Genomic DNA, 72,089 nt, shown 5'->3' on the forward strand with positions numbered 1-72,089 from the left:
TGAGGTAGCTCTCAGTTCATCTCAGGCTCTTAAGCCCCATTCCCACCCTGGCATCCCCACCAGTGTCAGGGGCAGAGCTGGGGTCTGGGAGTTGGAAGGATTCACAAAGAGTCCAGAATTGGCATTAGGGCCTATGTGCTGGATATTTTGTGTTGCTATGCCCTGCCCCCCCCCAGTTTCTCCATCTTGCCCCAGCTCGCCCCACTGTTTGTACTCCCATCTCCATGGACCCCACTGTTTGTGTTCCCTTCTCCACGGAAATAATCCTGCCTCAACTTGTCCCACTGTTTGTGTTCCCATCTCCATGGAAATCAAAATGTGTTCTTTCCCTTTAAGCACCCTGTCTCTACCCCTGCTCGGGGCTGTTTGATTTGAGTCTTTACTCTGAACAGTCGCATGTTTGAATAAATCCACATCCAAATTTATATCCGGGTCTCATTTGCTTTTTTTTTTTTTTCGGCACAACGGTGCGAGGCTAGACAACAAAGGATAATGCAGCCACCAGACTCATGGCTAACTGAACTCTGAACTCAATGTCTATTGCCTTTCCCCCCATTGTGTTATCTACCAATGGAACAATTGGTGGGGTAGGAGAGAGAAAGAGAGAAGAAAGATTTGATCCCAAGGGAACTTCTTCAACCCTCCTTTTGTAACTGGAAGTCACAAAGCCTCTGGTCACAGGACAAGTGCAGATCTCCCTGCTTCCCTGGGGCCTGACCTAGATGTTTTTGCTTCTCTTTTTAGCTGAACAGGCAAGCCTGAGTCACTAGTGAGGGTAGGTAAGAACCCAGAAGCAAGAGCTCCCATTCTAGCCCAGGTTCTGGGCTAACCACACCACCAGTAGCCAGTCAGGGGCAGTGTGAATGAGCCTCCACTCATGAGCCATCTCCTACAGGAAGCCATCCCAGATACCCTCAGTATTAGTGCTAGTCTCTTTACTCAAAAGATCCTATGTATGTTTCTCTAATTAAAAGTGGGATCTCCATAATAAGCTCCATGAGGGTGGGAACTGCCTTTTCTTTTTCTCTTTATATTCCTGGTCTATTAAATGGACACTTAATAAATGCTTATTGGATCTAATTAGATCTAATAAATGACTAGATAAGCAAACTTGTAAATTTTAAAAGATCAGAGAGATAGGAGTGAGGGAATGAAGGGTGAAGAAAGGAATGATGAGAAGATATTTATTCCCAAGGGCCTGTAGGACATCATTTTACCTCAAAAAAGCACTTGGCTTGTTCTTTTCTTATTTTTGGATAAACCTGATCCATCCTCCTCAGGCTTTTCACTCTGTTCTGCTACCTGATTATTACCAGGAAATTCCCACATGGTCTTCAAGCCAGTGAGTAAGGGGGAAATCAATGAGCATGTGAAGTGTGTGTCTGGGTATCAACATATGCCCAACCACAAATGCTTGGTCGGTCCCAATCAATTCCTCTGACAATCAAATGAGGAAAAAAGAAAAGCAGGGTTTTAAGGTTGGGAGCTCAAGCTGCTGGTGGGGAGAAAAAAAAAGACACTGGAAACCTAAGCTAACCACACCCATTTCATAAGGGAGCTGACATCTGGCTGCCTGGAGAAGAGAAACAAGGGGAAACCCAGACAGAGGAATACCCTCTAACCTATCAGATCTCTTGCAGCCCATCTCCACACCTACCTCCCTGGGTAAGGATCACTATGAGGAGCTTTCCCATTTCCAAAGGTCTCATTACATCTAATTATAAGCAAGGTCTTAGTATCTCTGAAAAAGATATGCCTGAGAGGATAGGAAAGTGTTCCTCTCAAACACACAGTCATCGCTATTGTTGTAACAATCTTCTTTGACCTGCTGGGTGCCTAAGCCCACAGCTCAAAGCACAAGAACTTGCCTGGGGACACATACAATCCCCCAGGAACAGGCCACTCAGACACCTGGATTCCCATAACATGCACTCTGCCATCCAAAAATCTCTCTCATCTGCTCTACCTCCTATCCAATCCACCAAACAGAGGATAAGAGAGAAAGCTACCATCAGCCAGAGTCCATGCTTGCTTCTACGCTTATCTTCTGCATGTTTTGGAGGCTAGAGTGATAAAGAGCTGGTGCTCTCCTCAGTGCTTCTGGTGATAGCTGCTGCCCATCTTCTTCCCCCTTCCCCCACCCAGATCAACACATTGGGAAGAGCCATAATTTTTCTCTGGTGTTTCTGGGAAGACTCTTTAACCAAATCAGTCAAGACTATGAACTTGTGAGGGAACAGACAGATAAATGTGAAGAATCTCTGACAAATGTCCTTGAATGGGATTGAACTGGCCAACCAATGTAATTCAACAAATATTTCTTAAATGTCTAGAATCTCTGACTAATGTCCTTGAATGAGATTGAATTGGTGAACCAATGCAATTCCATGAATATTTATTGAGTTATCTGCTATATCCAGGGCACTGTCCTGAGTGCTGGGGTGAGACATAGACAAAGATAAGCCGGTGCCCATCCTTGATGGGCCTCCGTTTCACAGGAGGTATGCAACCTGAGCCTAGACTAAGTCCATTCAAAATAATACAAAGTCATTTCAAGAGGAAGAGAAGTCCAACACATGGATGAGAGAAGGACACTGCAGCCAGAAAGTGAGCTAGGGTTTCTGAGTGAGAGGTGAGGAGGGAGGGCATTCCATGTCCCTGTGGCAAAGCATGGGGTCAGAGGATGGAATGCCACAAACATGGAACAGAAAGTTGTCCAGTCTGGCTGAAATAGAAGTACATAAAGAGAAGATGGCGGCTGGAAAGCAGGGACTTTTGTGAGCTCCCCCCAACAGGTCCCTCCAAAAACCTGTAAAAATGGCTCTGAACAAATTCTACAGCTGCAGAACCCAAGAAATAACAGAGGGAAGCAGGGCTCCAGCCCAGAAAAGCCTGGATGGTCATGGGGAAGGGTCTATCTCACAAAGCTGGGAGCAGAGTGGAGCAGAGCCCAACATGGGCTGTGCCCACACCAACCAGACTGGGAGCTGGGCAGAACAGGCCCTAGCACCCTGAATCGGTGAGCTTTGGCAATTATGAGACGTCTCAACCCACGAACACAAAGGCAGCAGAGAAGGTTAGTGGGAAAAGCTTCTGGGAAAGAGTGAAAGGAGTTCACAGTTCGGCCACCACCAGGGAAGCAGCAGAAGTGGTGCAGCTCTGAGTACAAAACTACAGCTGCAGTTGCTTCCAGCCCCAGGCCCACCTGGTGGGAGTAATTAAGTGGTAGATCAGAGTGGGAGTGCAGAACCTACTTAAAATCTGAGTCACAATCCGGGTTGGTGGTCTTGGGGGAGGAGGAGAGCTGGTGTGGCAGAGCTTGCTGTGTAGAAATAGCTCCAAAAACAACAGTGCAGCCCCTCAAGCTTCGGACAAAGTTCTCTATACTCTACGGCAGTCATACCCCAAAGAAAAACTCAAGGGTCAAGTTGGCTGAGAACATGGCCAAGCAGTGAAAACAGACTCAGATTCAGACTCAGACTTTGGAATCTTTCTTTGGTGACAAAGAAGACCAAAATATACAGCCAGAAGAAGTCAACAAAGTCAAAGAACCTACATCAAAAGCCTCCAAGAAAAACATGAACTGGTCTCAGGCTATGGAAGTTCTCAAAAAGGAGTTGGAAAAGCAAGTTAGAGAGGTAGAGGAAAAATTGGGAAGAGAAATGAGAGTGATGCAAGAAAACCATGAAAAACAAGTCAATGACTTGCTAAAGGAGACCCCAAAAAATACTGAAGAAAATAACACCTTAAAAAATAGACTAACTCAAATGGCAAAAGAGCTCCAAAAAGCCAATGAGGAGAAGAATGCCTTGAAAGGCAGAATTAGCCAAATGGAAAAAGAGGTCCAAAAGACCACTGAAGAAAATACTACCTTAAAAATGAGATTGGAGCAAGTGGAAGCTAATGACTTGATGAGAAATCAAGATATTATAAAACAGAACCAAAGGAATGAAAAAATGGAAGACAATGTGAAATATCTCACTGGAAAAACAACTGACTGTGTTGGTAAGCAAAATGGGCTCCTTAGCACTTAGTTCAACAAGTGCCCTTGAAGAGTTTGGTTTGTTTCCTTTGAGTAATTCAGTGTATTTCATTGAGCCTTACTAGGTGCTAAGCCCCAGGCCCAAACCCCTATTAGGTGTGGAACCTATGTGGGTATGGATTGGTGACTGGGGTGGGGCCCAAGGTGGGGGTGGCTAAGGGGAGGTGCTAACTCCAGAGCCATGCCCTATTAGGTGTTAACCTAACCTATGTGGATGTGAATCTCCCAAGGTCCTAAGGGGAGGGGCTAACTCAAGAGCCAATCATAGCAGCCTAAGTTCTGGTCATTCAGAGGATGCTTGATGACGTCAAAAACTATAAGAGGAGAGAAGACAGCTTGGAGATTGAGACTTGTTGCAGCCAGAGACAGCTACAGCCAAAGCTGAAGATAAAGCCAAAGCCAAAGGAGCTGAAGACCCAGGGCTGACCCGCGGGTGGACTGAGGAGTGCTGAGCAAGGGCTTGAGGCCAGTGGGTAATCTTCTTACCGAAGGGGCAAAGCATGAATATGATTTGGTTTAATGCCATCATGTTTTTCTGTGGCCTCCTGGTTACTCTTGTGAGGCAGACTTATTGGACCTGGAAGCTTTTGACCAGGATATCAAAATGGGGATGCTGGTTAATGGGTCTGCTACTTTGGAGCTTGAATAAATGCTTTAATTCTTCTGCCTTCTACTTAGGGAATTCCTTATATCCTGCGGTTCTGAACCGTTCAGACACGTATATGATTCTCTTTGAAATTATAAATTCTGCCTTCATAATAGTGTGTTGGTAAGCAAAATGGACTCCTTAGCACTTAGTTCAACAAGTGCCCTTGAAGAGTTTGGTTTGTTTCCTTTGAGTAATTCAATGTATTTCATTGAGCCCTACTAGGTGCTAAGCCCCAGGCCCAAACCCCTATTAGGTGTGGAACCTATGTGGGTGTGGATTGGTGACTGGGGTGGGGCCCAAGGTGGGGCTGGCTAAGGGGAGGTGCTAACTACAGAGCCATGCCCTATTAGGTGTTAACCTAACCTAGGTGGATGTGAACCTCCTAGGGTCCTAAGGGGAGGGGCTAACTCAAGAGCCAATCATAGCAGCCAAGGTTCTGGTCATTCAGATGACGTTTGATGATGTCTGAAGCCCTATAAGAAGGGAGGAGAAAACCATTTGTGCAGGGCTCTCGAAATGCTGTTGATGAGGAGACTCCAGGCAGCTGTAGCTAAGGAGCCTTCCAGCTTGCAAACCTGGATGCTGAGACTTTGTTGAACTCTGGTAACTACGTATTGGGATTTGAATCAGACAAGTTCTGTCTGTTGATGTTTGTAATTTGTTTGTAATTTGTTCTGAAGTTCAGGGTGCTGGTCTTTCCCCCTGAACTAAGTGAATGATGTTTGTAGGCTGAATAAAAGTAAGCTTGCCAACCCCTTAACCTTGCTTTCTTTAGTTAAGCAGATCAAAAGAACCTGTGCTGTTGGCAGCTTTCTGGGTGCTGGATGTGGGTAGATCTTACACCCCCACAGAAGCTACCAGCCAGATTGTGGAAACACTGAACTGGAAAATAGATCCAGGGGAGATAACTTTAAAATTATTGGACTACCTGAAAGCCATGATCTAAAAATGAACCTAAATATCATCTTTCAAGAAATTATCAAGGAGAACTGCCCTGATATTCTAGAGCGAGAAGGCAAAATAGAAATTGAAAGAATCCACAGATTGCTTCCTCAAATAGATCCCAAAAAGAAATCTTCTAGGAATATTGTCGCCAAATTCCAGAGCTCCCACATCAAGGAGAAAATACTGCAAGCAGCCAGAAAGAAACAATTTGAGTATTGTGGAAACACAATCAGAATACTCCAAGATCTGGCAGCTTCTACATTAAGAGATCAAAGGGTTTGGAATACGATATTCCGGAGGTCAATGGAGCTAGGATTAAAATCAAGAATCACCTCCCCAGCAAAACTGAGTATCATACTCCAAGGCAAAATATAGACTTTCAATAAAATAGAGGATTTTCAAGCTTTCTCAGTGAAAAGACCAGAGCTGAATAGAAAATTTTACTTTCAAACACAAGAATCAAGAGAAGTGTGAAAAGGTAATTAAGAAAAAGAACAAGAAAACGAAATTGCAAGGGACTTACTAAAGTTGAACTGTTTTGTTTACATTCCTACATGGAAAGATGATGTATATCATCCATGAGACCTCAGTATTAGGGTAGCTGAAGGGAATATATATATATGTGTGTGTGTGTGTGTGTGTGTGTGTGTGTGTGTGTGTGTACACACACATGTTTATGTGTATATATACACATGTTTATGTGTATATATATGTACGTGTGTATGTATATATGTATGTGTGTGTATATATATATATATATAGAGAGAGAGAGAGAGAGAGACAGAGAGAGATGGACAGAGAAAGAGAGAGAGAGAGGGCGGGCACACAGTGAGTTGAAGATGAAGGGAAGATATCTAAAAGAAATAAAATCAAATTAAGGGATGAGAGAGGAATATATTGAGAGAGGGAGACAGGGAGAGATAGAATGGGGTAAATTATCTCGCATAAAAGTGGCAAGAAAAAGCAGTTCTGTAGGAAGGGAAGAGAAGTCAGGTGAGGGGGAATGAGTGAATCTTGCTCTCTTCAGATTTGACCTGAGGAGGGAATACCATATATATTCAATTAGGTAACTTACTCCGCAGGAAAAAAGGAGGAAGAAGAAGATAAAAAGGGGGGGGGATGATAGAAGGGAGGGCAGATGGAGGTGGAGGTAATCAAAAACAAACACTTTCAAAAGGGGACAGGGGCAAGGGAGAAAATTCAATAAAGGGGGATAGGTTAGGAAGGAGCAAAATATAGTGAGTCTTTCACAACATGAGTATTGTGGAAGGGTTATACATAATGATACACATGTGGCCTATGTTGAATTGCTTGACTTCTTAGGGAGGGTGGGTGGGAAGGGAAGAGGGGAGAGAATTTGGAACTCAAAGTTTTAAAAACAGATGTTCAAAAACAAAAAAAAAAGTTTTTGAGTGCAACTAGAAAATAAGATACACAGGCAATGGGGCATAGAAATTTATCTTGCCCTACAAGAAAGAAAAGGAAAAAGGGATGGGAGGGGAGTGGGGTGACAGAAGGGAGGGCTGACTGGGGAACAGGGCAACCAGAATATATGCCATCTTGGAGTGGGCGGGAGGGTAGAAATGGGGAGAAAATTTGTAATTCAAACTCTTGTGAAAATCAATGCTGAAAACTAAATATATTAAATAAAAAAGGTGAAAAAGTATAAAAAATAATTATAGTTAGTATTTATGCAATGTTTTATGGTTTGCAAAATATATTACACATATTACCCTATTTCATAATTATATTAGCATGGTTCAACCAAGAGTAATGAATATCCAAAAAATTATTTATATCAACTTATTTTTTTGTTTTTAAAGGCAGTTTTTTCATTATATTTATGCATTGTGATTGTCTCTTATATTGAGTTCCAGGTATTTTTTTTTATTTTATACTTATTTTGAATGGGGTTTTCCTTTCTATTGTTTCCTTTTGAATTTTGTTATCTTTATATAAAAATGCTGATGATTTCATTGGTTTATTTCATGGTCTGTAACTTTTCTAAAGCTATTAATTAGTTAAAACAATTAAAATGATTAAATTCTTTGCTTATTCTCTGGGCTTTTCAAAGTAAAACATTATGTCATATGGGAATAAGCATAGTTTAACCTCTTATTTTCCATTGTTTATGCCTTTAAATTATTTTTATCTTGTTGATATCAAGAGCATTTCTATAACTACATTAAACAATAGTCAGAAAATTGTACATTGTTCCTTTAATTCTATATTAATTGGGAAAGCTGCTACTATTTCCTCATTACGAACAATGCTAACTGATCAGCTGATACATTTTTCTACCCTACAACTCCCTTCACAAGATTCCTGGTTTACCTACAGGGAAGAAAAGAAATGTCATTTACCAGCTCCCCTCACAGATCTCCTCACCTAAGCTACCTAAGACCACAAGAAGTCTCCCCATGTGACCAAACCCCTAAGGAAACTACCTGAACTCATTTCTTAATGATGAACAAACTTCTACCCAATCATACCCTTTCCATTCCAATGATTCCGAAAACCTGACTCACTATTCCAACCCCATCCTCCATTCACAGCTCATTCTTTTAATCTTGCTCTTTGCAACCCAACTACCACCCAACCATGTCCCACTCTAAAGCTTTTTACCTCTTACACTGTGGTCTCTGGAATATCTACTCCACAGATGACAAATTTGCTTTCATCTTTTAAAAAATAATTTTAATATTTTTTTCCAACTACATGTAGAAACAATTTTTAAGCTTTGTTTTTTCTTTTTATAATTTTGAGTTTCAAATTCTTTTCCACCCTCCTTCCTCTCCCTCCTTCATTGACAATGCAAGCAACTTGGTAAATTATACATGTATGGTCATACAAAATGTATTTCTATATTATTCATGTTGTGAAAGAAAACAGAAAATAAAAGCAAGAAAAATGAAGAAAGTTTAAAAATTGGTGCTTAAATCTGTACTCAGACTCTATCAATTCTTTCTCTGAAGGTGGGTAGCATTTTTCATCATGAATCCTTCGGAATTGTCTTGGATCATTGTATTGCTGAGAATAGCTAATTCTTTAATAGTCAGTCATCATACAATATTACTGTCCCTCTGCTACCACACTCACTGGGGCTTGTGCTCACTCTTTCTTACCCACAGCTGGAGTGCAGATCATGTCTGGTCATTGCACCTGGGCCTGACATCCTGACAGCAGAGGGTCCTTCAATCTTCCTCTGTTAGGCTGCCTGAGCCCCATATTGTCCGTGAAGTGAAAGTTCCTCAGGCTGCCTCAAACCCAGGTACCCCTAATGCTTATTTATTGATTCAACAGAGTTGTCCTGGAGGTATTTGTACTTCACTCCTGCTATACCTTCTCCCATGCAGGGACAATCTTTCCTGAGGTCCTCTCAATTGTCTTAGGAGGATAACTGCTTTGCCCCAACTTTCATTTACTTTTGCTCCTTTACATTCACTTCGAGGTAATGCTCTGTCTTGTTTGTGGAGGAAATTTGGAAAGGTTGGAATTTTCTGCTGCACTCTGCCATCTTCCCAGAATCCTCCCCTCTCTGTTAGTTTGAAGTTATAATTAATTAAAAAACTGGTCCACCGTACCTTCAGCTCCTGGGAAAATACCAAGAAATCTGGTGTTATCTTTTAAATCCCAAAGTTAACTCTAAGAGACGTATTGTCTGTCCTTGTAAATTAAGGAGGGTCTCATCTCCCTTCTAGGAGCCAGTGAGTCCACTGCCCCTGGTTTACTCTCTATGTTCTCAGGATGCAGGTGGGTCTTATAAATCAATCAAGAATTCCTTAATGAAAGAGATGGGTGCTTTCTAGCCCCATGTGGGTGCTAGCCTGCCTTCTTTGATGTGACCAATAAGGTTATCCCCACCCCTATGATGCTGTCTACCCTGCAACCAATCATAGTGTCTTCCCTACCTACTCAACTTTGCATTCTCAGACTATATTAAGGAGTGTGTAGAGAACCAGCCCTGGAGTAAGGAGAACTTGAGTTCAAATCTGGCCTCAGACACTTGACACTCTTACTAGCTGTGTGACCTTGGGTAAGTCACTTAACCCCAATTGCTCTGCCTTCCCCCCTAAAAAAGAGAGAAAGAAAGAAGAAAACCAAATCACTAGTATTTTTTATAATTTTTTTTATTTAAGTACAAAATGAGAAAAGAAAAAAAAAACAAACAAACAAGAAAAAGCAAACCAGAAGATCACAGACTATTGATTTCTATTGTGGAGATAGGGAAGATCAAAATATCCATTCAGAAGAGGACAGCATTGACACTATACCCACATCTGAGACATCAAAAGGGAATGTGAACTGGTCTCCAGCCCAAAAAGCATTCCTGGAAGGACTCAAAGAGGATTTCAAAAAACAAATTAGAGAGGTAAAAGAAGAGAACAAATCTTTAAAAAGTAAAATTGGTGAAATGGTTAAGAAGGTTCAGAATATATTTGGAGAGAATAACTCCTTAAAAAGTAAAATTAATCAAGTGGAAAAGGAGATACATAAGCTAAATGAAGAAAACAATGTGTTAAAAATTAGAATTGAGCAAGTAGAAGCTCATGACTCTACACCAAGAATTAGTCAAACAAAATTGAAAGAATGAAAAAATAGAAGACATTGTGAAATACTTGACTGGGAAAACAACTGACCTGGAAAATAGATCCAGGAGAGATAATCTAAGAATTATTGGTCTACCAGAAAGCCATGATGAAAAAAAGAACCTGGACAGTATCTTCTAAGAAATCATCAAGGAAAATTTCCATGAGGTCTTAGAACCAGGGGGTAAAATAGTTATTGAAAGAATCCATCGATCATCCCGTGAAAGAGATCCCAAATTGAAAACTTCAAGGAATATTGTAGCCAAATTCCAGAATTATCAGGTCAAGGAGAAAATACTGTGAGCAGCCAGAAAGAAAAACTTCAAATATCAAGGTACTACAGTCATGATCATCAGGATCTTGCAGCTTCTACAATAAAAGATAGGAGGAATTGGAATATGATATTCTGAAAGGCAAAGGAGCTTTAACTACAACCAAGGATCAACTACCCAGAAAAATTGAGCATAAATTTCAGGCAAGGAGATGGACATTCAATGAAATAAAGGAATTCCAGACCTTCGTGATGAAAAGGCCAGAGCTCAATGGAAGATTTGATCTTCAAATACAAAACTCAAGAGATACATAAAAAGGTAAACAGGGGGAAGAAACAAAACTATGTTATTCAATAAAGGAAAATTGTTTAAATCCTCATATAGGATAATAATGATTTATATATGTTTTATATATATACATACATATATTTCAATCTTGAGAATGATATAGTTATTATGACGATTGAAAGGGATATACATAGATTGAGGGTGTCAATCTAAAGTAACTGATATGATGAAAAAAACATAATTAAGTGGTGCAAAGGAATTGTTCTGGGAGAAGAGGTAAGAAGGAGGTAGAAAAGCGTAAATTAAGTCACATGGGGAGGCACAAAAACACAGAGGGAAAAAAGGGAGGGAGAAAAGCAGTGTTTGACCTTTACTCACATTGGATTTGGTCCAAGGAAGGAATAAAACACTCTGATAAGTATAGAAATCTAACTTGTCCTACAGGGAGTAGGAGGGGAAAGGGGAAAGAAAAGTGGGGGGGTGTGGATAGAAGGGAGAGAAGAAGTAGCAAGGGGAAAAGGGTAAAATAAAGGAGGAGTGTTAGGGAGGGAAATTTGAGGAAGACAGTGGTGAAAAGCAAAACTCTTTTGAGGAGTGGAAGGGAGAAGGGAGAAATAAAAGCATAAACAGGAGGGGGAAATAAGATGGAGAAAAAGACAGAGATTGTAATCAAACTGAATGTGAATGGGATGAACTCTCCCATGAAACAGAGGTGGTTAGCAGAATGGATTAAAAAACATAATCCTACAATATCTTGTTTATAAGAAACCTATTTGAAACGGGGATACACACAGGGCAAAGGTAAAAAGCTGGAGTAGAATATATTATGCTTCAGCTAAAGTAAAGAAAAAGCAGGGGTAGCAATTCTAATCTCAGACAAAGCAAAAGAAAAGATAGATCTAATTAAAAGAGATAAGGAAATACACTATATCCTGTTAAGAGGCACCATCAACAATGAAACAATATCATTACTTAACATACATGCACCAAGTGGTATAACATATAAATTCTTAGAGGAGAAGTTAAGGGAGTTACAGGAAGAAGTAAACAGAAAAACTATACTAGTGGGGGACCTCAACCTCCCCATCTCTAAATTTGATAAATCTAACATCAAAATAAAAAAGAAAGAAATTAACGAAGTGAATAGAATTTTAGAAAAGGTAGATATGATAGACCTCTGGAGAAAACTGAATAGGAATAAAAAGAATGTACTTTTTTCTCAGCGGTACATGGCACATACTCAAAAATTGACCATGTACTAGGGCATAAAAACCTCACAATCCAGTGCAAAAAGGCAGAAATAGTCAATGCATCCTTTTCAGATCATGACACAATTAAACTTATTTGTAATAAAGGACCATGGAAAGATAGACTAAAAAGTAATTGGAAACTAAATAATCTAATTCTAAAGAATGAGTGGGCCAAAGAACAAGTCAGAGAAACAATTAATAACTTCATTCAAGAGAATGACAATAATAACACAACATACCAAAACTTATGGGATGCAGCAAAAGCAGTTCTTAGGGGAAGTTTTATATCTCTAAATGCTTACATGAATAAAATAGATAAAAAGGAGATCAATGAATTAGGCATGCAACTATGTATTATGAAGGCAGAATTTATGATTCCAAAGAGAATCATCTATATGCCTGAAAGGTTCGGAACCACAGGATATAAAGAATTCTCTAGGTAGAAGGCAGAAGAATTAAAGCATGTATTTAAGCTCCACAGTAACAGACCCACAAACCAGCGTCCCCATTTTGATATTTTGATCAAAAGCTTCCAGGCCCAATAAGTCCACCTCACATGCTTCCCCTCTACAGTAAGAAGATTACCCACTGGCCTTAAGTCCTTGCTTAGCACTCCTCAGTCCACACGTGGGTCAGTTCTGCTTCAGCTTTGGCTGTAGGAGTCTCTGACTCCAACGGAAAGAAGAAAAAAGGGCTCTTCAAGCTGTCTTTTTTCCTCTTATAGAGTTTTTGACATCATCAAGCGCCGCCTGAATGACTATGGCTGATTGGTTCTTGAGTTGGCCCCTCCCCCCAGGACCCTGGGAGTTCACATCCACATAGACTAGGTTAACACCCAATAGGACATGACTCTGGAGTCAACACCTCCCCTCAGCCAGCCCCATGAATCGTCACACAGGAAGTTCTCTGTTCCCAGGCATGGGTCTCTGGGCTTCCTGCCCCAGAAGAGAAGCAGCAGGCAACAAAGGCTATTCTGCTCACAAACTAAAAAAGCTAGAAAAAGAACAAATTTAAAATACTCAATTAAATACAAATTAGAAATACAGAAAACCAAAGCAGAGATTAATAAAATTAAAATGAAGAAACTATTGAACTAATAAACAAAACTAAGAGCTAGTTTTATGAAAATAAAATAGATAAACCTTTGGTCAATTTGATTTAAAAAAAAAGAAAACTAAATGACCAGTATCAAAAAATGAAAAAGGTGAATCCATTTCCAATGAAGAGGAAATTAAAACAATAATTAGGAATTATTTTGCCCAATTGTATGCCCATAAATGTGACAACCTGAGAGAAATGAATGAATATTTACAAAAATATAAATTGCCCAGGTTTACAGAAGAGGAAGTAAAATACCTAAATAACCCCATCTCAGAAAAAGAAATTGAGCAAGCCATCAATGAACTCCCTAGGAAAAAACCTCCAGGGCCAGATGGTTTTTTCCTGTGAATTCTATCAAACATTTATAGAACAATTAATTCCCATACTTTATAGACTATTTGGTAAAATAGGTGAGGAAGGAGGCCTACAAATTCTTTTTATGATACAAATATGGCACTAATACCTAAACAAGAAAGAGTCAAAACAGAAAAAGAAAATCATAGACCAATTTCCCTAATGAAAATTGATGCAAAATTTTTAAATAAAATATTAGCAAAAAGATTGCAGCAACTTATCGCAAGAATAATACACTACGATCAGTAGGATTTATCCCAGGAATGCAAGGCTGGTTCAATATTAGGAAAAGTATCAGCATAATTGATCATATCAACAAAACTAGCAAAAACCATATGATTATCTCAAATAGATGCAGAAAAAGCTTTTGATAAAATACGACACCCATTCCTATTAAAAACACTACAAAGCATAGGGATAAATGCAGTCTTCCTTACATTATAAGTAGGATCTACCTAAAACCATCAACAGGTTTTATATGTAATGGGGACAAGCCAGATGCATTTCCAATAAGATCAAGGGTGAAACAAGGATGTCCATTATCATGCCTATTATTCAATTTTGTACTGGAAATGTTAGCTTTGGCAATAAGAGACGAAAAAGAAATTGAAGGAATTAGAATAGGCAAAGAAGAAACTAAGTTGTCACTCTTTGCAGATGATATGATTATTTACTTAGAGAATCAAGTAAAAAACTACTTGAAATAACAAACAACTTTGGCAAAGTTGCAGGATATAAAATAAACCCACCTAAATCCTTAGCATTCCTATATATCACTAACAAAGCCCAACAGCAAGAGATAAAAAGAGAAATTCCATTTAAAGTTAATGTAGACACTACAAAATATTTGGGAGTCTAGTTGCCAAGACAAACCCAAGGCCTATATGAACACAATTATGAAACACATTTCACACAAACAAGGTCAGCTCTAAATAAATGGAAAAATATCAGTTGCTCATGGTTAGGCTGAGCTAATAGAATAGAAATGACATTTTAACCTAAATTAATTTATTTATTCAGTATGCCAATTAAACTACCAAAAAAACTGTTTTACAGAGCTAGATAAAATAATAACAAAATTCACCTGGAAGAACAAAAGGCCCAGAATATCAAGGTAATTAATGAAAAGAAATGCAAGGGAAAGTGGCCTATCCATTCCAGATATTAAACTGTACTATAAAGCAGAAGTCATCAAAACTACTTGTTGCTGGCTAAGAAACAGAGTGGTGAATCAGTGGAATAGTTTAGGCACGTAAGATGCAGTTGTCAATGACTATTGCAATCTACTCTTTCATAAACCCTAAGAATCCAGCTTCTGGGCTAAGAATTCACTATTTCACAAAAACTGCTAGGAAAATTGGGAAATGGTATGGCAGAAACTGGGCATTGACCAATATCATACTCTGTATACAAAAATAAAGTCAAAATGGGTTCACAATTTAGGAATAAAGGCTGATACTATAAGCAATTTGGGAGAGCAAGGAATAGTTTACCTATATGATTTATGGAAAAGCAAAGAATTCATGACACAACAAACAATAGAGAGCATTACAAAATGCAATATAGATAATTTTATTATGTTAAATTAAAATGTTTTTGTATAAAAAAAAACTAATGCAACAAAGATTAGGAGGGAAGCAGAAAATTGGGAGAAAATCTTTACAACTAGTGTCTCTGATAAAAGCTTCATCTCTAAAATATACAGGGAACTGGGCCAAATTTATGGGAATACAAGTCATTCCCCAACTGAGAAATGGTCAAAGGATATGAACAAGCAGTTTTCAGAGGAAGAAATTAAAGATATCTATAGGCATGTGAAAAAATGCCCTAAATCACTATTAATTAGAGAAATGCAAATCAAAACAACTTTTAGTTACCACATCTCTCCTGTCAGATTGGCTACCATGACAAAACAGGAAAATGGTAAATGCTGGAGAGGAGGTGGGAAAATTGGAACATTTTTACATTGTTGGTGGAGTTGTGAACTGATCCAGCCATTCTGGAGAGCAATTTGGAACTATGCCCAAAGGGCTATAAAACTGTGCATACCCTTTGACCCAGAAATACCATTTCTAGGCCTATATCCCAAAGAGATCTTACAAATGGGAAAGAACCCCTATGCACTAAAATACTTATAGCAGCTATTTTTGTGGTGGCAAAGAATTGGAAATCAAGGGGATGTCCATCGATTGGGGAATAGCTAAACAAATTCTGGTATATGAATGGAATGGAATAGTATTGTGCTATAAGAAATGAGGAGCAGACAGACTTCATTATAACCTGGACTGACTTATATGAACTGATGCCGAGTGAGGGGAGCAGAACCAGGAGATACATGATTACAGACACAAGGTATCTGTAAGGAGTAACCTTGACAGACTTGACTCCTCTTCATCAATGCAAGTTCAAAGACAGCACCAAAAGACTCATGATGGAAAAAGCCATGCACATCCAGAGAAAGAATTATAGAGTCTGAATGCAGATTGAGGCAAACTTTTTGCTCTCTCTCTTTTTTGTTCCTTTTTTTTGGTATCATTTCTCCTTTCTCATGATTCATTCCATTGGTTATAATTCTTCATTACAACTGGGCTATTATGTAAATAAGTTCAATGTGAAGGTATTTGTAGAACCTACATTGGATTACATGCCATTTTGGGGGGTTGGGGGAAGGAGTGGGAGGGAGAAAAAATTTGGAACCCAAAAACTTGTGGAACTGAGTGTTGTAAACTAAAAATAAAAAATAAATTAAAAAATTTGCATTAAATTTTAAAAAAGAAAATTTTGATTTAAATAATCTAAATGATCATTTTATACTTCAATAGTGCTCTCACCTTATAATATAGTTTAATAGAGAAGCCACTAGCAGTCTGAGTGGGGCAAATTTCCAAGCCAGGAGAGTCTGAAAGGTCGACGGGACAGATCTGTAGGGTGGGAGAGCACTCGGCATGCAGAGCTACCCCAGACAGTACCAAAGTGGAAGCAGCTGCAGAAACCATCCAGCAACCCAGGCTTGGAGAAAGCTGGCATCCAAGACCAGTGGAGATCCCCAGGCCTCCAAACACAGGACTGGAGTCTGCAGAAGTTACAAGAGGCAGCAGCACAATGTCACCGGCCATGAAACATCAAATCCTGAGGCTTGCAGCACAAAAGTATGAAACGCATCTTCTTGAACTTCCGGGAGACATAATGGCCAGGTAAATTACTCTAATACCTCCCCCCGACCCAGAGAATTCCTCTGGAAAAAAAACTGGAATAGAGGAGACAGACGTGGGGCTTCAGTGGCCGAGCAGTGGGAGTTCCTGACTACCAGAGAGGCAGAACCAGCAGGGGTCAACACCAGGAGCCCAAATGCACCCCCAGGGGAAGTGGTAGACACCAGCACAAACAACAAACAGCTGAGACAGTTGCTGAAGAGCAACAGTGCTGGAGAGAAGCCCCAGGGAAAGAGGAGACTTCAGGCAGCCAGATACCTCCCCCACACCTCAGGAAACTGTAGGCTATAATACACAAAGCCGGTAATTAGACTCACAGTCCCCAGAACAAGAAACCTGGGACTGAGAGCCCTGAGCCCCAAAAGCAGAAATTCACTGTAAAGCTAGGAAAAAGTTAACCAACATGAAGAAGAACACAAAAATAGTGAGGACCATTGATTCTTTTTATGGAGACAGGCATGATCAAAATACCAATTTGGAAGATGATAGCACTGACATTATACCCACATCTGATACCTCAAAAGGGAATGTGAACTGGTCTTAAGGCCAAAAAGCATTACTGAGAAAGCTAAAGGAGGATTTTAAAAACCAAATTAGGGAGGTGAAAGAAAAAAAATGGAAAAAATGGAAAAAAACAACACAGATGAAATTAAGTCCTTAAAAAATAGGATTGGTGAAATGGCTATGGAAATTCAGAATCCAAATAGAGAAAATGACACCCAGAGAGGTAAAATCAACCAATTGGAAAAGGAGACTCAAAAGCAAAATGAAGACAGCAACTCATTAAAAATTATAATTGAGCAAGTGGCAGCTAATGACTCCATAAGGCATCAAGAAGTAGTAAAACAAAATGTAAAGAATGGAAAAATAGAAGAAAATGTCAAATATATGATTGGAAAAACAACTGACCTGGAAAATAGATCCAGGAGAGACAATTTAAGAATTATTGGTCTACCAGAAATCCATGATGAAAAAGAAGCCTTGACAGTATCTTCGAAGAAATTATCAAAAATAACTGCCCAGAGGTCCTAGAACAAGAGGGTAAAATAGTCATAGAAAGAATCCACCGATCAACCCCTGAAAGAGATCCCAAATTGAAGACACCAAGAAATATTATAGCCAAATTTCAGAATTACAAAGTGAAGGAGAAAAGACTTCAAGCAGCCAAAAAGAAACAATTCAAATATCGTGGAACTATAGTCAGGATCACACAGGATCTTTCAGCTTCTACATTACATGACAGGAGAAATTGAAATATGATATTCCAAAGGGCAAAGGAGCTGGGACTACAACCAAGGATCAACTACCCTGCAAAATTGAGCATAATTTTTCAGGCAAGGAGATGGACATTCAACGAAATAAGGGAATTCCAGACCTTCCTGATGAAAAGGCCAGAACTCAATGGAAAATTTGATCTTCAAATACAAAACTCAAGAGATACATAAAAAGGTAAACATGGGGAGAAACCCCCACGAAACTTATTAATCAATAAGGACAAATTATTTACATCTTTATATAGTATTATATTATCTTATGTATGATATATATTATATATATATATATATATATATATATATATATATATATATATATATATATATATCTTGAGAATAGTACAGTTATGACAATTGAAAGGGATACACATAGACTGTGGAAGTATGTATAAAATAACTGATATAAGGATAAAAAACATAATTAAGAGATGAAAAGGGAGGGTTCTGGGAGAAGCAGGTAAGGAGGTAGTAGAAAAGGGTAAATTACATCAAATGAAGAGGCACAAAAACACATTATAGTTGAGGGAAAGAAGGGAGGAAGAACAGCAGTATTTGAGCTTTACTCATCGGATCTGGATCAAAAAGGGAATAACATACCCTGATAAGTATAGAAATCTAACTTGTCCTACAGGCAGTAGGAGGGGAAAGGGGGAAAAAGGGAGGGGGGGGGTGATCAGAATGGAGGGAAGAAGTAGCAAGTGGAAAACGGTAAGATAAGGGAGGGGAATCAATGGGGATGGTAAACTGAGGAAGGAGGCAGTCAAAACAAAACTTTCTTGAGGAGTGAAGGGGAAAGGGAGAAATAAAAGCATAAATGGGGGGAAATAGTATGGAGAAAAAGACACAGATAGTTATCATAACTGAATGTGAAAGGGATGAATGCTCCCAGAAAACGGAAGCGGATAGCAAAATGGATTAAAAACCATAATCCTACAATATGCTGTTTACAATAAACAAATTTGAAACAGGGGGATACACACAGGGTAAAGGTAAAAGGCTAGAATAAAATACTTTGCACCTCAGTTAAAGTAAAAGAAGCAGGTGTAGCAATTCTAATCTCAGACAAAGCAAAAGTAAAGATGGATTTAATTAAAAGAGATAAGGAAGGACACTACATCCTGCTAAAGGGCACCATAAACAATGAAGAAATATCATTGTTGAACATATATGCACCAAGTGCTATAGCATGCAAATTCTTAGAGGAGAGGTTAAGAGTGTTACAGGAAGAAATAGAAAGCAAAAATATAATAATGGGAGACCTCAACCTCCCCCTCTCTGAACTTGATAAATCTAACCTCAAAATAAATAAGAAAGAAGTTAAGAGGGTGAACAGAATTTTATAAAAGGCTGATATGATAGATATCTGGAGAAAAAATGAATGGGGATAAAAAGGAATATACTTTCTTCTCAGCAGTACATGGCACATACTCAAAAATTAACCATGTACTAGGGCATAAAAACCTTGCAATTCAGTGCAGAAAGGCAGAAGTAGTCAAAGCATACTTTTCAGATCACGATGCAATAAAAATTATTTGTAATAAAGAACCGTGGAAAAATAAGCTAAAAATTAATTGGAAACTAAATAATGTAATTCTAAAGAATGAGTGGGTCAAAGAACAAATCAGAGAAACAATTAATAATTTCATTCAAGACAATGACAATAATGAGACAATATACCAAATCTTATGGGATGCAGCAAAAGCAGTTCTTAGGGGAAGTTTTAGATCTCTAAATGCTTACATGAATAAAATAGAGATAAAGGAGATCAATGAATTGGACATGCAACTGCAAAAGCTAGAAAAACAACAGATTGAAAATCCCCAATTAAATACCAAATTAGAAATACTGAAAATCAAAGGGAAGATTAATAAAATTGAAACCAAGAAAACTATTAAATTAATAAATAAAACCAAGAGCTGGTTTTATGAAAAAAAAACAGTAAAATAGATAAACATTTGGTCAATTTGATTTAAAAAAAGAAAGAAGAAAATCAAATTGCCAGTATCAAAAATGAAAAGGGTGAATTCACTTCTAATGAAGAGGAAATCAAAACAATAATTAGCAACTATTTTGCCCAATTGTATGCCCATAAATTTGACAACTTTAGGGATATGGATGAATATCTACAAAAACATAAGTTGCCCAGGTTAACAGAAGAGGAAGTAAAATTTCTAAATAACCTCATGTCAGAAAAAGAAATTGAGCAAGGCATCAATGAACTCCCTAGGAAAAAACCTCCAGGGCCAGATGGTTTTGCATGTGAATTTTATCAAACATTTAAAGAACAATTTATTCCTAAACTTTATAGACTATTTGAGAAAGTAAGTGAAGGAGTCCTACCAAATTCTCTTTATGACACAAATATAGTACTAATACCTAAACCAGGAAGAGTCAAAACAGAGAAAGAAAATTATAGACCAATTTCCCTAATGAATATTGATGCAAAAGTTTTAAATAAAATAATAGCAATAAGATTGCAGCAACTTATCACAAGAATAATACACTATGACCAGGTAGGATTTATCCCAGGAATGCAAGACTGGTTCAATATTAGGAAAACTATCAGCATAATTGATCATATCAACAACAAAACTAGCAGAAACCATATGATCATCTCAATAGATGCAGAAAAAAGCCTTTGACAAAATACAACACTGATTCCTATTAAAAACACTAGAAAGCATAGGAATAAATGGAGCCTTCCTTAAAATTATAAATAGCATATACCTAAAACTATCAACAAGCACTATTTGTAATGGGGATAAGCTAGATGCATTCCCAATAAGATCAGGGGTGAAACAAGGATGTCCATTATCATGCCTATTATTCAATTTGGTACTAGAAATGTTAGCTGTAGCAATAAGAGAAGAAAAAGAAATTGAAGGAATTAGAATAGGCAAAGAAGAAACTAAATTATCACTTTTTGCAGACGATATAATGATTTACTTAGAGAATACTAGAGAATCAAGTAAAAAATTACTTGAAATAATAAACAACTTTGGCAAAGTTGCAGGATATAAAATAAACCCACAGAAATCCTCAGCATTCCTATACATTACTAACAAAGCCCAACAGCTAGAGATAGAAAGAGAAATTCCATTCAAAGTTACTGTAGACACTATGAAATATTTGGGAATCTATCTGCCAAGACAAACTGAGGGCCTATATAAACATAATTATGAAACACTTTTTACAAGAATAAAGTCAGATCTAAATAAATGGAAAAATATCAGTTGCTCATGGTTAGGCTGAGCTAATATAATAAAAATGACAATTTTACCTAAATTAATCTATCTATTCAGTGCCATACCAATCAAACTACCAAAATATTATTTTTCAGAGCTGGATAAAATAATAACAAAATTCACCTGGAAGAACAAGAGGTCTAGAATATCTAGGGTATTAATGAAAACAAATGCTAGAGAAGGTGGCCTAGCCATACCAGATATTAAACTGTATTATAAAGCAATCATCAAAACTACCTGATACTGGCTAAGAAACAGAGTTGTGGATCAGTGGAATAGGTTAGGTACACAAGACAGAGAAGTCAACAACTATAGCAATCTATTCTTTGATAAACCCAAAGAATCCAGCTTCTGGGCTAAGAATTCACTATTTCACAAAAATTGCTAGGAAAATTGGAAAATGGTAGGGCAGAAACTGGGCATACACCAATCAATACCTTACACCATATACCAAAATAAAGTCAAAATGGTTTCATGATTTAGGAATAAAGGCTGATACTATAAGCAATTTGGGAGAGCAAGGAATAGTTTACCCATCAGATTTACAGAAAAGCAAAGAATTCATGACACAACAAGAGATAGAGAGCACTACAAAATGCAAAATAGATAATTTTGATTATGTTAAATTGAAATGGTTTTGTATTAAACAAGCTAAAGCAATAACGATTAGCAGGGAAGCAGAAAATTGGGAGAAAATCTTTGCAACTAGTGTCTCTGATAAAGGCCTCATCTCTAAAACATACAGGGAACTGGGCCAAATTTATGGGAATACAAGTCATTCCCCAATTGAGAAATGGTCAAAGGATATGAACAAGCAGTTTTCGGAGGAAGAAATTAAAGATATCTATAGGCATATGAAAAAATGCTCAAAATCACTACTGATTAGAGAAATGCAAATCAAAACAACTCTTAGGTACCATATGTCTCCTGTCAGATTGGCTAACATGACAAAACAGGAAAATGATAAATGCTGGAGAGGATGTGGGAAAGTTGGAACATTATTACATTGCTGATGGAGTTGTGAACTGATCCAGCCATTCTGGAGAGCAATTTGGAACTATACCCAAAGGGGTATAAAAATGTTCATACTGTTTGACCCAGCAATGCCACTTCTAATTATTGTTTTGATTTCCTCTTCATTAGAAGGTACTTCTAGGGTTGTATCCCAAAGAGATCACACAAGTGGGAAAGGACCCATATGCATGAAAATATTTATAGTGGCTCGTGTTTTGTAGTAGCAAAGAGTTGGAAATCAAGGGGATGCCCATCAATTGGGGAATGGCTGAACAACTTGTGGTACACAAAGGTAATGGAATACTATTGTGCTATAAGAAATGGGGATGATACAGACTTCATAATAACCTGGAAAAACCTACACGATATAATGCTGAGTGAGTGGAGCAGAACAAGGAGAACATTATACACAACCACAGATATATGGATTCTGTGATGACTAACCCTGATAGACTTTGCTCTTCTCAGCAATACAAGGTGCAAAGACAACTCCAAAGAACTCACGATGGAGAATGCTCTCTACATCCAGAGAAAGAACCATATGCAGTCTGAATGCAGATTGAGGCACACTTTATGCTCACCTTTTTTCCCCTTTGTTTTTTTTTCTTTTTTGGGGGGGAGGTTTTTTTTTTTTGGTTCTGTTTCTTCTTTCTCATAATTCATTCCATTGGTGATAACTCTTCTTTACAACTTGACTATTTTGTAAATAAGTTCAATGCAAAGTTATATGTAGGAGATATATCAGATTCCATGCCGTCTTGGGGAAGGAGGGGGTGCGGGAGGAAAAGAAAATCTGGAACTCAAAATTATGCAGAACCAAGTGTTGTAAACTAAAAATAAAAAATCTCAAAAAATATAGTTTAATATCTAATGCTGCTGGATCTACTTCCTTTACATCTATTTTCTCTGATTTCTTTCAAGTTCCTGACCTTCTGTTCTTCCAAATGAACTTTGATATTATTTTTTCTAACTCAGTAAAATTTTTTAGTAATTGTTTGAGATGATATTTAATAAATAGATTAGTGAGGTAAAATTGTCATTTTATTAGTTATATTGGCTTTACCTATCCATGAACAATAGATATTACTTTACGATCTGGAATGCTTCTAGCTGCAAAGCTAGGAGACGGTGCAAGCAGGAGATGGCCACCATTTCTGGGTAGGAGCTTTATCCCAATGACAGACAGAGAGTATGACTTGGCCTTGGGGTTTCACTATATTCCCAAGACCATAATCAAGGTTCCCAACTGTCCTGACTCATGGACATTCTTTCCTTTAGTGGAAGTAATTCATCCTGTTGACTAGTCTCCTGTATAGGCAAGTTGGTGACTGACCCATCAGCCTCAAAGGGATCACCGTTCTTTCCACAGGGGAACAGGATGACCTGAAACATAGGAAAGTATAAATGGAGAAGAAAAAGTAGCCACTTTGAAGCTGTTCCAAATTTTTCGGGCCTATTTCTGTGTGTTTGTGTGTGTGTGTGTGTGTGTGTGTGTGTGTGTGTGTGTGTGTGTGTGTGTGTTTACATACAGTTATCCCTTCTACAACTCAACTTAATCCACTTTCTCCACTATAGTTTTGATTTATTGCAGGTCAGCAAAAAAAATTAAATGGGAATTTTGGGGGAGTTTTGCAGAAGTCATGGGCTGCATTTAAAGGCCAGCAGATGACACAGAAAATGTTTAGAAACTAAGAAATGCAAAAAAATATGTATAGCATTGTATAATATCAACATGTTTTATCTTTTAATACCACAATAATTAAGATTTCTTCTGTGGTATGAAGGAAGAGCCAAAAAATTTTATGTGGATTTTCCAGATCATCAGGGTGCCACACTCCTAACCCCAGCAATGTGGAAGGGATAATTGTATTAATCACTGATCTAACCATTACATATCACAAGAGAATTCTGAAACTCAAAAAAGAAAGTGATTTGTCTAAGATCAAACAACAACCTTACATACAAGTCACTTCCAGGACTTCCCATGGCTTTTCCCTATCATAGGATCATAGACTTAGAGCAGCAAGGGGCCTCAGAGGCCAATGATCCCACCCAAATCTGAGCAAGAATCTTTTCTCTTGGCTCCCCACAATTTGATTCTCTACCTCCATTTGAAGATATCCGGGAAGAAGAGCTGGCTCCTTCCTGAGGCAGCCATTTCTACTAGAGAACAACTCAAATGCCTAGGAAACTTTTCCTGATTTTAAGCCTAATCATGGATGATCCTCTTTGGGACTGCTACCCATTGGTGCTGATTCTACCCTCTGGGGCCAAACAGAACAAGAAATTCTTCTAAGGAACCATCTGAAGTAACCTATCATGTGTCCCCTTAGCTTCCTCCATTCTCCAGATTACACCCACATCTTTCATTCAGTTTTTATACGGTAGGAATTTGAGGCCCTCCACCATCCAGATACCTTTCTTTTCTTTATCAATGTCCTTCCTAAAATGTGGTGCCCAGAATCCTTGTGTTTTTTTTTATGGAAGGGTGTCTTCTATTTAATGGAAAGATAGATTTAGAAACTACTGGCCAAGCTGATATTATTGTCATAGACCAAAGGCATATGGAAGAAATATTCTCAGCTAGAAGAGTAGAGACCTCCAGGCAGCAACATTAGCAGAAAGATCAGTCAAACCAACTGTCAACAACAATCAGTCAAACCATAAGTCTGGCAAAAACTACTCACCCTTCCTGTTATGTGGTCAGCTGAAATGCAAAGAAGATGAGTGTCAGGAAGTGGGATAGATACATTTTTCAGACATATAATGAAAGGACAAATAGAACTACAGGAACATCAATATGGGGTGCAGTAGACAGAGCACTAGGCTCTGGGTTCTGACACTACTTAGTGACTTTGGGCAGTCAATCAATCAAGGTGCACTTGTTAAATACCTACTATGTGCCAGGCACCATGCCAGCTTCTAAGGTTACAAGTACAAAGAATAAAACAATCTCTCCTTTATAGTATTGGCAATTTCATCTTGCCTACCTGGTGCACAATACTGCTTCAAAATAATTATTTCAGAAGGTGTGTTGGTAAGCAAAATGGCCTTTGTTTTCTTTGAGTGACTCAGTGTATTTCATTGAGCCTTGCTTGGGTGCTGGGCCCCAGACCCAGAGCCCTATTAGGTGTGGAACCTATGTGGGTGTGGATTGGTGACTGGGGTAGCTAGAGGGAGGTGTTGACTCCAGAGCCATGCCCTATTGGGTGTTGACCTAATCTATGTGGATGTGAGCCTCCCAGGGTCCCAGGGTCCTGGGGGGAGGGGCCAACTCAAGAACCAATCACCAGAGCCTGGGCTCTGGTCATTCAGATGATGATTGATGATGTCAAAAGCTCTATAAGAGGAGAGAAGACAGCTTGAAGATCCCTTTTCTGTTGGAGCTTTTTGTGGCAGCAGTGGTGACGCGTGACTCTGGGCCAGCCCTTGTTCTGAACTCCCGGGCTGAACCTAGATGTTGGTAACTATGAACTGTATTGGGTCTGTCTGTTGATATTTGTAATTTGTAGTATTTTGTTCTGAAGTTCAGGGTGCTGGCTTTTCCCCCTGAACTAAATGAATGTTCTGAAGTTCAGGGTGCTGGTCTCTTCCCCTGAAGTAAGTGAATGAATCTGTATTTGGTCTGTTTGTTGATGCTTATAATTTGTTTGTATTTGTTCTGAAGTTCAGGGTACTGGCTTTTTCCCCTGAACTAACGGAATGCTGTCTGTATGCTGGATTAAAGTAAACTTGTCAACCCCTTCACCTTGCTTTCCTTGGTTAAGCAGATCAAAAGAACCTGTGCTCTCCCAGCATGCCAGCAGCTTTCTGGGTGCTGGCTGTGGGTGGATCTTACACCCCCACAGAAGCTGCTAGCCGGATTGTTGAAAGAGAAGGCTCAGGTAAAGTGATTGGGTCCATTTTTATCCCACTAAAACTATATTAATTCTTATCTTCCTTACTGCAAATTGGTATCTCACCTCTGGTAAATTCAAAGTCATGCTTTTCAATATATCTATTCCAATGGAATGGATACAATGACCACCGTATATTCTTTCTTAAGCAATTGTCCAATTTTCATTGTTAGTTTCACTTGTCTGGCTTTCAGCCCCTCGCAGTCCTGTGGTTTTAATAGGAATTCCATGCCTGAACTTGTCAGGATTTCCATATATAAGAGAGGCCTCCACCCCAGTATCAATCAATGCCCTAGTTACAGTATTTTATCCATTTTTTCAATATATAGTCAGATTAATATGGGGTCTGTAATCCTGTCTGTGTGTTTCATTAATCTGAGATGGGGCTTGGCCAATTTTCTAGGCCCCCTGGAGGTGTGACTTATGTGTGTGGGGTGAAAGACCCTCACCAAATAATGAAAATTATTTTCTAATAAGGAGACATCTCAGGGTGGGAACGGAAACAAATTTTATTCCGTTCTCGCAAGAAAAGGGCGTCCTCTGCCAGGATGGGACTAGCAGAAGGAGGAGAGGTACAGAAGGCAAGCAGGATTTTATATACCCTTGTACTAACAATTCTAAGAAATCCCACCCCCAGAGGCTGGACCCCTATTCCCATTGGCAGGGCCAAGTGGCCTCACAATCCAACCAGGAATAAGGAAATAAGTTTTTACCCAATACAAGCACAGCAACTACAGAATTACCTTATAGGGGGAAATAGGCAAGGGGAGTGGGAGAGGGGAATACCATCTTATTTCCCCAAAATCATATGATTTACAGGAAAATGGAACTTAGGCTGAAGTGACATCTATAAATCTAAAGAAGGAGAATAGGGGAAAAGGGGAGGGGGAAACCCTCTTTTCTCTCTCACGGTAAAGAAAAGCAGGTCACAGTGACCCTACTCTTATTTGATAAATCTTTAAACCAGAACTAGAAGAAATAACAGAAACTTCAGTGGAGAAAGACATTCCTAAAGGCTAAATAATCAGATTCCCACAGACTCAAATTTATCTCATTTTCCTTTTCTCTAAATATTGAAAACAATTTAGATATATATAAATATATGTGTGTGTATATATGTATATATACATACATATATACACATATATATATACATATATATATGTATGTATATATATATATTCCCTGTGAAGTCTTCACACTTTATTCTCTCACTACATCACACACTTGGATACAAGGGTCCAAGATCTGTAGGGGTAGTTCTTACTTCTCTGTCTGCTATTAAGCTCCTTACTTGATACATTTCATATAGCTCATTAATTGGAAAACCATCTATTCTTCCAAAATCTACCCCTGCTCTCAGTAGATCAGTAAACATTTCTTTTCTTATCACTGTATTATGATGTTGAGTCTGCTGGCTATTCACTCTTTTCTCTCTATGGACGAAATTTATCTTTTCCCCAGTCTCCAAAGTCACTTAACTCTGAACTTTTATCTAGCACCTCTAATCTAGCTGTCTCCCCAATTAGCAGAGTTAAAACTAGGTGTTTATAAGCAGGGGGAGCTGTCTTAATTATCGTATTTCTATTAGGGACTCCCAAGGGAGTGTCACAGTATGCATCTGCATTTCCTATCATAATAGCAGTCTTCATTACCTCCTCCTTTAACTTCCTCCTACAGTTCCTAAGTAAATAACAGGGTCTATCTGCACTGGGCCACATAGTGTTAGTCAGATACTCTCTGTTACATCCTTCTACAGCTAAAGCCAACGGAATAATCATTCTGTTACCCCCTTGCAGGTGATAATCCCTAAAAGCTTGCTGTACAAAAGGATTCTAACTAATACTTATGAATTTCATAAAATCCTCACTATCCACTGATACTCCTGTAGCCCCTTCATCACTGATTTTCACCATCCAAAATATTAATGATTCTCCCATACCTTGGGTAAACTGACCAAGATATCTGTGATTTCCTGCTGTGTAAAATCATCAAGCACTTCTCACAATATTGCATTTTTCCTTAGGTTTCTTGCCTCCTTCACAGTACGAGGTGTACTTCTGTCTGAGGAGCCTGGTCTAATATGTCATTTTCTGGCTCAGGAGCATCATGCCACAAAGTATCATTTCGTGCCTCAGCTCCTAATATTGTACCATTCTCTACTGACTCTCTTCCCTGTCACCATGGCAACAAGATGGGCAACTAGACTCGATCTGGGCTCAACTCAAATGCACTTTTGACCTCCTTGGCTTTCCCTTTTTTCTAGCCAAATTAACAGCAAAATCAGTAAATTCCAAAACAATAATCTGTTCTCCTGCCACCTGAGACTCTCCATCTTGCTATGGTATAGAAATATTCCCATTTGGCTAGCTAATTCTCTTTCCATCCGAGTCTTCTCTTTTAACAATCTGTCCGTTCTTTCATATATAATATGATAAGCTGATGCCAATATCCAGCCTCGCCTAAAGAGGGCTGTTGTCAATTCTCTCCCTAGCTTAACTTTAATTTCTTGCAAACATCTTTCCAAATCTCTAGGTTCTCCCCTCTGTAGCCTCTGTTCTTAACATTCACAGAGCCCTGGTCTAATAGGCCATTCCTTTGCTAGAGAGGAATAAGTTACTATATCAGTAAGGCAATAATAACAATGTAGATGATAATTGTCAAAGTGCCTATGTAGCTCTGTATTGCAAAGTATACAAGACTCTCCACATAGAAGGTAGAAAAAGTAAACCATTTATTCAGACACCAAAGAACCATATCCCACAAGCCATTTATCCAATCTATCAGAGCAGTAAAACATTCAATACACAATATCACAACATGGAGCCTTGCCATTCCAAAACCTCTCCACCCCCCTGCTGGGGTTTTCTCCAAACACAAACTCACAGGACAGTTAAGTCAGCCTGTTCAGCTCTAACTATCCGAATGGTGGCCATTAGCAGCCATAACTGTTCTCTCTCTCTCTCTCTCTTTCTCTCTGCATTTCCTGTGATATAACTTCCTTTGCAGTCAGGAAGCTCCTCCCACCACATGTGACTTAGGCTTCCTATGACATAAGCAGGTCACATGGCTTATTAACGGGTGAGAAAAATCTTCAAATCTAAATTGCTACTACAGGTGCATCATCCCATCCTGGGATAACCATTTCTTCCTCTAAAGCCCTTCTGCCTCCAAATAGAGATCTTATACCTTGTGATCCCATCTTCCTAGTCACCAAATGTATGAGCAAGGCAATAATCAGAATATTGATGATAATTATAAATATGTCTATGTAGTTCTGTATCACAAAATATAATAGACTCTCCATATAGAAGGCAGAAGAAGTAAACCATTTATTCAGACACCAGAGAACCAGAGATTCCAAAATCAATGAATCCAATCCATCACAGCAGCAAAGAAATTAATACACGTTATCAGAGCAGAGAACAACTCCATCTCAAAACCATTCCATAACCTCCTGCCCCCTGCTGGAGCCTTGCCACCAACAAACACTCACAGCACTGCTAGCACATGTCTGCTCTCTCTCTAAGCTCTAACCACTCTGAGCATTTCCTGTTCCACTCTTCCAGTTCTTCTTGTTCAACAAGCTCCTCCCATCACATGTGACTTAGGCTTCCTGTGACATAAGCAGGTCACATGGGCCTACTAATGGATGCTAAAGATCTTCAAATTTAAATTACCATTACATAGGCCAACCCCAATTCAAGTTGCCAAAAGAAAGGCTCTGGAAACACATTAGAGGAGTAAGAGGCCTCCATCATGTCCTCACCCCTACCTTGTCATACTAGAGACTTGGGGGAGCTTCTCTTTGGATGATATCTAGAACTCTCTTTTGGTTAAGCTGAGTTATCCTATAGGAGCCCGGAGCTGAGTCTGACCTTGATGTGAACTCTTCATGTTTTGAGAAAGGGCTCTAAGGAATGCTCCAAGCAGGGCCTCCATGCTCCTGGACTGAGATGGAGATACAGTGTGGGAAAAAATAAGGTCTGGTGTGAGGAAAAAACTAAGTGATAATATTGGAAAAACACAGGCAACATTCCTGGCATACAACCCACACATAGGCTTCAAAGCAGTAGAAACACTATATAAGAACTTGCTTGGCTTTCAATAAACATGCTGTGTTTCAGTACCCACCTGACCTGTGTCTTCATTTCCTGGCGACTGATTGGGGTCTGCTGGTTGGACTCCAACATTATCCCACTCCCAATGGGAAAGTCCCTTCACTCTGTATTATTTGGCATATATTCTCCAATGTGTATCTTCTCTGATCTCCCTTTTGCTACAATTGGGAAAGTGAGTATCTTTACTTTTTGTGATGTGTGTTCAATGTGGAATTGGTGCTAGGTAGGAAGGAGGTCAAGCTTTGGATAGAGAGCTTGGGTTTTCGCTTCCTTCTTCCCAAACAAAGTAATCAGAAAATCCTTCTCTCTCTCTCTCTCTCTCTCTCTCTCTCTCTCTCTCTCTCTCTCTCTCTCTCTTTCTCTCTCTTCTCTCCCTCTCTCTCTCTTCTCTCTCGCTCTCTCTCTCTCTCTCTCTCTCTCTCTCTCTCTCCCTCCCTCCCTCCCTCTCCCTCTCCTCTCTCTCCCTCCCTCCCTCTCCCTCTCCTCTCTCTCTCTCTCTCCCTCTCTCCCCCTCTCTCTCTCCCTCTCTCTCTCTCTCCCTCTCTCTCTACCCCCCTCTCTCTCTCCCTCTCTCTCTCTCTCCCCTCTCTCTCCCCCTCTCTCTATCTCCCTCTCTCTCTTTTCCTCTCTCTCCCTCTCTCTCTTCCTCCCTCTCTCATCATCCCTCTCTCTCTCTCCCTCTCTCTCTCCCTCTCTCTCTTTTCCTCTCTCTCCCTCCCTCTCTCTCCCTCTCTCTCTTTTCCTCTCTCTCCCTGTCTCTCTCTCTCTCTCTCTCTCTCTCTCTCTCCCCCTCTCTCTCTTTCTCTCTCTTCACTTGGGGTCTCTAAGACTACATTAATGTCATTACTGTTAGGGTTTTCCTTCCCTCTGGAAAATGACAAAATGATCAAAAGTTAGTTTGAACCTAATCATATTCTCCAAAATAATAATATATTAAAAGAGCAGACATACACGATTCTAGTCTAGTACTTCTCCCCCTCAATACCCCCTTTCCATAATAATTATTATTTTTATTTAATTATTAATTTATTAATTGCAATTATTGTTGTTTAGTCATTTCAGTCATGTCCAACTCTTTGTGACCCCATTTGAAGTTTTCTTTGCAAAGATACTGAAGTGTTCTGTATGTTCTTCCCTAGCTCATTTTACAGATGAGGAAACTGAGGCAAACAGGGTAAGGTGACTTGTCCGGGGTAACATAGCTAGTAAATGTCTCAAGCCAAATTTGAACTCAAGAAGAAGAGTCTTCTGGACTCCATACCCAGAACTCTATGCACTGTGCCACCTAGTTGCCCACTTATCATTATTATTATGATGATTAAAAGGGACATCAGAAGCCACCCACTCTAATCCTCTAATTTTAAAGATGAGGAAACCGAGGTCCAAAGAATCCAAGTAATTTATCCATGGTCACAAAGGAAGCAAATATCCGAGGCAGGATCTGAATCCTGGTCCTTTGGCTCCAGAGCCCATGCCCTTTCTACTCTACCAGGCCACCATCCTGGGAAGGAGATGGGACTAAATAATTATGCAGGAAAATGTCCTGGAGTGTGAGCACCCTGAGAGTCAGCAGCACAATTGGAAAAGCAAGAATGGTGATTCAGCCTTAGATTACATCGACAAGTTTAGAATAAAGGAACTGCTGTGATGCCTGTCCCGTGGACACTGTCCTGGTCAACCCACATCTGGAGAATTATTGTGTTCATGGCCCCATTTTTAGGAAGTTCCTCAGTTATCTGGAGAGTTTTCTCAAGAGGGTGTCATAGATTCATAGATTCTAGGTTTGAAGGGCCTTCAGGGAGTCCCTCCTTTACAGATGAGAAAAACAGGGCCCAGAAAGATCAAATGGTTGATAATAGCAGCCAGCATTTATGTAGCATCTCCCAGGGGCCAGCACTTTTAAATATTATCTCACTAGCCCCAGAACATGTGAGTAGACCCCATGGCATCTGAACCCAGAGTCTCTTGACTCCAAAGCCCTTTCCATGGTACTGGGGCAGCCAGGGCTCCAGCTACGGCTATGAGGAGCTATGGAAGAGTGGCTTGGAGAGGCCCAAAGGTTGTCTCAAGTATTTAAAGGGATGTTAAGGAGAAAAGAAGTAAAGTCGCTCAGCTTGGCTCCTGTATCAGTAAGGCAATAAACACAACATCAACAATAATCATGAATATGCCTATGTAGTTCCATATTGCAAAGTATGGGAGACTCTCTCATAGAAGGCAGAAGTAAAACACTTATTCAGACACCAGATAACCATATCCCATAACCAAGCAATCTTCTCCTACGACCAGTAGGCCCACTTTATAATAACAGCAAGGAACTTAAAACACAATATCACAACATGGAGTCTCACCATCCCAAAATCTCTCTGACCCCCTGCTGGGGTGTTCCCAAAAACAAACTCACAGTACAGCTATCACAGTCTGCTCAGCTATCATAGGTCAACCTTCTTTACCTCAGCTCTAACTATCACAATGGCCATTAACAGCCATACCAGCTCTTTCAGCATTTCCTGTAGCACAACTTCCTTTCCCTCTCAGGAAGCTCCTCCCACCACATGTGACTTAGGCTTCCTGTGATGTAAGCAGATCACATGGCCTATCAATGGGTGAGAAAGATCTTCAAATCTAAATTGCTATTACAGCCCTAGATGGTAGAACCTGGAGCGATGGAGGGAAGACACAGAAAGGCAGATTTTAGTTCCATTTAAGAGGAAACACTTACCAATGAGAGCTATCCAACAGAAGGAAGACCAGAAGTAAGTGCAGACAAGCAGAGCAGCTTTGAAGGTTACTTGTTGAATTTCTTTTATGCCTAAAAGGAAATGTGCACTGTATGGAATAGAGATTCATAGTTTGTTGTACATCCAGAAGTGGCTGGAATCAGCTCGATCAGTACCAATTGCTAAATTTTCAGGGTAAGCACTCATGCCTAAAGAAATTGACAAGTATCACAAAGTAGGGCTTGCACATTATTTTCTTGAGTGTCTAGACTTAAGAAAATGACAAAGAAAGTGTTGATGATGCAGAATGAACTGAAAAGTGTGTTCTGTGTATATTTATTTTTTAAAGATCCATTTACCTGAGCCCCTGTGAACATTTTTCTTTCTTTTCTGTTCTACTTTGTATACAGAAAAATTTGTTTATTTGGTGTTTGTTAAGGTCAGAATTTTTGTTTAAAACATTATAAATAAACAAGCAAAAAAAAATGAACCACCAGTTCCCAAAGAGTTGATATACCTACTTGGTCCATAGCAGACACTGGCGAAGAGTCCCATTGAAGGAAAATGTCTCTTCTGGGCACGTTTCACAGATGGTGTTCTTTCTCTTTGTGCCTAAAAGAGAAAGTGACATGGGAGATTTGGTGCTGAGCACAGCAATAGGATCAAAGCAAAACATTGACTGCTAGAACAGTGTCCCTGGATTGGTTGTCCCTTCCCTGGAAGCTCTGTGTCAGAGCGAAGAGTTTTGGAAACAACTCTATGAAATACTCCTCAGGCCTGTGCAAGAAATGTATATTTTTTCATACATTTCATTTTTGCATCACCTACATTACCCAATATTTCCTTCCCTTTACTAGTAAATGTTTAACAATTAACTCTGGGAGAGAAAAAAGGAACACAAGGCATGTTTTATGGGTTTTTTTTAATGTTTAATGGATGTTATTAACATTTTCTCCATCACTTTCTTAAATCTAAGCAATTAATAAAGCAATAAATTAAGCCCTGATTTATACTGCTTCCACATTTCTGAAGTGCCAAAGCGCAAACTGAAAATTTAACAACCAGCTATTAGGAGAGTAGTTTAGGCTGACTCCAGCATATGCCTTATGGCCTTACCTTACCCAGAGAGCCGTCTCTTATAACATAGAATCTTTTAAAAAGGAGAAAACAGTTCAGCAAACTAATCAACCTATCAAGAAAAGTGAAATGTTATGTGTGGTGTTACATACCCATAGCCCCCCCCCCCCCACTTCTACAAAGAAAGTGGAGATGCAGGATAAAATATGGTTGGTTTGTTGCTATTCTTTGTCCTTGAAGAGAACAAAAATAACATCACTATGTTGGGGTCAAGGTACAGTGTGTCTGACTGTGACTGATCAGACAAGTACAAGCTCAGAAGGCTCTACCACAGTCCTTATGAACATCTGGAGAGGAGATGTCACTAAATTTGCTAATCTCATCTTTCTTTTGAGCTACTGAAATTCTGCTTCATTCCTGGAGCTCAGCTCTTTTGATGCAGGTGTGCCATGCTGGGAGGTCCTTTGCCAGTGTCTCCCATGTCACACAATCAATTCCAAAGTTCTTCATAGATACTTTGAGAGTGTCCTTGTATCATTTCTTCTGACCTCCGTGTGCGCTCTTGCCCTTTGTGAGTTTTCTAGAAAATAGTATTTTAGGCCAACTTGTGTTTGACATTTGAAGAACATGGCCAGCTCATTGGAGAGTTGGGTTCTCTGTAATAAAATTTGAATGCTTGGCAGTTTAGGTAGAGAAAGGACCTCAGTGTCTGATATCTTATCCTGCCAGGTGATCTTCAGAATCTTCCTAACATAATTCAAATGGAAGAGATTCAGTTTCCTGGTGTGACGCTAGTATACTGTCCAGGTTTCATAGGCATACAACATTGAGGTCAGCACAACGGCTCTGCAGACCTTCAGTTTGGTAATCAGTCTAATACCTCTTCTCTCCCACACTTTCCTTTGGAGCCTCCCAAACACTGAGTTGGCTCTGGCAATGTGGGAGTCAACCTCATTATCAATGTTTATGACCCTGGAAAGTGAACTACCAAGGTAAGTGAACTTATCCACAGCATTCAAAACTTCTCCATATTCTGTAACTTATGGTTTTACATATGGATGGTGTGGTGGTGGCTGATGGAGCACCTATGTTTTCTTGTTGTTAATTGTTAGGCCAAAATTAGTACAAACAGCAGAGAATCAGTCTATACTTAGTTGCATCTCAGCTTTGGAAGCTACACTGAGTGCAGAGTAATCTGCAAGCAGAAAATCATACACCAACTCTCCCTCCACTTTGGTCTTGGCTTGTAGCCTTTTCAAGTTGAATAATTTACCATCAGTGCAGCAACTGATATTCACGCTGTTTTCATCCTCATTGAAGTTTTCTGATAACGTTGCTGAAAATATCCTGCTAAAAAGCATGGGAGCAAGCATAAGGAATTGCTTCACTCCACTGGTGACTGGGAAAGCACAAGAGCACTGTCCAACATACAGAATTCAGACAAACATGCCATCATGGAACTAGCATACAATACTGATGAACTTCTCCAGGAAACCAAAAAGGGGGAAATGATAGCACCTATCTCCTCCGTCTGTTGTAAGGATCAAATGAAATAACATTTGTAAAGCACTTAGCACATTGTCTGACAATAATAAGTGCTATATAAATGCTTGTTTACTTATCATTTTAGTCATTTGAAAAAATATTAATTATACCTCTAACTCAGTACAATTTGCCAGAATTTGAACTCTTTGGGGATCACCTTTAAAAACCCAGGGACGTGGGGCAGCTAGGTGGTGTAGTTAGTAGAGCACTGGCTCTGGAATCAGGAGGACCTAAATTCAAATCTGGCACCAGACACTTGACAAACTTACTAGCTGTGTGACCTTGGGCAAGTTACTTAACCCCAATTGCCCTGCCCTTCCCCCTCCAAAAAAAACCCAGGGACACAGAAGAAACCAAGAAGAGGAGCTATGAAGAAATTACCAATCAGATGTGTGGTTAGAGGAGGAGTTTATGACCAAACAAGGGAGAGGGATGATCACAGAAGATAAAATGGACAATTTCAATTATATAAAATTTAAAAGATTTTATACAAACAAAACTAATGCAGCTAAAATTATAAAGGAAGCAGGTAACTGGGTAACAGAGGGCTGGAAATCTTTGCAGCAGGTTTCTCTGATGAAAGTCTCATCCCCAAGACATATACAGAACTGATTCAAATGTGTAAGACTAAGAGCCATTCTTCAAATAATAAATGGTCAAAGGATAGGAATAAGCAATTTTCAAAGGAAGAAATCCAAGCTATCAATAGCCATATTTTTAAATGTTCTAAATCTCTAATAATTAGAGAAATACAAATTATTAAGTAACTCTAAGGTTCCACCTCATACCTGTCAGATTGAGAAAGCTGACAAACAAGGAAAATGGTTAATAAGTACTGTTGGTGGAGCTGTGGATTGGTCTAAACAAAGCCTAGAAAAGTAGTTTGGAACTACATCTCTAAAGCTATTAACTCTGCATCCCTTTTGACTCCCTGATAACACTACTAGCTGAAAAAATTATGGTACATAAAGGTAAGGAAATACTATTGCACCATAAGAAATGATGAAATGGATGATTTCAGCGAAACATGGGAAAACTTGTATGAACTGATGTAGAGTGAAGTGAGCAGAACCAGGGAACAGCTTATATAGTAACAATAACATTGTGAAGACAAACAACTTAGAAACACTCCAGAACTCAGATCAATGGAATAACCAAGTACAATTCCAGAGGACCCATGTTTCAACATGCTACCCAGCTCCTGATGCAGAGGTGATGGACTCAAGGTGCTGATAGAGACATATATCCTCTTTGGAAATGGCCAGTTGTAACACCAATGCTATACCAATAGCAGCTGCTATGAATATGTAGACATATTTCCAGGGTAGAGTCACAAAATATACTAAACTCTCTTCCTCCAAGACAAAACCAAAATATTTATTCAGATACCAGAAAGCAAGATTTACCATAGTAACAAAAATGTTTGTACACATCACCAATCCAAGGAGCACTGATATCTTAAGTGTTCTTTAAGTTAGGCTTCCCCACAAACAAATTCCTCTAGGCAAAATCCTTCCCTCTCGCCGCTCATGCTAGCTTCTGTCCCTTAGCTCTGCCTCATTCCCACTTCCTTTTGGGCAAACTCCTCCCTCCATGGGCTCCATGTGACTCAGGCTGTATCACAGCTCCCAGCTGGGCTAGAGCTCAAAGCAGGTCACATAGCCCTATTGATGGATGGGGAAGATCTTCCTATTCAATTAACATTACACCAATGCACGAATATGCTGTTTGACTGCACATAAAATTTGCTATGAATTTTTTTGGTTTTGTTTTTGTTTTTTCTTTTCCAGTCAGAGAGGAAAGGTGAGAAGGAGAGAAGACAGGTATTTGTCGATTAAAAAAATATTCCATTTAAAAAGAACAAGCAAAGATTCAGTCACTTTGTGCCACCAAAGCACATTGGAAGAGGAAACCAGTGGGGAGTACTTGGTTCATTTTTCCCAGCTCTGCCTAATTCCACATTTGCTCCAGGATGTCTGAGGTCCATGTAGATAAGACAGGAGACCTGAAACCAGACTTCATGCTCATGGACTCATAAATTTTCTTCTGGAAGAGACCTCAGATGTCATTAGAGGTCATTATCATTCAATGCCTTCATTTTATGGATGAGGAAACTGAGGCCCAGAGAGGTTGTGTAACCTCAGGATCACACAGACAGTGAGGACAAAGCTGAGTTTGGGACCCAAGCCCTGTCACAGCAGATCCAACCCTCTTCCCATGGTACCACAGCTGCCTCCAGGCAGCAGCCTGAAGCAACAACAGTTCTGGATCCCAGGGTCGATGGATATGGAGCAGGCTCACCTCTAGACTTCACATACTGGCCGGGGGTGCAGACTTGGTGATGCACACACAACTCACAGTCGTCACCTTTCATGTCAGCACAGAAATAGCCTGGAGAGCAGTCACACACAGTGTTGGATGTAGATGAGCATTCCTTTATGGTCATGAAGCCAAATTCTGAAAGAAAGAACAAAGGGAAGGAGGAGACGTTACATCAGTCAACCAACATTTATTCAAGACCTACAAAGTTTTGGGCACGTGTTACAAAGAAAGGGAAAAGACAGTCTCTGCTCTCAAGGAGCTTGAGGAGAATGACAGCATGCAAACATGTATGTACAAACAAGAACCATACATGATAAACTGGAGATGGTCAAGAGAGGAAAGGCACAAGACCTAATGGGGAAGGGGATTGGCTTCCTGGAGAAGGAGGATTTCAGCTAGGATTTGAAGGAAGCCAGGGAAACGACGAGGTGGAGGTGAAGATGAAGTATCTGTTGGAATAACCCAGGTGTTAGGTAAAGAGGGTCTGCAGCAGGAGGATGTAGGGTCAGAGGAGAGAAGGGGCATAATCAGAAGATGCTGCAAAAGGTGAAATGGACAAGCCTTGTTCCTGGATTGGATATGGATGGTAAGAGAGAGTGAGGGGTCCAGGCGTAATGGGTAGGGCGAGTCCATGGTTCTGATGACAGCCCATTCCACAGGACCATGAGTGCTGACTGCATATTACCCACCTAGACTAGAATATCCTGAAGGGCAGCAGAAAAATCCCAGAGGCACCTAGTTTGACTGATTTATAAACAAGAATCCCTTCCATACCACTCCCAACTGATGGTCACCTAGCCTCTCATGAGAAAGGTCCAGTGAGGGAGCACCCAGCAGTAGTCCAGCCAGCTTTGGGCTCAGATGCTGCCCCAGATCCCTTGTGACTGAAGGAACCTGTATAAGTTGCTCTAAGCTGCTCTAAGAGTTTGAGATGCAGACAAGGCACCTACATGCTTTGATGAAAGGAATATTCTCCCCTAAGCAAATAAAATCACAGGCCTGGGGCCCCCACCATCCCCCTCTAAAAAAGAAAAAGAAGAAAATACAAAGCAGTGTGCTGAGGATGGGCTATAAAGACAAAGACAGAACTGTTCCTGCCTCTCAGAGACAACATTCTACCGGCACAGCATCATACATCACTTTTCTTTAGTGAAGACATAATGTCTTTTGCCTTTCTGCATATCCCTGGCACTTAGCACAGTGCCTGGCACATAGTAGGCACTTAATAAATGATTGTTTCCTCCCTCTGTCTCTTTCTTCTTTCCTTCCTTCTTTCCTCTTCCTCCTTCCCTCCTTCCTTCTTTCCTTCCTTCCTTCCTTCTCAGTACTTAGTCTAGTGCCTGGCGTACTATAGATCCTTAATAAATGCTTATTGACTGACTAACTTGGCCTTAATTTCCTGTACAGAAAGAAGCATTTGACCTAGATCATAGGATTTAAGACAAGAAAGAGCTCTGCGTACCCATAAGTCCAACCTCTATCTTTTACAAGTAAGAACACTGAGGCCCAGGGAAGTAACTTGCCCACAGTCATGGAAGCAGAAAAAGACCAAAGTAAGATAAGCTCCAAATCCCCTCTCAGTTTATAAATCCCACAGTCCTACAAATCCTACCTTCTTAGGGAAGTAGAGTCAAGGGATCCCTGGCTGAGTGTGTGTGCTGTTTTGATTAGTTGGTATCCTTCATTAATGATATCACTATGCTGGAGTCAAGTTTCAGTGTGTACGACTGTGACTAGTCAAGCCAATGTGAGCTCAGAATACTCTACCACAGGTCGGGCACAAATAGCCAGTGTGAACGTTTGGGGTGGATTCTGTAAATCTGTTTATCCTGCATTTCCTTTGAGCTGTTTCAATTCTGCTTTGCTCATAGAGGACAGCACCTTCTCTGCTGTGGGAATGCCATGCTGAGCAGTCCTATGCCAGTGTCTCCCATGTCACACAATCAATTCCAAAGTTCTTGAGAGACCTTGAGAGTGTCCTTATATAGCTTCTTCTGACCTCCATGTGAATGCTTGCTTTGTGTGAGTGGCATTTGAACAACAGGCCCATCAGAGTTGTGTTCTCTGAAGCAGAGTTGGAATGCTTCGCGGTTTAGTTCAAGAAAGGACCTCATTGTCTGGTACCTTATCTTGCCTGGGGATCTTCAGAATCTTCCTAAGAATTCAAATGGAAGTGATTCAGTTTCCTGGTGTGGCTCTGATAGACTGTCCAGGTCTCATGGGCATATAACAATGAGGTCAGCACCACAGCTCTGTAGACCTTCAGTTTCGTAGTCAGTCACATACCTCTTCTCTCCCTCACTTTCCTTTAGAGCCTCCCAGACACTGAGCTAGCTCTGGCAATATGTGCATCAGCCTCATCATCAATGTGTACATCTCTGGAAAGTACACTACCAAGGTAAGTGAACTTATCCACGACATTCAAGACTTCTCCATTTGCTGTAAATGATGGTTCTATGTATGGATGGTGTGGTGGTGGCTGATGGAGAACCTGTGTTTTCTTGGTGTTAATTAGTAAGCCAAAACGAGCACAACCAGCAGAGAAGTGATCCATACTTTGTTGCATCTCAGCTTCAAAGGCTGCACTCAGTGCACAATCATCTGCAAACAGAAAATCATGCACCAACACTCCCTCTGCTTTGGTCTTGCCTTATAGCCTTTTAAAGTTGAAGACTTTATCATCACTGTGGTAGCTGACCTTGATGCCATGTTCATCCTCACTGCGAGCATTTGATAACATTGCTGAAAACATGATGCTGAAAAGCATGGGAGCAAATACACTCCTGTTTCATTCCATTGGTGACCGGGAAAGCACAAGAGCACTGTTGATCATCTAGAACCTGGGCAAGCATGCCTTATTGAAATTTATGTTCAATGCTGATGAACTTCTCCAAGCAACCAAATTTTGACATAATTTTCCATAAGCTGTCATGACTATCAGTACCAAAGGCCTTGGTCAGATCTACAAATGTTGTGTACAGACCTTTGTTATGCTCCTTGCATTTCTCCTGGAGTTGTCTGGCAGCAAACACCACATCCACAATTCCTCAGCCCTATCTGAAGCCAAACTGGCTTTATGGTCAAGTTCCAGATCAGCATCTCAAGGAGTACTCTAGCAAGGATTTTGCCAGTAATGACTAAGAGAGAGACCCTCTCCCCCCTGTGATTGTCACAGGGCAAACTTCTTCCCTTACCTTTATAGAGATGATCAATGGAGGCATCCTTGAACTCCTGGGGGATAACCTCCTCTTGCCACATAACCTATGAAAGCCTTTACAACCTTTATAACCTCTCATAACCATGAAAATTTCATGCCTTTAAGTGAATAAGAACCTACTTTTTAAATATCTTAAGAAATGGCAACATCAGCAGTCATCCACAATCTAGTATGAATTAATTTCTTGGCATAATTCCTCCCTGGCAGGCAACTGAGGTCAGGGGAATCATCAGGAGAGAGCAGAAGGATAGAAAGGTAATTGGAAATGCTGGAGCATGGCTGGGGAGGATGAGCCTAGCTGGAGGTTACAAGGAGAGGTTTGGGGCAGTGTAACAACAATCTGCTAGCAGCTGTTGTGGGGTGGAAAACCAACACAAGCCCAACAATAAGGACGCTGCCAGCACAGGGTCTTTTAATCTGCTTTACTAAGGAAAGTAACGTTAGGGAGTTAACAATTTTACTTTAATCCAACATATACATATAAACTCACTTAGTTCAGGAGGAAAAGCCAGCACCCTGAACTCCAGAGCAAGTACAAACAAATTACATACACACACAATATATACAGACCAAATCACAATTCGTAGTTACCAGGAAGGCATCAACATCTGGGTTCACAAGCCAGGAGGCTCTTAATGGCTGTGCAGAGTCCCACGCCACTCTTCCAGTGGCTGAGAGCTCCAAGGGAGAATGCCAACTTCTGGGTTTATATATCTTGTTCAGGGTCAAAGGTGAGTCATACATGCAACTCGCCCATGTGACCTAAAAGCATCACAAATGTGCATTTCAAACCCACGTGGTCTAGGCTTTCCCTTGAGGCAAGGATTTAAAGAAGAAAAGGCAGGACTCATCAAGGGCACTTGATTAAATAAGTGCTAAAAGAGAAAACAGCAAAAAGGCCCCACCTTAATTAATATTACAGGCAGTCAGGAGGAAACACCAAGTCAGGAGACCACCCTCCTACTCCTATGGCTAGGAGTCAGGAAGGTATAGATGGGCACATTTAAGGAGCTGATAGTGAAGAGGTCAGGGAAATATATGCTTTTAGGGGTGCTCAACACCCCAAAATACCAACATGCCGGGTCCCACTCGAAAGAATTCAACTCAAGCCTTCTCACAGGCAAAGAGAAACCAAGTTTATTACAGATTCGCCATATTAGGCTGTCTACATTGTTACATTGCTGGTGGGGTTGTGAGATGATCCAGCCATTTTGGAGAGTAATTGGGAACTATGCCCAAAGGGCCATAAAAATGTTGATACCCTTTGACCCAGCAATACCACTTCTAGGGTTGTATCCCAAAGAAATCACACAAGCGGGAAAAGGACCCATATGTACAAAAATATTTATAGCGGCTCTTTTTGTGGTATTCAAGAATTGGAAATCAAAGGGATGCCCATCAACTGGGGAATGGCTGAACAAGCTGTGGTATATGAATGGAATACTATTGTGCCATAAGAAATGGGGATGATACGGACTTCATAACAACCTGGAAAAACCTACACGACATAATGCTGAGTGAGCGGAGCAGAGCCAGGAGAACATTGTATGCAACCACAGATATATGGATTCTGTGAGGACCAACCCTGACAGACTTCGCTCTTCTCAGCAACACAAGGTACAAAGACAACTCCAAAGGACTCACGATGGAGAATACTATCTACATCCAGAGAAAGAACTATGAAGTTTGAATGCAGATTGAGGCACACTTCATGCTCACCTTTTTTTCTTCTCTTTTGTTTTTGTTTTTGGGTTGGTTTTTTTTTTTTTGGTTCTGTTTCTTCTTTCTCATGATTCATTCCATTGGTCATAATTCTTCTCCACAACTTGACTAGTGTTTAAATTAATTCAATGCGAAGTCATTCATGGTAGTCATATGAGATTACATGCCGTCTTGGGGAGGGAGTGGGGAGGGAGGGGAGAAAATCTGGAACTCAAAATTATGTAGAACCGTGTGTTGTAAACTAAAAATTAAAAAAACAAAAAAAAGAAATCTCACCCTTTGTGATGCTTGTTTTCACAAGCGGGCCAGATTCCATCTGAGGTAGATGGAATCTGAGCACCTTCATGGAGGCAAGATGAAACTTATATACACCAAGATTGTAGGAGGGATCTAGGGTGGTCCTGGGGTGATGGGAGGAGGGGTTTAGGGAAGATCTTGAGGAAGTATATAAGGAGGAGCTTGATGGGACTGGAATGAGGTCAGACTCCAGGAACCAAGAGAATGGATTAAGGGTAGGAAGTAGCTGAAGGCTACCTGGAGATAACAGAAAATGTAGGGCTAGGCTTGTTTAAGAGCAACAGAATTGGGCATAGACACTTTGACAAGATCAAGGGTGGAAACTAGGCAGACAATGCAGGGCTAGGCTAGGTTAACAGAAACCTAGCCTAGAGGTTTGGGCCTAGCAATAATGAAAGGCTTATGGCCTCAGGCAAACACCTCATCTAGCGGGAAGATTCAAGGGGAGTTCAAGAGGGCACTCACAGTCTAAACCTCATCATTAGGGCCCTAGGGACTAACTCAGTGTCTTTTTCAATTTTCTGAGGACCAGCTCTTCTGATAGACCCCTTCAGAATCCTCAACATTTTAAGTTCTCTGTTATGAGGTTCCTTCCAGCTTGGATAGTCTGTGTCCTAGGGTCTTGTGAAAGTGTGAATAAATGATCCTGTGTTTCCCATGCCCTCGAACCTTAGGAACTAGCCCAAGCCCCTCATGTTATAGATAGACAAACTGAGGTCCAAAGAATGGACATGATTGTCCAAGGTCAGACAAGGACAAGCCCAGAATGGAGCCCAGGTCTCCCACCTGCCAGCACAGTGTTCTCACTGCCTCTCTTCCTAACCTGATCCACCTCCCACTCTCTGGGTTGCCGACTTCCCCCCTACCCCATCTTGTCTGCATAGGTCCAATACTACTGACTTTCTCTGGCCCCAGCTCCCCCCTTCCCAGAGAACTAGAGGACTCAGGTCAGAGCCCAGGAGAGGGCAGGCTTTGGGTTAGAGCCAGGATCCTAGGTGACCCCAAGGCCCCTGAAGAGTTTCTTACCAGGGTCACAGACTTTACACTGGAGACACTCCTTCAAGCCACTCTGGTGTGCTGTGTAGGTCCCAGGATCGCAAGCCACACATGTGGTACCTGTCATTATAGTGCATGTCTCATGAACCCTGTAACCTAACGGTATCAAAGAGTCAGCATCAAGAAGAAGGCACAGGACACCTCCCTGCAGAAGCCACTCCCCTCCAGCCCCACTCTCCCCCCAGTATCACCCTGACACCACCATATGACACACTAGACCAGACCCAGGAGGCTACCAAGGCCACCTATGAAATGAGTTGTTTACTATAAAAATTATGATGGTACACATCCATACCCAACAGAACCTTAGAACCCAGAGTATCCAAACTGAAAGGGACCTCAGGACAAGCACTTAGAATGTCAGAATTAAAAAGAATTCTAGGGCATAGAATGTCAGAGATAGGAGGGACTTCAGAACAGGATTCAGAGTTGGAAGGGCAGTCCTAGAAAACAGAATATTAGAGGTGGGAGGGCTGTTAGAACAGAGAATGTCAGAGGTAGGGAGGATCTCAGAAAATAGACTGTCAGAGTGGGGATAAACCTTAATGTCAGAGCTGGTAGAGTCCTTAGAACCTAGAATGTCAGATCTAGGAGGGACCTCAGAATATAAATGTGGCAGCTAGGAGGGACCTCACTAAGAATCAGTCAGGAAGACAACTTCAGAACCCAGATGGTTAGAAGTCACCCAGTCCTATGCCCTTGTTTTATAGATGTGGAAGCTAAATGACTAGCCAAGGTCACATAGGCAGTGAGGGGGAGATCCAGGAGTCAAGCTGGTCCTTAATATTCCACCACACTCTGACATGCAGTAAATTTAGGCCAAGTCAGGGCTGGAATCTGAGACCCCATATAGGCTGGCTTCCATGGTCACTGCCATGGCGGAACAGGGAAAACACAAGGTGGGAGAGGGTGGGTTAATGGAGACTGAAGGTGGAGGTACAAGAGACAAATTAAAGTTTGTTTGCTTTAGAGTTTATCCAGAATGACATTCCTGAGGTCTCAGCAGACAATGAAATAAAACAGAAACTTATTAAGCAGTCCCCATCAGCAAGGCTTAATCTGATCAGCTAGATGGCACAGTGGATAGAGTGCCCAGCCTGTAATCAGGAGGACCTGAGTTCTAATCTGGCCTCAGACACTTAGCCATGTGACCCTGGACAAGTCACTTAACCCTATTTGCCTCAGTTTCCTCATCTGTTAAAATAACCTGGAAAAGAAAGTGGCAAAGCCCTTGAGTGCCTTTGCCATATACCCCAGATGGATACATGAAGAGTCAGACAGTGAACTACAACAAATCTTCGGGGCACCAGATTGGCTTGGGGATAAAAAGATAAAAAAAAAAAACCCAAAACTGTCTCTGCCTCTGAGGAGATTACATTCTAGCAGGGGGATGTAAAATGCAAAAAGGTAAATAAATACAAATTCATGCTAAATACGTAGAGTGATCTGGGGTGGGGAGAGGGGGGAGGAGATAAAGACAGAGACAAGGAGAGACCGAAAGAGAGAGAGGGAGTGTGAAGAGACCGAGAGAGAGAAAATCAAATGAATTCTGAGTGCAAAATGAAGTATGATTTTTTTTCATTTTCTTTTTGTTGCTTTTCTTTACAACATGAATAATACAGAAATATCTTTTGTGTGACTTCACATGTGTAATTGATATCATATTGTGTCCCTTCTCAATGGGTGGAGGAGGCGCTGAGGGAGGAAGAGAATTTGGAACTCAAATTTTTTTTTAATTAATGTTAAAAATAAATACTATTTTTTAAAAGAGAGAGAATCAGAAAAGATCTTTTGGAGAGGTGACATCTGTCTGTTGGAGGCATTCAGGAGTTCCACAGGGCTGAGGTAAGGAGGGGATTCCAAACATAAGGGCCCCCTCTTAATGCAGATAAATGCAGAGATGAAGGCATGGCATGCAGGCTCCAAGGGCGAGGAACAGGGAATTATGATGAGTTCAATGGAATCAGGGATCTAGGCAAAGGTGCCCAGTCTCTCCAGCATCAGCATTTGCTGAATAAGTGTTCTGTGTCCCACTTGGCTCTGAACTCCACAGAGAAGGCACAGGAAATCAGAGATGTGCCCTGTTCTCCCTTCTCCCTCTTTTACCTCAATGATCACCTGGGTGTCCTCCTTCCAGGCCAGACAGTCCTGCCTAAAACCCTTCATAGCCTGAAACCACAACTTAATTCTAGACTCTGCATGAAAGAGGCATTCCATAAAATCCTGCTGTCTGAATAAATTCATCCAGTCTATCAATAAGAATAGTTGCCTTATAAGGTAGTAAGTATCCCATTCCCTAAAGTATTCAAGAAGAGATTCTTATCTTGGGGAAAAGATCAGGCTAGATGCCCCTCCATCATTCCACTAATCTATGAGACAGACTCTATGGTCCCTCTAAGCTCTGAGATGCCTCCACGATCCCTCTAAGCTCTGAGATGCCCTCCATGGTCCCTTTAAGCTCTGAGATTCTATGGTTCTGGAATTCAAATGGATACATGAAGAAAGAAAGAGAGTCTGGAACAGGCAGACATTTACCAGAGGAAAAGAGTGATTTGTCCTAAAGAAAGAAACTCTCTGACTTACCTGCATGGCAGATGGGGCAGCACTGCCCATCTACCTCATACTCTCCCACCATACATTCCAGCGCCTCCTTGTAAGGGATGAGCCGAGTCATAATAATGCTGAGCATCTTGGGAAGTGAAAGAAGGAGGCAATGAGTGTGAGGAAAAGAGCGTGGTCACAGGTGCAAGAAAAACTGGGTTCTAATCTTGACCTTGTCACTCGCTGTGTAGATGACCTTAGGCTAGGCCACTTACCCTCTTGGGGCCTCAGTTTCCTCATCTATAAAGTGAGGGAGTTGAGAGACAGCACAGTGTGCTGGAGAAAGCCCAGGACCAGGAGCCAGAAGATCTGAGTTAGAATCCTGCCTCAGGCACTTACTTACTGTGCTGCCCTGCACAAGTCATCTGTAAAATGAGGAGACTGGACTTGAAGGCCTCAAGGATCCCTTCCAGCTCTAGACCTGGGATCCTGGGATTTAATCTCTAGGAGAAGGAGTCTGACCAGTCTGTGACTTTAAAAAGCTCAAACCTGAGAAGGCTGGGGGCCAAGAGGTGGAGGTGTAGGGGAGAGGGGCATGGATGCAGATAATTAATCATGACTAATTCACACTTAACATAGCACTTTAAAGGTTCCCAGAGAACGTGACAGACCCAACAGCTCTGTGAAGTAGGTGCTATTACTGTACCCATTTTACAGGTAGGGAAACCAAGGCTGGAAGGTTAACCCAGTAAATGTGGGAGGCAGGATTCAAATTCAGGTCTTCCTGACTCCATCCACTCTGCCCTTGTCCAAGGGATGCTGCAGGATTGTCTCCCACAAGGCTGATCAGAGCCTGAGAGGCCATGGAGAGGGTACAAGGGTACAGGGGAAAGCCCTGCCAGAGGGCTCTGAGGGGAATTATAGCTATACATAGTCCACCTAAAACTGATAACAGGTGTTTGAGGGAAAGGGGGGTGGGGTGTCTGAGGGCAGCAATGAAGATGAAAGAGATGAAGTGCTTAAAGGCACAGTGCTTGGCACGTACTAGGGAGTTAATGAGTGCTTGTTTCCTTCTTTTATTTTATGCATTTAAAAACTGGGTTTGGCAAGCAGTGATAGACCTCATGGAACCACCAAAGGAGTCCATGCCTGTCCCTCCTCAAAAAGACATTTAAGACCCCTTAATTTCTAATCTGCCCCCTTTACTTTGGGGATAAGAAAGCTCATTCTCAGAGGTAAGAAAAAGCCAACAAGCATTTATTAAGCACCTACTGTGTTTCAGTTGGGCAGCTAAGTGACGCAGTACATAGAGGGCCAGTCCTGGAGTCTAGAAAACTTGAGTTCAAAGACGGTCTCAGATACTTCCTAACTGTATGTCCTTGGGCAAGTCACTTAACCCCGTTTGCCTCAGTTTCCTGGTCTATAACATGAGCTGGAGAATGAAATGGCAAACCACTCCAGACTGTTTGCCAAGAAAACCCAAATGGGGTCACAGAGAGTTGGACACTCCTGAAAATGACTGAACAACAACAAAAACGCCAGGCATTCAGGCATTGGAATGAGGCCTGGGGACAGAAAGAAAGGCAAAGATGGTTCCTGCTCTCAGAGGGCTCACACTCTAAGTGGGGGAGGAGGGAGGTAAGGTGACCTGTCCAAGGTCCTGCAGAGAAGAAGCAACAGAGACAGACTTCTCCATCTGGGGCCTCTGCCTGCCAAACCACTGCTCTTCCTGCTACCCTGGTTCTGTTTCTGAGAACCTCAGTGCTGTCAGTCAAGGCCTGGAAGCATCACCTGCTGCCTCTGGTTCCCTGTAGCCGACAAGTACAGGGCAGTGGGAAGGGAAAGCCAAGAGGACCAAGGCTAGCAGGGGCAGTTCAGACAAGCTGGGGCCTGAATCAGAGTCAGCCCCTCTTCCTCCACAATCCAAAGGGAGCAGACCCCAAAGGGGGCTTTCCTCATGGGTTATAGCATCCTAGCTCTAGAATTACAAGAAACCTCTGAGATCCCCTAGTACACCTCTCCTATTTTACGAATGGGGACATCGAGGCCAGGGAAGTGAAGTGATTATTCCACTGTCACACAGAGAGTAAGGGCTGGAAGGGGAATCTGAACCCAGGGTTCTGTATACTGTGCCACCTTCAACAGACCAGAACTCAGAGCCTGGGTTTGGCTTCTTGGTACAGGAAGGAAAAAGTGCCCACCTCCAAAACAGCTTCAAAACACACATTACAGAAACAGAGGGAAAAAAGGAAAAACTACATTTCCCAGTTTACATATTTTTTTTAAGTAAACAGTTGTCTCCAGGACACATACACATAACTGGCTTTATTACTGAATTTTTCATTGACCTTTCTCTTAGAAGAATATACATTTTTCTGATACGACTGAGGGGCCTCCAAAATTGGACAGCTCTCAGGCCCTCAGCATGGCCTAATCCAAATGGGTGAGACAAAGAATAGGCACTGACTAGGGGGCCAGGGGGCTAAGGGGCCAGAACCCAGCCTGTGAATCAGAGAACACAGACGAAGGAGGCTGTCCTTGTGGCCCAAGGATCTGTTTAATCCGATATCTAACTTTCATATGTTCAAATATAGAATAAATACTAATGACCTTGTTTATTTTTACATCACCTTCATTTCCCATTATATTCCTCTTCCTCTATCTCTCTCTCTTGCTCTCTCATTCTCTCTCTCTGTCTCTGTCTCTCTTCTCTCTTTCTATACATACACACACACACACACACACACACACACACACACAGACATACATGTAGCAATGTGTCCCAAGATTTAACCCACGGTCTTCCTGAATTTGAGCCTGGCTTTCTGCCCAGCAGGCTGCTTCTCTGGAAGATGTTGGGTGCCAGATAAACAGGCATCCAACAGTGTGACCCTGGACAAACATGCAACTCCTCAGTGCCCTTGGCAGCTCTCTAAGGTTCTAGATTGTAGAGAAGGTGCTAACCTGCATCAGTAGAAGGACTTCCCTCTTCTGGGAGAGTCCCCTGCATTGCTGAACTCTCAAGTCCAGTCCCAATCCCTATGTCCAGTTTTTAGTTTATCTTCACTTCCACATTCATCCCTTTCTGTTTCTGTACCTAATCACCCAGACCTTAGAACAAACTAAAAAGGAAAGGGGATGAGAAAGGGGGAGGGAGAGATAATGCAGAAGCAGAAGATGGCTGGGGGGTTGTAAGAGACAATCACCCCTTGGATCCACATTCTGTCTCCTCTGCTTTTACTGCCTGAGGGACCTCAAACAATTTACTTAGCTTTTCTGTAAAATGCTAAGTGGTTCAGTGGATACAGCACCAGGCCAGAATGAGGAAGACCAGAGTTCAAATCCAGCCTCAGACACCTAATCAGCTGTGTGACCCTGGGCAAGTCACTTCACCCTGTTTGCTTCAGTTTCCTCATCTGTAAAATGAACTGGAGAAATGGCAAAACCCTCTAGTATCTTTGCCAAGAAAACCCCAAATGAGGATTGGAAAATGACTTACCAACAGCTGCAGGAAGTGGTTGGCCTCCATAGCCTCAGAGATCCCTTCCTATTCTCTCCCTAGCACACAGTATCTAACTCTCCTTAGCTAGGTTTCTAATTTCTCCACCTCCCCTCTAGTCTTCTCCCGCTCTGACCATCACTGAATTCAAGAGGAAGGAACCTGGACTTTGGATCCTTTTGTGTCCCATCTAGGGGCATGGAGAGGGTGGGAGGGGACTGGGGGAGGAAGGAACAAGGGAAGGCAGCACTGGGGGTCAGGGAAGTAGGTAAAGGGGAATGGAAAGGAAAGACTGGGTGAGGGGATGAGGAGGAGGGAACTGGGAAGAGAGTCAGAATGGGAATTAGGGAGGAAAACAGAGAGGGAGAAAAAACCGGCTCGATCTCTTCCTCTGAATCCTCCTCTCTGACTCTAGAGTCAAGGCTGTGCAGCCCCTCCCCCCTCCCCTTTGGTGTGAAATCGGGGCACAGGGGGGAGGAGGGGGAAGAGAAGGGTAGGGGGTCAGAGGGCAGGCAGTTCCTGTCCAGTTGTCCCCAGACCTGGATTCTTACCATCAAGTAGCCTCTGATTACCATCACTACGCATCTCACTGGCCGTCCGGAGCTCCAGAAAACACCTCTGATCCTGTTTGGTTCTTTGACCAATGTCTTCGAAGAGAGTAAAAGTGAAACCAAAAACTGTGGAAATATATGGGTGGGAAGAGTACTCTTAGGAATAAATAGTCCTGTCTTTGGGTGGAGTGAGCACAGGGATTGGGAGAAGATTTGGAACTCAAAATCTTTTGGAACTGAATGTTGAAAAGTGAAAACAAATAAATACATTTTTTTTTATGAACAGCCCTGCTCAGCCCAGGTCATGGCCATAACTGACAAATGTGTACACAATAAGAATGAATTTGTAAAGGAGAAACAAGCTGGTGACAATCAGAAACTTCAAAATATGCCCCACTTCTTTAGCCCAGCGGGCAGGATATGCATAAGGGAAGCAAGGTGGTGCAACAGACAAGAGTGCCGGGAGTCAGGAAGACCTGAGTTCAAATTCAGCCTCAGACACTCACTAGCTGTGTGATCCTGGGCAAGTCACTTCATCCTGTTGGCCTCAGTTTCCTCATCTGTAAAATGAGCTGGAGAAGTATCTGTGCCAGGAAAACCCATAAAATGGAGTCATGAAGTCAGACAAGACTGAACAACAATAACAAGGAGGAGGTGTACAAAGACGAGAGGTGTTGCCAGATCCATCATGGGGGCTGGGGTCAGGAGGAGGTGGAGGGACAGGAGAAGGGGAGTGCGAGAGACTCTAACCAGATGGAAACCCGGATGGTGATAACTCTTCGTTGTTCATCGGTGGCTTTTCTTGGCTTCCACTCCAAAGAACACCATGCTCCTTGGAGGCAGGGACTGAATTTCTTTCATACAGGGATAGAGATAGAGGTAGATACAGAAATATATATATGCATAAATATACATATATGTGTGTGTATGCATATACACACCCAAAGTACATATATAGACATATGTATATATGTGTATACCTACACACAAACATGCATATACACATGTATACACATACACTTACAAGTACATATATATGTGTGTGTGCATGTGTGTGTGTGTGTGTGTGTGTGTCCCCATATCTCAAGCAATCAATCAAAAGCTATGGCCAATCAACAAAGCCAAACCAGCCTGTTGCATTAATGTTGATAGGCCCCTACATAGTTCACAGCTGCACCATGAGCACCGGCCTGTACAACAATTAACAAACATCACCTTGGCAGGCATATAGCACAGAACATAATTAGATGAACACAATAGTAAATACAAACCATTCCCAACATATAGTCATTTACACATACAGCAATAAACACATGTAGTCACATTCTTACCTCTCACTGTCACCTAGAAACAGGTAGAACTCCACCTTCAGGTTTACCTACATCATAACTCTGTCTAATGCCTGCTCTAACCTGCCTGGTTCTCCTATCATTGCCTGACCTCTCTGGTCCTGTACCCGCCCTAGCAGTTGGTGTGGGCTGACCCTCAGAATCATTCCAGATCTGTGTCTACACCTGAACTGGTACCAGTCCAGCTTGGCTGTCAGTCTATTCAAGCCCTGTGGGTTGCATCTACACCCTATGAGTTTGTGTAGCAGGTTGGGGCATGAAGGGAGCTGACTCCAGGCTGAATTCTCCCGCCCTGTAATAATACACTGAGTTTCCTTTACTGGCTCCATCACTTTCATTGCCCATATCTGGGCCAGAAAGCCTTTGCTGGTCTCTTTTTCTCAGCCCTTTCCCAGATGAGTGTCTATTAGCTCTCTCTACCTGCTCATTGGAAAGTCCAACCACCTCTCCTATAGGGGCCACCTCTGTTCTCTTTTGTAAACTGGCAAGCTGTCCAGTCTCTTAATAACCTTATGTGAGTTAGCTTATGCAGTCTTTTCCTTGTCTCCTTCAGATTTAAGAATCTGATAGTGCCAGGTACATGGTAGGTGTTTAATAAGTGTGCACCGATTGATTGATAAATACTATCCACTAGGCAAGTCCCAGACTGCAAAACATTGGCTGCCTAGCAGATGATCCAGGGTGTCTTGTAGCTGTGGCATGGTGTCCTGGTCCATATGAGTCTTTTGTTCAAAGTTCAGCAATCAACACATATCCATGTGTTTCCATTTTTCTTGGGCACTACCACTGTGAGGGATTCATAAGGACTGCTGGATTCTGCAGTGATGCCATTGACCAGCATTTCTTAGAGATGGTCTCTGAGATCTTCCTTTCAAGACAAGCTATGACAGCTTTTGCCTTACATGCAGCCTTGCAACATGTGAGCCTCTGTACAAGTTGGGCTCTGCCCTTTGGACTAGAACTTCTCATCACTTATTTTGCTAGTAATTGTGGGATGTTGGGAGCTAGGTCTCTAAAGCTGGGACAAGGCTCCTCCTGTCCTCTGATTCTTCCGTATCTTTTCTCAAAGTCAGCAGTTTGGGTGGTGAGTGGGGTCACTTGACTATACTTTTAGGCCCAAATTGCAGGCTTTTATTGAAGGGCCAATAGAAGCCCTATCCTTCAAATCTGTGAGGCTCCATTGGTATGAGTTTCATGGGTTCAAGGGTGTATTCAGGGAAGATTAGTACCTCTGGTGTGATGGCTGCTGAGTCCTTTTCAAGGCTGCTTTCACTTTTGGTGTCCACCTTTTCCACCTAACTCTCACCTGTGACTCCAAGAAGCTGCCACACCTAGGTAAACCATTTTGGCAGATGAGTTAAACCAGATTGAACCTAACTGAGGAGTCTTAAACCCGTTGGTGAGTTAGGGGGGCATCTACCCCAATCATGTGAAGACTTCCCTTGGTGGAATGATCAGAGGAGAGCAGTTTGTTCCAACGGCCATGAAGGCAGCTGAAGCAGGACCTGTGGAGCACTTAGAGCTTGGCTAGACATCAAAGACGCCAAGGTCATCCACTGCATCTTGAGCCATCACCAGTCAACTTGATTCTGTCCTGTCCCTGGACTGTGATGCCTTTGGGGGAGAGAGTGAGGCCAATGACTTCCTGCAACTCTGCCTCATTCAAATCCAATTTACACCTGGATCAAAAGACATCACCCATACCACTTTACCTTATACCTATCTCAAAGTCCTCTGGTGACAGGCAGGTGATGAAGCAGCAGGTGTGGATACACTGGGCAGTGTAGTCACAATCCTGCACACAGGCGGCCCAGGCCATAGGGTCGTTTCTCACTGGAAACAGCAGTGGGACTCAGCACAAAATGTTCACTTGAGAAATGCAAAACTTTGGGAAGCAGCTGGGTTAGCTCTTTCGGTGTCTCATGAATTAAATTAAAATTCTCTACCAGAAAAAGCACCTTTACCCCTAAATAAGCCCCTTTGCAGCATTTCAGTCACACAAATCAAGGCATTTCAGAATTTGGAAGGGTGCTCAGTGGCCATCTACTACAACCCATATTGGAAAAAAAAATAGATCTCCAATATGACATACTCCGTAAATGGTCCCAGCTTCCAGTCTTTGCTAGGAGACCTCCAAAGAGGGGCATCCCACCTCCTCCCAAGGCAGCCCCTTCTGTTTGGGGGCAGCTTTCCTTGCCATTGACCCTACATCTGCCCCTTTAAAACACCCACACTTTACCCTGGTCAAACAACAATTCTAAGCCCTGCTTCAAGTGACAGAAGGGACTTCTCACATGTCCACTGAGCTTCTCTTCTCTAGTCCAGCCATCTCCAGTTCCTTCCACTCATTGTTATAGGCATGGGCTCAGTGCCCTTCACCTCTCTGCTCACACTGGATATTCTACAGTTTCTCCATGTCCTATCTACACTATGGTGCCCACAACTGAACGCAATCATGCAAATATGCTTTGACCAGAGCAGAGCAGTATCACTTTCTTATTCCTAGAAGCCGGGACTTTAGTAATAACGCCCATGATCTTTAAAACAAACACTAATGCCCTTGAAATGTAAAATTCATTCTCTAATTTGTCATTTCCAAGTTACCTAAGGACAACTTTCCCGGATCTTTGAAAGGAGCATCTCACTGTTACATTCACTGCATCATTCCATCAACTATTTTTCAAAACTCCAAATATTTATGGGGTGACAAATGAGTATCTAAAAAGGCATTCAGGTCACATGTGAGCAAATACAATTTACTCTGAGCTCTATTTCATGTTTTAAAGGCAATTTCAAGTTTTCTGGGGGTGGAGCCAAGATGGCAGAGTAGAAGCAGGGATCCGATTGAGCTCTCCCCCCAAACCCCTCAAAATACCTGTAAAAAATGACTCTAAACAAATTCTAGAGCAGCAGAAGCCACAAAACAACACATCAAAACAGATTTCCAGCTCAAGACAATGGGGAAAGCCAACAGGAAGGGTCTATTGCACTAGGCTCTGAGTAGAGCACAGCCCAGTGTGAACTACCCAGGCACAGACAGAACTAGAGCAGGCATCGGGGCACTGAATAGCTGGCAGCTACAGTGGTTTCCAGACTTCACAACCCACAAATGCCAAAGATAACTTCAAAGGTCACTGGGAAAGGTCTCTCATCTGGGTGAGAAAGCAACATGGTCATTCCCCAGCCTCAGCCCCAGGGTGGTGGTGGCCACTGCTGCAGCAGTGGCTGCTCCTGGAGGTCTTGGCCCACAGACAGTGGGGGAATTGAGTGGCTGATCTGAGTAGCAGTCCTGGGTGGCGGTCCTGGGGCAAGGAAGAGCACTGGCATGGTGGAGCTCGAGGCGGATGTGCAGAGGGAAGACTCCTCACAGTTCCAAGGCAGAAAAGAGTGCTTGTGGTTACTAACAGATCAGAACACAGGCCAGGAGAGGAGTAAACATCTCTGCTTTGATCATACCACTTTGGAAGAACTGAAAATTTAGAGGACCCTAGAAATATCTCTAAAAACAACTGCACAAAACCCCGGAAACTTGAGGCAGTATACCCTCCACTTAACAAAGAGCTCAAAAGTCAAGTAATTCTCTGGGAAAATGAGCAAACAGGTGAAAAAATAAGACTATAGAAGGTTACTTTCTTGGTGAAAAAGTATTTTCTTACATCCTTGGTGACAAGGAAGATCAAAGCATACAACCAGAGGAAGACAGCAAAGGCAAAGCTCCTACATCAAAAGCCTCCAAGAAAAATATGAAATAGTCTCAGGCCATGGAAGAACTCAGAAAGAATTTTGAAAATCAAGTAAGAGAAGTAGAGGAAAAATTGGGAAAAGAAATGAGAGGGATGTAAGAAATCATGAAAAGTGAGTCAACAGCTTGCTAAAGGAGACCCCAAAAATACTGAAGAAAATAACACCTTAAAAGAAATGGAAGAATCCACTGATCACCTCCTGAAAGAGATCCCAAAAGGAAAACTCCTAGGAACATTATAGCCAAATTCCGGGGTTGCCAGGTCAAGGAGAAATTATTGCAATCAGCCAGAAAAAACAATTCAAGTATTATAGAAACACAACTAGATTAATACAAGATTTAGCAGCTTCTACATTAGGGGATCAGAGGGCTTGGAATATGATATTCCAGAGGTCAAAAGGGGTAGGATTAAAACCAAGAATCACCTACCCAGCAAAATGGAGTATAGTACTTCAGGGGAAAAATGGAATTTCAATGAAATAAAGAACTTCCAAGCAGTCTTGTTGAAAAGACCAGAGCTGAAAATATGTATGTGTGTATACATATATGTATGTATGTATATATATATACATATATGTATATGTATATGTGTGTGTGTGTTTATAGAGAGATAGGTAGAGGGCACAGGGTGAGCTGAATATGAAAGGATGATACCTAAAAGATAAAATTAAGTGTTGAGAGGAATGTACTGGGAGAAAGAGAAAGGGAGAGATAGAATGGAATAAAACATCTCACATAAAAGAGGCAAGAAAGAGCTGTTATAATAGAGGGGAAGAAGGGGAGAGGTGAGAGGGAATAAGTGAGCCTGTCATCGGATTTGGCTTAAGGAGGAAATAACATACACACTCAATTGGCTATGGAAATCTATCTTACCCTACAGGAAAGTAGGGGGGAAGGGGATAAAAGAGGGGGAAATAGTAGAAGGGATGGCAGATTGGGGGAAGGGGTATTCAGAAGCAAACACTTTTGTGGAGGGACAGTTCAAAGGAGAGAATAGAATAAATGGAGGGTGAGACAGGATAGAGAGAAATATAGTTAGTCTTTCACAATATGACTGTTATGGAAGTGTTTTGCATGACTACACATATATAACCTATATGGAATTGCTTACTTTCTCAATGAGGGTGGGTGGGAAGGGAGGAAGGGAGAGAATGTGGAACTCAAAGCTTTAAAAATGAATGTTAAAAATTGTTTTTACAAGCAATTGGGAAATAAGATATTCAGGCAATGGAAATAAGGCAAGATATTGCCCTACAGGAAAAAAGAGGGGAAGGGGATGGGGGGTGTGATAGGAAGGGCAGATTGGAGGAAGGGGTAATCAGAATGCATGCTGTCCTGGTGGGGCAGGGACGGGAGAGATGGGGAGAAAATTTAGAATTCAAAATCTTGTGTATGTAAATGTTGAAAACAACATAAAATGTTGAAAACTCAAAGTAAAAAAATTAAAAGAAATAAAAAATAAATAAAAGCAGTTTCATGTACCTTCAGGTCAGCCATTAATGCTTGAAGCCAAAGTTTTTTTTTATTATGAAGTGTTAATTCACAGAAGGGAAGACTTAAGATCTAAAATGAGGCATCAAGGGGCTGTGGCATGGGAGAGTGGGAGCAAAGGAAGAGAGGTTCATTGCAAAGGTTATTGTTGGGCATCCATCACTGAAGTAAGAAGGATGCAACTCAGCCTCAGTAGACAGAGAGGAGGGTGGTCCCTGGGCCTTGGTAGGAAGTTGTTATTTCATAGATCATATATTTGAAGGATTAGAAGCCATTGAATCCAATCCTCTTATTTTACAGATGAGGAAACCGAGACAGAGGGAAAGTCATTAATTTGCCTAAGGTCACATAGCTCATAAGCCTGGGAGTAGGACTTATGCCCAGTTTCTATGACTTTAGAGCCAGGATTCTTTCCTATTGTACCAGGAAAGTCACAGCAAAAGGAGAAAGAAGGGTCAGTAATGATCCATTAATAGGGTGCTCTAGGATTTGACATATCCAAGTCCCATCAAAAGAGCTCCATCGTGGGCTACTGCCCCTGCCCTTTGCTGGGGATTCCTTGGACAGCATCTTGTGGAGCCAAAATTTGGGATGTTAGAGGGAGATGGGGCAGGTAGGGGGTGCCATAGTGCATAGAACGACTGGCCTGGAGTCAGGAAGATGAGTCTTCCTGAGTTCAAATCCAGTCTCAGACACTTCTTAGCTGTGTGACCCTGGGCAAGTCACTGAACCCTGTTTGCCTGAGTTTCCTCGTTTGTAAAATGAGCTGGAGAAGGAAATGGCAAACTTCTCCAGTCTCTCTGCCAAGAAAACCCCAAATGGGGACAGTAACGAAAAGTCAGAGAGGGCTGAAAAATGACTGAACAATGAAAGAGTGGGACAGGGCTGACAGAGTCACAGAATTTCAGAATCAAGGCCCCTTCCCACTCCGGCTGCTCCCTTCTGGTCACCTTTCAGCTTATCAATGTCCTTCCTGAACCGTGAGGCCCAAAACTGAACACAGTTGTCCAAACGTCTGGTCCAAGAGCAAGGGAAGGGACCGTGTGCAGTCAGACTTGAGCCTTTGTGTCCTTTCTCATGGGGGACCTAAGGCCAGGAGGGATGTAAGGAGGGAGGGCCCTCAGCTGCCTTCCTGCCCCCAGTGACCACTTGCGTCTCATCTTCCCAGAAGGAACAGCCTCAGCGAGAATGGGCCACTCTCCTCTGTGGGGACGGGCCTCTTCAGAGGGACCTCACACACTTCTTTACAAATCCTTTTACTCAGTGATGTTGAGGGCAAAGAGAACCTGCTCTTGAATTTTCTTCATGTTGAAAGAAAGGAACTAGTATCTCTGATAAAGGCCTCATTTCTAAAATATACAGGGAACTGAGACAAATATATAGGAATACAAGCCATTCCCCAATTGAGAAATGGTCAAAGGAAATGAACAGGCAGTTTTCAGAGGAAGAAACTAAAGCTATCTATAGGCATATGAAAAAATGCTCTAAATCACTACTGATTAGAGAAATGCAAGTCAAAACAACTCTTAGATACCACATCTCTCCTGTCAGATTGGCTAAAATAACAAAACAGAAAAATGATAAATGCTGGAGAGGATGTGGGAAAATTGGAACATTGTTGCATTGCTGGTGGAGTTGTGAGATGATCCAGCCATTTTGGAGAGTAATTTGGAACTACGCCCAAAGGGCCACAGGAATGTTCATACTCTTTGACCCAGCAATACCACTTCTAGGGTTGTATCCCAAAGAAATCACACAAGCGGGAAAAGGACCCATATGTACAAGGATATTTATAGCAGCTCTTTTTGTGGTATTCAAGAATTGGAAATCAAAAGGATGCCCATCAATTGGCGAATGGCTGAACAAGCTGTGGTATATGAAGGTAATGGAATACTATTGTGCCATAAGAAATGGGGATGATATGGACTTCGTTACAACCTGGAAAAACCTACACAACATAATGCTGAGTGAGCGGAGCAGAGCCAGGAGAACACTGTACACAACCACAGATATATGGATTCCGTGAGGACCAACCCTGACAGACTTCGCTCTTCTCAGCAACACAAGGTGCAAGGACAACTCCAAAGGACTCACGATGGAGAATGCCATCTACATCCAGAGAAAGAACTATGAAGTTTGAATGCAGATTGAGGCGCACTTCATGCTCGCCTTTTTCTCTTCTCTTTTGTTTTGGTTTTTGGGTTGTTTTGGTTTTGTTTTTTTTTTTTTTTTGGTTCTGTTTCTTCTTTCTCACGACTCATTCCATTGGTCATAATTCTTCTCCACAACTTGACTATTGTATAAATTAATTCAATGCGAAGTTATTCGTGGTAGTTATACGAGATTCCATGCCGTCTTGGAGGAGGGAGGGGAGAAAATCTGGAACTCAAAATTATGTAGAACCGTCTGTTGTAAACTAAAAATAAAAATAAATATAAAAAAAGAAAGGAATTTAGCTCTCAGTGTAGGCTGTGACAGACCTTTGGCCAGCTGCTTCCACACTGTCCTCTGGGCTTACACAAGGAAATATGATCATCCAAATACTAGTCCCAGGCAAGCCCCACTGTCCTTACACTTACATGGGGTGCTGGTGAGTTTGCTTTTGGGGTGTGTCTACCTTGGATTAGGAGATTTGTTTTGACCAATTCAGAGGCAGAAACAATGCCAAAATGTGGGGCTGGGCCTTTAAATTGAGTGTCTCAATCACAGAATGGGGCCAGGCTTGGCCTTGGGACATATGTGACGGACCTTTCCCCTGGCTCTGAGAACAGCTCCTCCTCAAGTCCCAGGGTTCCTATCACAGGCGTCAGAGAAGCACAGGCCTCAGACAAGTTGTGCTCTTTTCCCATGCCTAACTGGCTTGTGATATACAAAGACAGAGTGTTCTGCGGCCTCTTTACTCCCTGGCCAGCATCTGATCCAACTCTATGACCAAAGCCAGGTAACTAATGGTTGTCCCTGGCTTCTTCCAGCACTGACCTGTTTCCAAATGAGGGCTGTTAACCTGAAAGTTTGGTAAAAGGAGGCAAACAGGCTAGGTGATACATAAATTCATATAGTTTATTCCCTTAAAGCTAGCAGATACATGACTATGGAATCAGAAGCAAACTTCTGATTGACAGAAGAATGACAAGGTTTAAATACACTTTAGAACAATCCCAACTCCAGTTTATGGTCCCTATATCATAAGAAAGGAAGTTTTGGGGTCAGCTAGGTGGCACAGTGAGTAGAGCACTGGCCCTGGAGTGGGGAGCACCTGAGTTCAAATCCATCCTCAGACATTTGTGACACACTTACTAGCTGTGTGACCTTGGGCAAGTCACTTAACTCCAATTGCCGTGTCCTCCCCTCTCCAAAAAAATAAAAAGAAAGGAGATTTCTTAGTTGAATGAGTAGTAAATAGTAAATACAGTAAGAGGAGACAACTGACAAGGTAATGTCACTTAGAAATTAAGATCCCAAGGTGCAGATATCTCTAGAATATCAAGATAAGAGAAATCCCACTGTTCTGTTTCCAGCTGTCCTGTCACCAATAGGAAAGATACCCCTTGCCAATCTTATCTGGTCTTTGAAGTTGCTGACACAGGAAAGGGCATTTTTAGGGTATAGCAAAGCAGTTTGGTTGATTAATTCAGGCTTTGGATCTTACTGGGGTTCAAATAATCTGAAAGGATTGTCATCCTTTCCCATGGTTGGGGTAGAGAGTTCAGGAGCGGCTTTGGCCTTGGGCCCTCCCTTGGCAGACAGAGCTGGCTTCAGTGGAAATGGAGTTCTGGTCAGAGGTAAGAAGTTTTGCTGGGAGGACTCTTGGGGTAATGGGGTCTGATTCTGTTGTTTGAATCCATTGTCCTCTTTTTTTTGTGGGCACAAATAGGTTTTGGTCTTCTAATTTAGGAAGTGCTCATCTACATGAATATTAAAATGGGGAATCAAAATAAATTGTGAAATTATTGCCTCCTTGTTCATGGCAACCCTTGCACATCCCAAGACCACATGAATTTCCCAAACTTCCAGGTCACTCACATTTCCACAGGAATCTGCGTGCTATCTCCATACTGTGGTTATTCAGTTGTTTTTCAACAGGGCTTCACTCTTCATGACCCCATTTGCAGTTTTCCTGGCAAGGATACTGGAGTGATTTTCCATTTCCTTCTACAGCTCATCTTACAGATGAAGAAACTGAGGCAAAGAGTGTTAAGTGACTTCTCCAGAGTCACACAGCTAGTAAGTGTCTAAGGCCAGATTTGAACTCAGCTCTTCCAGACTCTAGGCCTGGCACTCTATCTACTGCACCACTTCACTGCCCATATTGGCTTCTGTCCATATTCTGTCCATAAGACATATGTGATCCAGGACAGGTGGCTTGCCAACATCCTTGCCCTCTGTCACTCACTGGGGTGTAGTGAAGATCAACTATAATGTTTATGAAAATGGCTTGTGGACTCTAGAGGGTATATCAGGGTGAAGGACTCTCACTTTTGTTATTGCTCCAGAGACCTAGAATCTACCTTTCTCTTAATCGCTGGCTCCTTTCTCATCAATATCCCTAAGTCCATGCTGGACTGGCCCAGTCTCAGGCAAAAAGGAAAGCAAAAGCCCTAAACTGGATTCCACGCAGGAATTCCCAATCTCCACACTGAACATGTGCCTCTCACCTGGGCTCCTGCTCCTGGTTTGAACACCTGGGCAGAGGTGCACACTACACACAAGAGGGGAGATTGCTGATGTAGCTCCCAACCCCCTCCTGGCATCCCCACCAGTGTCAGGGTCAGAGTTGGGGTCTGGGAGTTGGAAGGATTCACCAAGAGCCCAAAATTGTCATTAGGGCTTGTGCACTGGGTGCTTTGTGTGAGGCTAGACATCTAGGTCACACCCCAGGGAAGCTGGCAGGTCCACACTTGTCATGTTACCAGAGGCCCTTGTGACTTCTGTTATGGCTTAGGCTGCTCAGGACCCCAAAATACCAACACTCCAGGTCCTGCTCAAATGAATTTGACCCGAGTTTTCTTTCAGTCAATTAGAAATGGGATCCCCATTATGATGTAAGCTCCATGAGGGTTGGAACTGTTTTTTAATTTTCTCTTTACATTCCTAGCCTATTAAGTGAATACTTAATAAATGCTTATTGCAATCAATTAGAATAAATAAATAACTAGATGAGCAAACTAGTGAGTTTTAATAGGTCAGAGAGACTGGAGTGAGTGAATGATGGGTAGAGAAAGGAATGATGAGAAGGTGTTTACTCCCAAGGGCCTGTGGGATATCGTTTTACCTCAGAAAATGACTTGACTTGCTGTTTTGTTATTTTTGGACGTGCTCAACCTGATTCATCCTCCTCAGGCTTCAAACAGGACACCTTCACTCTGTTCCACTACCCTGATTCTTATCAGAAAACTCCCACACAGTCTTCAAGCCAGTGAGTAAGTGGAAAATCCATGAGTATGTCACGTGTGTTTCTGGGTATCTATGTATGCCAACTATATGTACTTGGTCAGTCCCAATCAATTCCTTTGACAATGAAGTGAGGAAAAAGACAGCAAGGTTTTAAGGTTGGGAGCTCAAGCTGTTTGTGGGGAGAAAAAAAACACTGGAAACCTAAGCTAACCATCCCCATTTCACAAGCTAGCTGACATCTGGCTGCCTGAGGAAGAGAAACAAGGGGAAACTCAGAGAGGCGAATCCTTTCTAACCTATTAGATCTCTTGCAGTCCATCACTACACCTACCTCACTGGGTAAGGATCTCTGTGAAGAGCTGTCCCATTTTCACAGATCTTGTCACCCCCTAATTATAAGTAAGGTCTTAGTATCTCTGAAAAAGGCATGCCTGAGAGGGTAGGAAAGGGCAACTCTCAAACATGCAATCATAGCTACTGTTGTAACAATCTTCTTTGGTCTGCTGGGTGCCTAAGACCACAGCTCAAACCATAAGACCTTCCTTAAGGACAAGTACAATGCCCCAGAAGAGGCCACTCAGACACCTGGATTCCCCCAACATGCACTTTGCCATCCAAAGTTCTCTCTCATCTGCTCTACCTCCTGTCCAATCCACCAGCCACAGGATAAGGGAGAAACCTGCCATCAGCCAGAGTCAATGCCTCCTTCTGCCCTCATCTTGTTTGGCAGCTAGAGTAATAAAGAGGCAGGTGCCCTCCTCAGTGTTACTGGTGACAGTTGCTGCCCATCTTCTTCCCCCTTCCCCCACCCAGATCAACTCACTGGGAAGAGCTATAACTTTCCTCTGGTGTTTCTGAGAAGATCCTTTAGCCAAATCAGTCAAGACTATGACCTTGTCAGGGAAGGGACTGATAAATGTCAAGAATCTCTGTCAAATGTCCTTGAATGGAATTGAATTGGGGAACCAATGTTATTCAACAAATATTTCTTAAATGTCAAGAATCTCTAACTAATGTCCTTGAATGAGATTGAATTGGTGAACCAATACAATTCCATGAATATTTCTTGAGTGATCTGCTATATCCAGGGCACTGTCCTGGGTGCTGGGGTGAGACATAAACAAAGATAAGCTGGTGCCCATCCTCAAGGAGCCTACATTCCATAGGAGGTATGCAACCTAAGCCTAGACTAAGACCATTCAAAAAAATACAAGGTCATTTCAAGAGGAAGAGAAGATTAACACCTAGATCAGAGAAGGACACTGTAACCAGAAAATGAGCCAGGGTTTCAGAGAAGCAGAGGTGAGGAGGGAGGGCATTCCATTCCCCTGTGCCCAGGCAGGGAGTCAAAGAATGGAATGCCATGAACAAGGAACAGAAAGTTGGCCAGTTTGTCTGAAATAGAAGTGAATAAGGAGGAGTAAGGCTAGGTAGTAATGGCCTTTAAGTGCTAGGCTAAGGAATTTTCAATTTCATCTTAGAGGCAATCAGAGCCTCCAAATCAGAGCCATCAAAGCTTTTGGAGTAGGGGATTAATGCAATCCGAGAGGTGTTTTAGCAATGTCAATTTTTCAGCTGGATAGGACAGGGCTAAAAAGTAGAGAGACTAAAAGCAAAGTGGCCAGAATCAGCTCAGCTCACATGAGACCCAGGGGAAGCCAGTAATTAGGAAATGAATTTTGAAAGTCATGAGATCTGAATTCTATTTTCCATTACAGTGAAAGATACATGAGTGAGGAGCACTCAGAAGAGACTCTCAGAAGGAGTTCAGTAGCACTCAAGCCACCTCCTCAGATTCAGCATCTTTGCTTGGATCCCATCCTCAAATGTCCTTAATGCTGACTAGACAAAATGGAACCAAAATCTTCAGGTTAGGCTGTACTAGGTCCAAATGAATTCTCTCTCAGAAGCTGAGAACACCCCACCAATGGGCCACAGAGATTGATGGACATGTTGTAAGACAACTAGGTGGTGCAGCAGATAGAGCACAGGAAGACTTGAATTCAAATCTGTCCACCGATACTTTCTGCATGCCCTGGGTAGGGCAGCTAGGTGGCTCGCTACATAGAGCCCCAGGTCTGCAGTCAGGAAGACTTATCTTCTTGAGTTCAAATCTGGCATCAGATACTTACTAATTGTGTAACCCTGGGCAAGTCACTTAACCCTCTTTGCCCCAGTTTCTTTACCTGTAAAATGAATTGGAGAAGGAAATGGCAGTTTGTTCCAGTGTCTTTGCCAAGAAAATTCTGAAACGGGTTATGAAGGGTCAGGCATGACTGAAATAAATCAACAACAAACAATATGAAAGTTTAGATTTATCCCCATTAAATATAGTATTCCATTCATCCCAGTATCCTCTTGGATCTGGTCATTGCACCAAGACTAATAGTGCCTTGACTATTCATCCCAGCTTTGTGTGATCTGCAAAGTTGAAAAGCGTGCCATATATGCTCTTATCCAAGTCATTGACAGAAATGTTAAATAGCACAGATCCTTGTGCACTCCAACTCCTCCTGAGCTGGCATGGAACCATGAATGGTTACTCTTTGAGTCTAGCCATTTAAGCAATTCTGAATGTACCGAACTGTACATCCAGCCCACATCTCCCTGTAGGAGACTTTGTCTAAACTCCCCATAGGACACTTTTCTAAACTCAAGGTAATCTATGCATACAGCAATCCATGACCACCAGTAATACTGTCCCAGAAAAGGAAATTAGGTTATTTTGTGTCCAGGGTTAGGGCTCAATCTGTGGGCTTAGTTAGTAGGACTCATCCTGGGGCAGGAATGGGGAGAGTGTGTGAACAAGGTCAAGACAAAATATCCATGGCTATAGGCAAGTAGCCAGGCCAGGGTTTCATATTGGACATGCATATGTCTGCTCAACTTTGAAGTTCAGTGGTCCACACTGAAGTGGAGACCCTTAATCCTGTCCTAATTGGCCTGGTGATGAGCTGGCCAATCATGGATGGTTCATGAAAAGGTCAAATGAAAAGAGAGAGTCAGGAGAGAGAGATGGGGAGAACAAGAATTCAAAAGCTTCTGGTAAAGGCAAACATTGTCTTGTGGGGAAGTAAATGAGAGTCGTGGGGAGCATCCTCTGACCTCCTGAATCATCTAGTTTCACTTCTTCCTGAAGCTTTTGTAGACACAGCATTCAGGAGGGTACAAGGAGGGAATGGGGAGTGGGAGGAGGGAATAAGATCGACAACCATAGAAAAATCAGACAACTTTAGAGGACAGTTTAGATCTTTATTCGTTGATTTGAGGATGAGGAGTATAAGGAAACTACAGACATTCAGGGAAGGGAGAAATCAGTGAGGGCAGTGACATTAGAATGGTGAAGATTCAATTAAACAAGTGCAGTTAGTAAGGAATTACAGTGTGCAAAACATTTTGCTAGGCATGGAAATTAATGGGGGAGGCATGAAAACCATCTTGAATCATATCAGTCATCCTCCATGAGGCTGCCTTGGCTGTGCCACCAAGCCCTATTCTAGGACACTCTGGAGTGCCTGATTGCCTTAAAATCCTCTGTGTGGCTGAGGAAAATGAATGGAATCTCTTATATTCTCTCTAACATCAGGAGGAAGTAGGTAAGAAAATGGGGGGCTTCAATGTCATTCTCCTCTGAATGTCTCTTTTCCTCCCATACCCAACTGCCATGGGATGGGACCAAGTATGCAATGGAGGCATCACTGTCAACCTCACCATCAATAATAATTTGCACTTATATGCACTTTAAGATTGGAAGGACTCTACAAATATAATCTCATTTGATCCTCACAACAACTCTGGGAGGAAGGTGCTATTATTATCCCCATTTTACAGTTGAGGAAACTGAGGCAAATAGAAGTTAAGGCTTGCCCAGGGTCATCCAGCTAGGAAATATCTGAGGTCTCATTTGAACTCAGGTCTTCTCTTCTCCAGGTTCAGCCCCAAGATGAGGAAGTTCCCTCCGTCTATGCAAGCCTTCCTGTCCTCTGCAATGTACAGACTTAATAGAGTTCTCTCCACTGAGAGCCTTTGACTTGCCCAGGTTCATGCAGCCCACATCTTCTTGGTTCCAAGGGCAGCTATTTACTATGTCACATTGCTTCTCCTAATATTTGCTGCCTTTTGAATGGTTTCTTTCACGAAATTATTTCATTTCATACTTTGTTTGAAATTGTGTACTGGTACCATAACATTTTGTTCGAGTATCTGGTTTTATACAATTATGTTCCACCCAGAAAGGGTGAGGAGCTATCCTCTAAACCTTCTCTGCTAGGTCTGGCCTCTGTATATTTGTGTTGTCTGTCTGAGGGGCGTGGAAAGCCCTCCTTCATCTCACCCTCATCAAAACCTTCCTTTCCCTCCAGGTTCAGCACAGGTGCTAATCCCTGGTATGCCTCGCTATAAATCTCTCCCACTGAAACTTTTTTGGCGCTCTTTGTATCTCACCTTCCTTCTCATCAAAACCTACCCCAGCATTCCAGTGATTTGTGTACATGCTCCAACTTGTAACGTCCATCAGGACAGGGATCAAACCTATCTGTATGGTGTCATTTCCTAATCAATAAGCATGTACCAAGCCTGATGTTTGTTGGGTCTTGTGTTAGGCGCAGGAGACACTGATCATACAAAATGGAGTTAATCCTTGTCCTCAAGAAGCTTATATTTCACTAGGGAGAGACAACCTGTTCACAGATGAGTAAATACAGTAGACAAATACATGGTGATTTGGAGTGGAGCTAACAACTGAAGTGAAGGGATCAGAAAAATCTCAATGGAGGTGGCCACTTGAACTGAGGCTTTAAAGAAGGAAGGAATAGTGTAAGAGTCAAATGGTGGACATAGAACACTTTTTAAGCCTTAAAGCACTATATAAATGCCAGCTAGTAGTAGTAATAGTTGTAGTAGTAGTAGTAGCAGTAGGAGGAGGAGGAGTAGTAGTAGTAGTCATCATCATCGTGGTGGTCAGGGTGGTGGAGGTGGTAGCAGTAGTAGTAGTGGTAGTAACACTAGCAGTAGTAGGGACAGCTAGATGGCACAGTGGAAAGAGTGTGGGGCCTAAAGCGAGGAAGACTCATCTTCATGAGTTCAAATCTGACCTCAGACACATCCTAGCTGTGTAAAGAAGAGGAGGAGGAGCAGCAGCCATACCAGCCTGCAAATTCCAGGCCTCCTACTTCATTCACTGAGCCTTCCAGTGCTCTTCTGCTAAGCTCAAGCATTATTTATGGAGCAGTACAGGACAGATGCTGGTAAATGTTAAACAACTCAGCTCTCTGGGAAGGAAGAATGTGACTACACACAGTCTTATGTTTAATTTGCATTATTAACATTTTCTTAAGTCTGGACAATCAGCAAAGGCATCAGACAAAACCAAGCCCTCTTGAGTAACTCCAAGGTATCAATGGTCACCCTGAAACCTGAACAATCTTAGCTTATCTAGCCAGGTAGAGCTGGCTGCAACATGTCTATGCTTCAATTCAGAGGACAGATGGAAGAGCATTCCAGGCACACAGGGCAGCCTGTATGTACAAAGACACATTGCTCCTCCTTTCCCAAGAGGGCCAATGACATCATGGGGTGATGTTTTGACTCACAGAAAAGTTGTGTGGAGGACTGCAAGTGTAGCTGAAGCATTTACTATATGAGGAAAAAGTCAGTTCTAATCAGCCTAGAAAGACAGGCTAGAATCAAACTTTGAGGGACTTCAAATGCCAAATAGAGGGATCTCCGTGGAGAGACACAGAAACTTTCAGGTTTAGCAATTAATTTAGCAGCTGCATGAAAGAGAAGATGGCTTCAGGGAGACCAATAATCCTGCCAAGTGGTTATAAGGGCATGGAATTGCAACTCTCTTGGTAACCTGAGGTACAACAGTCATCCAAATGTAGATGGCCATTTCAGCTCAGTATGGTTCAGTGTTTTAAGTTACAGTACTTCTTATAAAAAGGTGAATGTCGTAAGTTATTTATTCTAAATCTTCATCAATAAATCAGTGTACTTTATATGGACCTCTGAATTTTGTGATACATTTTAATCAAATTTTATAGACAGCCCCCTCCCCAAATGGCCACGCCTCCCACTCCACAGCCACCCACACACACAGCCTTGGGGTGTCTCTGGTGCATTAGCCCAGTGCTGGCCTCTGGGTGTACAATGATAAAATTAAGACAGTCCCTGCCCTCAAGAAACTTACACTCTGCCCAGTGAAACAACACAGATGGATTTGAAAGAAACCAGAAACCTACACAAATAGGTTTATAGGAAATACAAATGAAGACAAATGATGAAGCTGAGGGAAAATGTATAAACTCAAGTCATACAGGAAACCTAGGGGAAAAGTGGAAGTAGAACCTAGTTCTGTTGTTCCTCAGAAGCTTGGGCCCTTCTGTCCCTCAGCGTCTCTTAATGGGCACCTTGGACAGCAGTCTCCTGAGGCTCATCTTTAGTTGTAACCTACAGCAGGTTGGAACCCTTCCCTAGCTTGGTCCAGAAACAGTATCAAGAAATCCCCAGCTTCATTCCCTTCTTTAACTCAAAGGGGAATTTTCATGCAGGGTGGTATTTTCGGGGAAGAGCCTGAATGTGGGCTGTCAGTAGGAGGAGGAGATGAAATACGCAGTTGGGGAGGGGACAGATGGAAACCTGACCAGGTGAACTTCTTTGCTAGGGTGTGGTTTCCCAAAGCTCTCCCCAGGGCTCACAGGTACCCCACCACCTGCCTCCTGTTCACATGTAGGGTATTGAAACTAATACTGCTTGCATGTTGACTTGGAATTGCTGGCCCCAAACCCAGACATTACAAATGCTTATCTGGCCTCTCCCCTTATATCTCAGGCTCCCTCTGCCTTAGGGCCTATGCACATCAAGCTATGGGAGGAGAAAAGTGAGAAAGTCAGGAGGATGCCCATGTCTGAGGTCTCTTCTGTTCAAGAAAATGTAGCTTAAGTTAATTGGTGAATAGTGAGAGAAGAAAGCATTCAAGGACCATAAGATCATAGACATGGTAATGGATCATAGACATACTCTAACACCTTCAATTTACAGATTAGAAACCCAAGTCCCAATTAATTGAAGTGAATTGTCCAAGGTCACAGTGGTAGCAGCCCCAGAGGTGGGATTTGAACCCATAACCTTTGACTCCAGAGCCATTACTCTACCTGCTATATGACACTATCACCCAGGGAGTGAGAAGTCTTGATCTATTCTAGTTGAATGTATTGAATATGTCCACCTTGAATTTTGATAAACTCTCAACTCCAAGGAAACCCTAGACAGCATGGGATCATGGGAAGAGGGCTGGGTTTAGACCCAAACAAACTAGGTTTGAATCCTAGCTCTACCATTGACTACCTGTATCATCTCCCAGGTTCTCCCTGTTGAGGGAAATGAGGTTCTCCCTCATCTGTAAAATGAGAGGATTGGAATAGATGGTCTCTGAGCTTCCTAACAACTTGAGATCTACAATTATGACATCAACAAATTTTTATCAGGATCAGAAGCCCAGGGTAGGGGGCAGGGGTCACCGCAGTTTCCTACTTCACTATTGCTTGAACAAAGCCCAATGCTCTGATCCTGGTCTGGAGCTGGCTTTAGCCACCTCTCCACCCTCACCTCCATGAACCAACACTTCTTCCATCCTATGTTCCAGCAGCAGCCCACAGATCTCCTGCTGCCAAGTTCAAGGATCTCTCTAAATTGTGGAAGCCCTCCCCAAAGCACAAAATCACAGAAGACAACATCCCTTCCAATGTGAACCTTATTAAGGGTCCTTTCTATGAATCTTCCAGATTCAAGTCAAGAAACATTTATTAAGCAGTTCCTATGTGCCAGTCACTGTGTTAAGTTCTGGGAATACAAATACAAGCAGAAAGACAGTCACTGCCCTCAGAGAGCTTCCATTCTGTTGGGGGAAGACAACACACAAAGGAGCTACAAGTTGGGAGAGGTGTGGAGAAAGTATCTGGGTGAGAGCATGGTAGGGAAAATCTGGGGAGTCAGGAGTGCAGCCTGGAGAGGAAGAAGACATGCTGGGCTCAGGCATTTTCCTTAAAGTGGATGTTCTGGGAGGAACTGGCCAATCAGAGGAAGCAGCCAAGGACAGAGAGTACTTCCAGTGTGAGGAGATCAACAGTGGAGATTTTACTTGAAGACTTTTAGTGAAAGAGAAAGAAACAAAAAGAGAAACCACTGCATCCCAAGGCAGCTCATTCATCTCTAATTGTTAGAAAGTTTGCCCTTTTATCAAGCTGAAATCTTCCTCTCTACCACTTCCCCCTACTATCAAGTTCCATAAACTTGGACAAAGCAAGACAAGACTACTTCTTATTCCACATGAGGGATTTCAAATACAGGAAGACAGCTCTCACATCCCACTCCCTCCCCCACTCAGACACCCAGCCATCCATTCCTTTCCTGGATTTGCTTGGGCACCATGCTACTTTGCTGATACCTTCCCATCCTATACACACACACACACACACACACACACACACACACACACACACACATATGCTTCAGCTCCATTTTGTGCATTGTCTCCTCCCAATAGAATCTAAGTTTTTGAGGGCAGGCATTATCTTTATTTTTGCTTGTATTTGCAGTGTCAGCATATATAGCACAGTGCCTGGCACAGAACAAACCCTTAAAATGCTCGTGACTGACTGATTGACTGACTGACTGATATGTGATTAGTTTTGTTCCTGCCTGGTTTTAACTTCCTCTTCTGCTAGGTCTTTATACTTTTGAAAGCTTTTCATCCTATGGAAAAATGATTATTAATAACCAATGATGTGGGGAGACCCATAATTTCCCCCCTTTTTCTAAAGTCCTTATTTTTAAAAGTGAAGTTTCTTGAAGGACATTGCTGATAATGAGATTGGACTGTCTTGTTCAAGATCCCACCCTGGAAGAGTAGCCATTGTGTTCTCCTCAGGCTTGGGCGGGGCATAAATTCTTTAAATAGATTAGGTAAGGCTGGAGGTGGTCTGGATAAAGAGATAGTATCCTTGTCCAAGGGTGACAGGATATCACTCTCCAACCCTCATTAAACACCTACTCTTTAAGGACATATAAACTGTAAAATCCACTTCCATGACTATCTTTGGTCTAAGAGATATGGCCAAGTGACCATCCCTTTATTAATAAACATACTGGCCTTGTTAATGAAATGATTAAATCACCCAGAAATTATGTCTCTCAAACGTTTTTAATAACCATACTATGCAGTCTGGAAATTATGACTATCTGTTTGGTGACATCCACCCAAATGATGGGGTGCTTGTGCTTGGACTCCAGTTTTAAAAATCACATTTCTTCAA

General features: G+C 41.8%; 1 protein-coding gene across 7 annotated transcripts; it reads right to left on the reverse strand.

Annotated features, from left to right (window-relative positions):
• Positions 1–12,987: 12,987 nt before the first annotated feature.
• Positions 12,988–50,887, reverse strand: LOC118839085 (tumor necrosis factor receptor superfamily member 14-like). Of its 7 annotated transcripts, none has more exons than XM_036746512.1 (8): positions 50,249–50,394; positions 46,792–46,897; positions 44,179–44,304; positions 37,896–38,051; positions 33,494–33,584; positions 32,975–33,064; positions 24,923–24,942; positions 12,988–13,028 (listed from the first exon to the last, which is right to left on the reverse strand). In XM_036746512.1, the coding sequence occupies exons 1-7, from the start codon at positions 50,276–50,278 to the stop codon at positions 24,939–24,941; spliced, it is 603 nt and encodes a 200-aa protein (XP_036602407.1). In that variant the 5' UTR covers positions 50,279–50,394; the 3' UTR covers positions 12,988–13,028; positions 24,923–24,938. The 7 variants fall into 7 exon arrangements, with proteins under 7 accessions (XP_036602407.1, XP_036602405.1, XP_036602408.1 ...); XM_036746510.1 differs by having other exon boundaries at positions 32,975–33,081; XM_036746513.1 differs by lacking the exons at positions 12,988–13,028; positions 50,249–50,394 and adding exons at positions 23,292–23,618; positions 50,800–50,887.
• Positions 50,888–72,089: the final 21,202 nt, after the last annotated feature.

Source organism: Trichosurus vulpecula, chromosome 2 (genome assembly GCF_011100635.1).
Source record: "Trichosurus vulpecula isolate mTriVul1 chromosome 2, mTriVul1.pri, whole genome shotgun sequence".
NCBI lineage: Eukaryota > Metazoa > Chordata > Mammalia > Diprotodontia > Phalangeridae > Trichosurus > Trichosurus vulpecula.

Bases quoted from the DNA above. Each gene is read 5' to 3' on its own strand.
- LOC118839085 (XM_036746507.1), bottom strand. From the start codon at position 50,278: ATGGAGGCCAACCACTTCCTGCAGCTGTTG. The intron at 44,305-46,791 runs GTAAGTCAGAGA...TGATACCGTTAG, and splicing joins CTGCCCCATCTGCCATGCAG to GTTACAGGGTTCATGAGACA. The intron at 24,943-32,974 runs GTAAGTGTTTCC...TTTGCATTTCAG, and splicing joins CTGTTGGATAGCTCTCATTG to CTGACCACATAACAGGAAGG.